We start from the raw sequence: 72,089 nt of genomic DNA, 5'->3' as shown, positions 1-72,089 counted from the left end.
TGTATATCCACCTTTCGCAGCAATGCAGGCTGCTATTCTCCCATGGAGACAATCGTAGAGATGCTGGATGTAGTCCTGTGGAACGGCTTGCCATGCCATTTCCACCTGGCGCCTCAGTTGGACCAGCGTTCGTGCTGGACGTGCAAACCGCGTGAGACGACGCTTCATCCAGTCCCAAACATGCTCAATGGGGGACAGATCCGGAGATCATGCTGGCCAGGGTAGTTGACTTACACCTTCTAGAGCACGTTGGGTGGCACGGGATACATGCGGACGTGCATTGTCCTGTTGGAACAGCAAGTTCCCTTGCCGGTCTAGGAATGGTAGAACGATGGGTTCGATGACGGTTTGGATGTACCGTGCACTATTCAGTGTCCCCTCGACGATCACCAGTGGTGTACGGCCAGTGTAGGAGATCGCTCCCCACACCATGATGCCGGGTGTTGGCCCTGTGTGCCTCGGTCGTATGCAGTCCTGATTGTGGCGCTCACCTGCACGGCGCCAAACACGCATACGACCATCATTGGCACCAAGGCAGAAACGACTCTCATCGCTGAAGACGACACATCTCCATTCGTCCCTCCATTCATGCCTGTCGCGACACCACTGTAGGCGGGCTGCACGATGTTGGGGCGTGAGCGGAAGACGGCCTAACGGTGTGCGGGACCGTAGCCCAGCTTCATGGAGACGGTTGCGAATGGTCCTCGCCGATACCCCAGGAGCAACAGTGTTCCTAATTTGCTGGGAAGTGGCGGTGCGGTCCCCTACGGCACTGCGTAGGATCCTACGGTCTTGGCGTGCATCCGTGCGTCGCTGCGGTCCGGTCCCAGGTCGACGGGCACGTGCACCTTCCGCCGACCACTGGCGACAACATCGATGTACTGTGGATACCTCACGCCCCACGTGTTGAGCAATTCGGCGGTACGTCCACCCGGCCTCCCGCATGCCCACTATACGCCCTCGCTCAAAGTCCGTCAACTGCACATACGGTTCACGTCCACGCTGTCGCGGCATGCTACCAGTGTTAAAAGACTGCGATGGAGCTCCGTATGCCACGGCAAACTGGCTGACACTGACGGCGGCGGTGCACAAATGCTGCGCAGCTAGCGCCATTCGACGGCCAACACGCGGTTCCTGGTGTGTCCGCTGTGCCGTGCGTGTGATCATTGCTTGTAGAGCCCTCTCGCAGTGTCCGGAGCAAGTATGGTGGGTCTGACACACCGGTGTCAATGTGTTCTTTTTTCCATTTCCAGGAGTGTATAACAAAAAATAATCTCTTGCAGTTATAAAAGGAAAAAACTTGAATAGAAATACCATGGGAATGAGTCCAGATGCCTACTGAAGTGTGCATGTTTGTTTCAGTGCTTCAACATTCTACATTAATAGAACCGTATACTTTTAAGAGAAATTTTAAATTACTTTTATTAGTGGAAGCTTTTTCATTTTACTGATAAATTTTAGAAGCTTATTATTAATGTAATATTCCAGAGAAGCTATATCTCGTCAGTTTCTTCAGACCTTGACATTGCATACTTAATGTGAGATATATAAACAGTCTCAGTTGGCAACCCACCGAGAGGCATAGTGGAAACCTAACAACAGGAGAACTGCACACAGCACACAGCATCGAAGGCAGTCATTCGCATGGTGCAACAGCAAGATTATTCCAAGGTAACTGAAGAATTACAACATGGCCGACCAATCCCCAAGAAAGGCAACTCACTTCATCCATTTCTGGATGAGGAACAGTTGTTAAGGATGGGAGGCAGACTGGAACAATCAAAAGTTTCTTACAGTCAGAAGCACACCATGATTCTTCTTCATAAGCGTCATGTCACTAAACTAATAGTGATGAGCGAGCATCTTCGTTTGTTGCATACAGAATCTCAGCTGCTGTTAGCAAGCCTCCTGACAACCTAGATGAATTCTCGTACCTTACTCCATGTCATTTTCTCTTTGGTGAACCCTAAACAACTGTCCCAGAGCCAGGCTTGCTTTCAGAGCCATCATCCAGGTTCTCAAGGTGGCAGCTCATTCAACAGTGCAAGCAGCACATCTGGAAATGGTGGTCAAGGGATTACCTATCACAACTACAATAGAGAACTGACTGGTGATCAACAAAGGACAATCTACAGCCAGGTACATTGGTTCTACTGAAGGAAGACAATTTGCCACCCCTCGTGTGGCAGTCTGGGGTCATTGTTGGTGCGCACCCTGGTCCTGATGGTACGGTACGGGTTGTTTCAGTGCGCACAGCTACGGGAACTTATAAACGACCACTGTCGAAGATCTGTGTTGTTCCACAAGAAACATAGACTCTAGCACATCAATATCAAATTACTAACTGAAGTGTTTCTTTTGTTTATAGTGGACAATTTCTTCATTTTATTTCCTTGTTTGTGCTGCATGTGGCTATTTGTATTTAGTGTAATTGATATGCGGAATGCTCTCTATTGGTGCAACGTGCCACAAGGGTGCAGCAGCGACCGGATGCTCGCTGCAGGTAAGGATTTTTTCTGCCCACCTGTCCACACAATGCATTGCCGAACTGGCCAGGACAAGGGGAGATGAGCCGTGACCGCCAAGCAGCAAGCACGCTTCTGTAACTGCATTTCTCGATGTAGTCTAGAAATACAGCCCACTTTTAACAATCATGTATGTACTTAATTTTTACCACCCTTCCTTTGCAACGAGTGATATGCATTCATTTGGACTGTGGAAGGAGTGAGGCAGCACAGAATTTACCGCGCATTTTGTGGCTGCCTACAGTCATAAAACATGAGTTGAAGCACAGTGCAGAATTTCACTCCCCATTTTTTTGTATCTTTGGTGTTATCCATTATATGGACACATGCCGCACATTTACTGGCAAACAGTGTGATCCTACAGGATCAAATAAAATTCAGTACACTGTTTCTGTGCCTCATATTTTGTATTGTAGTGCTGGAGGCATTATCAGAGGCTATAGAAACTCGATGGTTCCAAACTGGAACAAGCTCAGAAAGCCAAATTGTTTATACATATCCATGCAATAGTCTGGTTTTGACATCGTCAGAGTGATCCCTAAGACTGCGGAATTATGCCAGTGTGTTTTGTGGAACTTAAGTGCAGAATAATTGATGATGTTTGCTTTACATAAAACTAAAGCCATTAGCTTGTGTAATTTCAGTCCTCCTCCTTTTCTGTTAAAATTGTTGTAGTAACTTTGAATTTCTAGGGTCTCTATGTACATACTAGCATAGTAATGATCAGACCTTAATAAAACTCTGGGATTGGAGAAACATAGTTGATGGTTCCATTGTCCCACTGCATGATCTACTACTGCTGATTTGTCTGTGTTGCTCAGACAGCAATTATTATTATTGTATTTTTTAAAGCAAACATCAATAACTTTTCCAATATACAAGATCCATGGCACTTCAGTGTGACTCAGAATATTAGGAAGCTCTGTGAAGACATCATAACCTGACTGTTGTATTATAAGTATAAACAATTCAACTTACTGAACTTGTTTAAGATTAGAACTGCTAACTGAGATTTTGTAGCATCTGATGAGGTCTCCAGTGTTAGGAGACAAAACAGTAACCACAGAAATTTGGCTTAGCACACAGCATATTGCCCACAGGATAAAAATCACTCAAGATCTCATTTTTCTAGCACCATCCCAATGTAAATTCGACCCTTGTCCTTTCTCTCTACACTCCAGGGGACTCAGAGCTCTTTTGTGAGTAAGTTCTTCACTACCATGGGGCCCCAGCCTCTGCAGGATTACTTACTTTCCGTGCTGCAAGTATATACTTCCACTATCTCTCTGCCTCTCCATTGGATACTTTTCTTGATGCAGACCCCTCTTGGACCCGGTTTATGATTTGGTACTCAAGTTGCCACTTCTGGCATTTTCTACAACTTTTCATTAATGGTCCCCATTATTGGGTTTGACTTGCCACAAATTTTCAAAATGCTCCACCCAGTGCGATGTATGCTCCGACTTTGTGCCTTCCCATCTTTGCACCCTTCCCTTTAATACGGGAGTACACCCAAAACTCAGCACAGTAGCCATCCCATTTTGTGTGTGTGTGTGTGTGTGTGTGTGTGTGTGTGTGTGTGTGTGTGTGTGTGTGTGTGTGGGTGGGGGGGGGGGAGGTGCCGGCATGGTGGTAGGCCCCTGATCACAAAGGAATCACACTGTTGGTGCCTGAGCTGAAAGCTTTCCATGTATGCCAGGGAGTATGTGCCCATCATGACCGGGGCATGGGAACTCTGAGCAACAGATTACTGGCTGATTTGCCATTGCTGAGACTGGGTGGAGCTCATGGAGAGAGCCCCTATTTGGAGTGAGTGGCACTATGGCATATGAGCCACCGACGAAGCAGATGAAGTTATCTCCCACTGGTGGTCACGTGGCCCCAGCAGTCTCTATGGAAGGAAAGTCCTCATTTAATGCAGAGAGATACGACCCTAAAATGTTCTCTTTACTGGGTACACTGTGGGAGGAACATAGGGGTAAGCAATAAGCAGAGAAATACCTAGGTTTACACAAAGACTGATGGGGATCCTTTCTCAGCCACAAAGTCCTTATTCTTTGTGGAGAACATGAAGACAAGTTTGGGGAAGTGGCAGCCATCTCTAAAATGGAAAGTGGGTCATTCTTGATCGTAACAGCATCCCCCGCCCAGTAATGGGTGCCACTCACTTGTAACGAGCTGGGCAACATACTGGTGACTGTCATTTCCCGTAGTAGTCTGAAACTTGCTCTTGGAAGCTGATGACGAGCTACGTGCGAACTTGAAGCAATGGGATGCACACTTTGTCTGTTGTGTCCACAGGGGGCCAAAGAAAAATAGGGTTGCTACCGGCATCTTTATCTTGGCCTTTCAGGGTGATTCAATCCCTGAAAACGTAGCTGTGATGGTATACCGATGCAGTGTGAAACTACGTCACCCTCCCTTCCCCCCAACAAGTGTTTGAAATTCAGGCACATGTCTACATGTTACAATGCTAGCCCCATCTGTTGAGATTATGCACGACAGCTGCATGTGAATGCTCCATATACCCCTCCCCCCGTCTGTATCAATTGTGGAAAGAACCATTCCTCTCCGTTTGCCAGATTACACCATTTTCCAGAGAGAGAAGAAACTACAAGAATATAGGACTCTGGACAAACTAACTTACAGCCGGCTCGGTAGCTAAGCATGTTCGGTCAGAGGGTTAGCTGCCCTCTGTAATAAAATAACTGAGTTAATCGATCAACAACGAACTTAAAAGGATGTCTTACGACGTCCGCCCCGAGCAGATAAAATGAACAAAAGCGAACAAAATGAGATTAAAAAAAAAATCTTACTAAGAGGCCAAGAAGTAATACAAGATGTTGTACACATCATGTATAACAGTGTCATTTGCTACAGCTATGATGACGTCGCCCCCTTTGTCAATTGTACCCATACCTGTTATACCTCCTGCAGTGGGCTCTGAGGGCTGCTCAACCATGGCTGCCCCCCTGATGGTTGCAGACTCTCCTCTTGCTGCTTCCCCCACACCTACTTTAGGTTCGTTGGTTTCCCACCCATTGGAGACATTATTCCCAGTTTCCCAGCCAGAGACAAATCACCTTCCTCTGGCTTCTCTGTCCAGGAAAGGGTCCCTTGGGACATTTCCTTGCAAGGTATCTCCCAGTCTCCAACTGCACACCAACCAGTGGCTGAAGGAGCCACAGGCTGCTGGTTGGAGGGCTTCACAATCATCATCATTACCTGAAGCTGATTCAAAGAAGCCACCATAAACATCCAAATCATCTAAGGAGAAGAAAAATAAGGAGGAGAGCCCAGTGGTCCCCATACCACCAGATCCTGCCTGTTCCATTCCTGTGGCCGAGGCGGAGAGTCCAATGGCCTTGGAGGTCCCAGGTTGCACCACCCAACAAAACCCAGAACCTCTATGTGTTGAGGCACTAACATCTCAATCAGTGGCAGCAGGTGACCCCAGGGCATGCCTGCCTCCTGGATCCTTTCATGGTCTCACAATGCATTGACAACATTATTCTTCAGTGAAATTGTTGCAGTGTTTTCCACAACCCGGCTGAGCTTCCCTTGCCTTCTGTATTGCCCTTCAGGAGACTTGGTTTACAGCACCCTGGACCCTGGCCATTCGTGCATACTGGGGATATTGTAAGAATTGTTCTACCTATGATGGGTGTCGAGCAGTGTTTGCCCATATGTTCTGGACACACTACATAATGAACTTGTGCCTCTTAATACTGCTTTAGAGGCTGTGGCTGTTTGGGTAAGGGCATTTCAGGATATTACAATCTGCAATGTTTTCCTCCCTCCCAATGGTGAAGTGTCTTAGAACATATTGATTACAGCTTCCCCCACCTTTCCTAATCTTGGGTGATTTCAATGCCCACAATTGTTTGTGTAGTGGAATAATCACTGGTCGTGGTAAAGACCTCAAAAACTTTCTGGCAGAACTTGACCTCTGTCTCTTGAATGCTGATGCCCCCACATGCTTCAGCGTGTCGCACAGAACTTTCTAGATAATTGACCTTTCCATCTGCAGCCCTTGTCTTCTCTCATCCATACACTGGAGATGCCGCAATGACCTTTGTGGTAGTGACCACTTCCTGTCACTCCCTGAGCATCACTCCCTGGATGCCTGCCCAAATGGGCTCCCAACAGACTGGAGGCCTTCCACCTCTGCTGTCGCCATTGGCTCCCTGCCACATGGAGATATTGATTAGGCAGTTCAGAACACAATTACAGCTATTCTTTTGGCAGCTGATTTAGCAATCTCCTGTTGTCGGGACAGCCCCAATAGAAGACAGTACCTTGGTGGTCATCAGAAATCGCAGAGGCCATTAGAGATTGTAGGCGGGCTCTCCAATGCCATAAGCAGCACCTGTCGATGGAGCACCTCATTGCCATTTAGCAGCTCCCTGTCTGGGTCCGCTACCTAATAAAATGATGGAAGCAAGAATGCTGGGAATGGTATATTTCAATCACTGGACCACATACCTGTCCTTTGCCCTCTGCAGGTCCAGGAGCTAGAATAGGCCCGAGGTATTCCTGCCTGTCGTACAAGGCGACTAAAAGGAGTTTCACACGTTTCAGCCTTCATGTGATGGTTCCCTGTACGGTTTGACCTACATTCTTCAAAATATTCCCAAAGAGCAAGCCAATTGGGGAAGGGCCCCTTACAAGCTGCATTGTGTCCATTGTGTATTGAGATCTTTAGCCCACTTTCTCATTATCGCACTGCAGTCCTGCCCATTCTCCATCTCTTGGGTGGGGACACCTTCCTGGGTGAATTTTCCACCATGCACCGTGCAGTGTCAATTTCTGCATTGACGATGACCATGGATTTCTTTGCACCTGATATCCAGCATGGTAGCCAGTCCATTGTGGTGGGGCCGCCATATACCCTGTTGGTTGTGGCCCCCTGACCACACAGGGATCGCTCTGCTGATGCCTGTGCCGTTAACTCACCATGTATGCCAAGGGGTAGATGCCCATCCCCCTGGGGCATCGGGACTCCCAGCAATGGCCATCCTGCCAGGTGGCCTTTGCTGCAGCTGGGTGGCGCCCATTGGGAGGGCCCCTGGTCAGAGTGGGTGGCATCACGGCGGATGACGCACAATGAAGCATAGTCCATCATCTCTTGCTGGTGGTGAAACATCAGCAGTCTCTACGCGATCACGAGCTCAATTCAACGCACAGAAGTATGACCCAAAATCGTTCCCCTCCCTGGCCACACCATGGGAGGAACGTCAGGCTAAGGATGGCAGCAGATCTTATTCGCCCCGGTGCCTTGTATGTTCGAGAGCTGGTGGGGAATCTTTCATGACAACGAAACCTCAGTTTTTTGTTGAGCATTTAAAGGACAAGTTTGCAGAGGTGGGGTGCTTGTCCAAAATGAGATCTGGGTCAGTCTTGATAAAAACAGCATCCTCCGCCCAGTCACGGGAGTTACTCGTGACAAGCTGGGGGATGTTTCTGTAACCATCACAACCCATAAGAGCTTAAATATGGTCCAGGGTATCATATTTCACAGAGACCTTCTTTTGCAGTCGACGATGAGCTGTGCACCAATTTAGAGCAGTGAGGTGTAAATTTCGTCCAGCATGTCCACCGGGGTCTGAATGGTAATCAGGTTGCCACTGGTGCCTTCATCTTGGCCTTTGAGGGAGATACATTGACCAAGAAGGTCAAGGTGACGGTCTACCAGTGTGATGTAAAGCCCTATATCCCTCCCCCAATGCGGTGCTTTAAGTGCTGGAAGTTCAGCCATATGTCTTCCCACTGTACTTCCAGCGTCACATGCCGAGATTGCAGACGCCCATCACATCCCAATACTCCATGTGCCCCGCCTCCCATCTGTGTCAACTGTGGAGAGCACCATTCACCTTGCTTGCCTGACTGCAGGATTCTCCAGAAAGAAATGAAAATCATGGAGTACAAGACCCTGGACTGACTGACCTACACTGAGGCTAAGAGAAAATTTGAACGCCTGTATCCTGTGCAGATGACATCATCTTACACTGCCGCTACAACAGTCCTGGTACCATCAGCACTGCCAACCCAGGTCACCTCTCAGAGCCTGCACCATCTACATCAGGAGCAGCCCCCCCCCCCCCCCTCAGCCTCAACCATCAGGGACGTCCATCCCCACTTTTCAGCCGGAGAAGCGCAAGTCTTCTTTGGCTTCTCTCACTAGGAAGGGGTCCCTCCTTGGGTCACTCCCTTCCCATGTTTCTTCTAGTGGGAAAGATGACACCCACCAGTGGCTGAAGAGCCCAAAAGCAGCTGGTTGTAGGACTTTCACACTCATCCTCAGTCCCGGAGACTGAGCCAGTGAAGTCCTCCCAGCCAGGGAAACCCAAGGAGTAGCGAGAGAAATCCAAAAAGAAAACCCCAAAGACCAAGGAAATTGCAGTAGCATCCACACCACCGCTACCTACAAGCTCTGCGGCCGAGGATGGGGTGGAGATCTTGGCAGCCGCTGAGGACCTAGGTCTCGCCAGGCCCTCAGAGACAATGGATATAGACTGCTCAGGCAATAAATCGGTGGCAGCAGGTGACTCTGAGGTGTAAACTGCCTCATTGAATGTTCCATGCCTACCCAGGCTCACGATGTCATCCTCCAGTGGAATTGCGGCGGTTTTTTCCACAACCTGGATGAGCTACAGCAACTGTTAAGCTTTACATCTGCTATCTGCATTGCCCTCCAGGAAACCTGGTTCCCAGCAATGCGGACCCCTGCCCTCCGTGGCTATAAGGGATATTACAGGAACCATAGCGACTATAATTGAGTGTCAGGTGGAGTTTGGGTTTATGTCCTAAACTCGGTCTGTAGTGAACACGTGCCCCTTCAAACCCCTCTTGAAGCTGTGGCTGTCAGAATAAGGACGACGCAGGAAATAACTGTCTGCAATGTATATCTTCCTCCAGATAGTGCAGTTCCCCTGAATGAATTAGCTGTACTGATTGATCAGCTCTCTGAACCTTTCCTACTTCTGGCTGTCAGGCTAAGGACAACACAGGAAATAACTGTCTGCAATGTATATCTTCCTCCAGATGATGAAGTACCCCTGAACATATTGGCTGCACTGCTTAATCAACTCACAAACCTTTCCATCTTTTGGGTGATTTTAATGCCCATAACCCCTTGTGGAGTGGCACCATGATTACTGACTGAGGTAGAGATATCTGGAATTTCCTGTCTGAGCTCAGTCTCTGCCTTTTAAATGCTGGGGTCTCCATACATGTCAGTGTGCCTCATGGTACGTACTGGCCATTGATTTATTACTACCAGATGGGCTTTAAACAAGGCAGACTTGGAAGCTTTCACCTCTGCCGTCACTGTTCAATCCCCCTCACACAGTAACACTGATGTGGTGGTCGAGAGAGTAACCACAACAATCGTTTCTGCTGCAGAAAATGTGATCCCTTGTCCCCCCCCCTCTCCCTTCCCCCCCCCCTCCCCAGTGATAGGCAGTGCCTTGGTGGTCGCTGGAAATCAGTGAGGCCATTAAAAAATGTAAGTGACATAAGTGAAGCACCTATAGCTTTTAAACAGCTCTGGTCCTGTTTTCACCCACTCACAAAAAGTCAGAAACAGGAGTGTTGAGAGAGGTACATCTAACCATTGGGTCACATACATTGCCTTCGCAAGTCTGGACAAAGATCAGGCATGTCTTTGGGTACCAGATCCCAACAGGTGTCCCTGGCATTTCCATCAATGGAGTGTTATCTAGCAACACAAATGCAATTGCCCAGCACAGACCGAGTTTAGGACATAAACCCAAACTCCACCTGACACTCAATTATAGTCGCTATGGTTCCTGTAATATCCCTTATAGCCACGGAGGGCAGGGGTCCGCATTGCTGGGAACCAGGTTTCCTGGAGGGCAATGCAGATAGCAGATGTAAAGCTTAACAGTTGCTGTAGCTCATCCAGGTTGTGGAAAAAACCGCCGCAATTCCACTGGAGGATGACATCGTGAGCCTGGGTAGGCATGGAACATTCAATGAGGCAGTTTACACCTCAGAGTCACCTGCTGCCACCGATTTATTGCCTGAGCAGTCTATATCCATTGTCTCTGAGGGCCTGGCGAGACCTAGGTCCTCAGCGGCTGCCAAGATCTCCACCCCATCCTCGGCCGCAGAGCTTGTAGGTAGCGGTGGTGTGGATGCTACTGCAATTTCCTTGGTCTTTGGGGTTTTCTTTTTGGATTTCTCTCGCTACTCCTTGGGTTTCCCTGGCTGGGAGGACTTCACTGGCTCAGTCTCCGGGACTGAGGATGAGTGTGAAAGTCCTACAACCAGCTGCTTTTGGGCTCTTCAGCCACTGGTGGGTGTCATCTTTCCCACTAGAAGAAACATGGGAAGGGAGTGACCCAAGGAGGGACCCCTTCCTAGTGAGAGAAGCCAAAGAAGACTTGCGCTTCTCCGGCTGAAAAGTGGGGATGGACGTCCCTGATGGTTGAGGCTGGGGGGGGGGGGGAGGGGCTGCTCCTGATGTAGATGGTGCAGGAGAGCAACAGGGAGGGAAATGCCCCCACCATCAAGGGGGCAGGTGTAGTCCTGCGGCTCTGAGAGGTGACCTGGGTTGGCAGTGCTGATGGTACCAGGACTGTTGTAGCGGCAGTGTAAGATGATGTCATCTGCACAGGATACAGGCGTTCAAATTTTCTCTTAGCCTCAGTGTAGGTCAGTCAGTCCAGGGTCTTGTACTCCATGATTTTCATTTCTTTCTGGAGAATCCTGCAGTCAGGCAAGCAAGGTGAATGGTGCTCTCCACAGTTGACACAGATGGGAGGCGGGGCACATGGAGTATTGGGATGTGATGGGCGTCTGCAATCTCGGCATGTGACGCTGGAAGTACAGTGGGAAGACATATGGCTGAACTTCCAGCACTTAAAGCACCGCATTGGGGGAGGGATATAGGGCTTTACATCACACTGGTAGACCGTCACCTTGACCTTCTTGGTCAATGTATCTCCCTCAAAGGCCAAGATGAAGGCACCAGTGGCAACCTGATTACCATTCAGACCCCGGTGGACATGCTGGACGAAATTTACACCTCACCGCTCTAAATTGGTGCACAGCTCATCGTCGACTGCAAAAGAAGGTCTCTGTGAAATATGATACCCTGGACCATATTTAAGCTCTTATGGGTTGTGATGGTTACAGAAACATCCCCCAGCTTGTCACGAGTAACTCTCGTGACTGGGCGGAGGATGCTGTTTTTATCAAGACTGACCCAGATCTCATTTTGGACAAGCACCCCACCTCTGCAAACTTGTCCTTTAAATGCTCAACAAAAAACTGAGGTTTCGTTGTCATGAAAGATTCCCCACCAGCTCTCGAACATACAAGGCACCGGGGCGAATAAGATCTGCTGCCATCCTTAGCCTGACGTTCCTCCCATGGTGTGGCCAGGGAGGGGAACGATTTTGGGTCATACTTCTGTGCGTTGAATTGAGCTCGTGATCGCGTAGAGACTGCTGATGTTTCACCACCAGCAAGAGATGATGGACTATGCTTCATTGTGCGTCATCCGCCGTGATGCCACCCACTCTGACCAGGGGCCCTCCCAATGGGCGCCACCCAGCTGCAGCAAAGGCCACCTGGCAGGATGGCCATTGCTGGGAGTCCCGATGCCCCAGGGGGATGGGCATCTACCCCTTGGCATACATGGTGAGTTAACGGCACAGGCATCAGCAGAGCGATCCCTGTGTGGTCAGGGGGCCACAACCAACAGGGTATATGGCGGCCCCACCACAATGGACTGGCTACCATGCTGGATATCAGGTGCAAAGAAATCCATGGTCATCGTCAATGCAGAAATTGACACTGCACGGTGCATGGTGGAAAATTCACCCAGGAAGGTGTCCCCACCCAAGAGATGGAGAATGGGCAGGACTGCAGTGCGATAATGAGAAAGTGGGCTAAAGATCTCAATACACAATGGACACAATGCAGCTTGTAAGGGGCCCTTCCCCAATTGGCTTGCTCTTTGGGAATATTTTGAAGAATGTAGGTCAAACCGTACAGGGAACCATCACATGAAGGCTGAAACGTGTGAAACTCCTTTTAGTCGCCTTGTACGACAGGCAGGAATACCTCGGGCCTATTCTAGCTCCTGGACCTGCAGAGGGCAAAGGACAGGTATGTGGTCCAGTGATTGAAATATACCATTCCCAGCATTCTTGCTTCCATCATTTTATTAGGTAGCGGACCCAGACAGGGAGCTGCTAAATGGCAATGAGGTGCTCCATCGACAGGTGCTGCTTATGGCATTGGAGAGCCCGCCTACAATCTCTAATGGCCTCTGCGATTTCTGATGACCACCAAGGTACTGTCTTCTATTGGGGCTGTCCTGACAACAGGAGATTGCTAAATCAGCTGCCAAAAGAATAGCTGTAATTGTGTTCTGAACTGCCTAATCAATATCTCCATGTGGCAGGGAGCCAATGGCGACAGCAGAGGTGGAAGGCCTCCAGTCTGTTGGGAGCCCATTTGGGCAGGCATCCAGGGAGTGATGCTCAGGGAGTGACAGGAAGTGGTCACTACCACAAAGGTCATTGCGGCATCTCCAGTGTATGGATGAGAGAAGACAAGGGCTGCAGATGGAAAGGTCAATTATCTAGAAAGTTCTGTGCGACACGCTGAAGCATGTGGGGGCATCAGCATTCAAGAGACAGAGGTCAAGTTCTGCCAGAAAGTTTTTGAGGTCTTTACCACGACCAGTGATTATTCCACTACACAAACAATTGTGGGCATTGAAATCACCCAAGATTAGGAAAGGTGGGGGAAGCTGTAATCAATATGTTCTAAGACACTTCACCATTGGGAGGGAGGAAAACATTGCAGATTGTAATATCCTGAAATGCCCTTACCCAAACAGCCACAGCCTCTAAAGCAGTATTAAGAGGCACAAGTTCATTATGTAGTGTGTCCAGAACATATGGGCAAACACTGCTCGACACCCATCATAGGTAGAACAATTCTTACAATATCCCCAGTATGCACGAATGGCCAGGGTCCAGGGTGCTGTAAACCAAGTCTCCTGAAGGGCAATACAGAAGGCAAGGGAAGCTCAGCCGGGTTGTGGAAAACACTGCAACAATTTCACTGAAGAATAATGTTGTCAATGCATTGTGAGACCATGAAAGGATCCAGGAGGCAGGCATGCCCTGGGGTCACCTGCTGCCACTGATTGAGATGTTAGTGCCTCAACACATAGAGGTTCTGGGTTTTGTTGGGTGGTGCAACCTGGGACCTCCAAGGCCATTGGACTCTCCGCCTCGGCCACAGGAATGGAACAGGCAGGATCTGGTGGTATGGGGACCACTGGGCTCTCCTCCTTATTTTTCTTCTCCTTAGATGATTTGGATGTTTATGGTGGCTTCTTTGAATCAGCTTCAGGTAATGATGATGATTGTGAAGCCCTCCAACCAGCAGCCTGTGGCTCCTTCAGCCACTGGTTGGTGTGCAGTTGGAGACTGGGAGATACCTTGCAAGGAAATGTCCCAAGGGACCCTTTCCTGGACAGAGAAGCCAGAGGAAGGTGATTTGTCTCTGGCTGGGAAACTGGGAATAATGTCTCCAATGGGTGGGAAACCAACGAACCTAAAGTAGGTGTGGGGGAAGCAGCAAGAGGAGAGTCTGCAACCATCAGGGGGGCAGCCATGGTTGAGCAGCCCTCAGAGCCCACTGCAGGAGGTATAACAGGTATGGGTACAATTGACAAAGGGGGCGACGTCATCATAGCTGTAGCAAATGACACTGTTATACATGATGTGTACAACATCTTGTATTACTTCTTGGCCTCTTAGTAAGATTTTTTTTTTAATCTCATTTTGTTCGCTTTTGTTCATTTTATCTGCTCGGGGCGGACGTCGTAAGACATCCTTTTAAGTTCGTTGTTGATCGATTAACTCAGTTATTTTATTACAGAGGGCAGCTAACCCTCTGACCGAACATGCTTAGCTACCGAGCCGGCTGTAAGTTAGTTTGTCCAGAGTCCTATATTCTTGTAGTTTCTTCTCTCTCTGGAAAATGGTGTAATCTGGCAAACGGGGAGGAATGGTTCTTTCCACAATTGATACAGACGGGGGGAGGGGTATATGGAGCATTCACATGCAGCTGTCGTGCATAATCTCAACAGATGGGGCTAGCATTGTAACATGTAGACATGTGCCTGAATTTCAAACACTTGTTGGGGGGAAGGGAGGGTGACGTAGTTTCACACTGCATCGGTATACCATCACAGCTACGTTTTCAGGGATTGAATCACCCTGAAAGGCCAAGATAAAGGTGCCGGTAGCAACCCTATTTTTCTTTGGCCCCCTGTGGACACAACAGACAAAGTGTGCATCCCATTGCTTCAAGTTCGCACGTAGCTCGTCATCAGCTTCCAAGAGCAAGTTTCAGACTACTACGGGAAATGACAGTCACCAGTATGTTGCCCAGCTCGTTACAAGTGAGTGGCACCCATTACTAGGCGGGGGATGCTGTTACGATCAAGAATGACCCACTTTCCATTTTAGAGATGGCTGCCACTTCCCCAAACTTGTCTTCATGTTCTCCACAAAGAATAAGGACTTTGTGGCTGAGAAAGGATCCCCATCAGTCTTTGTGTAAACCAAGGTATTTCTCTGCTTATTGCTTACCCCTATGTTCCTCCCACAGTGTACCCAGTAAAGAGAACATTTTAGGGTCGTAACTCTCTGCATTAAATGAGGACTTTCCTTCCATAGAGACTGCTGGGGCCACATGACCACCAGTGGGAGATAACTTCATCTGCTTCGTCGGTTGCTCATATGCCATAGTGCCACTCACTCCAAATAGGGGCTCTCTCCATGAGCTCCACCCAGTCTCAGCAATGGCAAATCAGCCAGTAATCCGTTGCTCTGAGTTCCCATGCCCCGGTCATGATGGGCACATACTCCCTGGCATACATGGAAAGCTTTCAGCTCAGGCACCAACAGTGTGATTCCTTTGTGATCAGGGGCCTACCACCATGCCGGCACCACCCCCTCCCCCCCCCCCCACCCTCACACACACACACACACACACACACACACACACACACACACACACAAAATGGGATGGCTACTGTGCTGGGTTTTGGGTGTACTCCCGTATTAAAGGGAAGGGTGCAAAGATGGGAAGGCACAAAGGTGGAGCATACATCGCACTGGGTGACCTCCCCTGCATGATCCGCACTTGTGGAGCATTTAGAAAATTTGTGGCAAGTCAAACCCAATAATGGGGACCATTAATGAAAAGTTGTAGAAAATGCCAGAAGTGGCAACTTGAGTACCAAATCATAAACCTGGTCCAAGAGGGGTCTGCATCAAGAAAAGTATCCAATGGAGAGGCAGAGAGATAGTGGAAGTATATACTTGCAGCACGGAAAGTAAGTAATCCTGCAGAGGCTGGGGCCCCATGGTAGTGAAGAACTTACTCACAAAAGAGCTCTGAGTCCCCTGGAGTGCAGAGAGAAAGGACAAGGGTCGAATTTACATTGGGATGGTGCTAGAAAAATGAGATCTTGAGTGATGTTTATCCTGTGGGCAATATGCTGTGTGCTAAGCCAAATTTCTGTGGTTACTGTTTTGTCTCCTAACACTGGAGACCTCATCAGATGCTACAAAATCTCAGTTAGCAATTCTAATCTTAAACAAGTTCAGTAAGTTGAATTGTTTATACTTATAATACAACAGTCAGGTTATGATGTCTTCACAGAGCTTCCTAATATTCTGAGTCACACTGAAGTGCCATGGATCTTGTATATTGGAAAAGTTATTGATGTTTGCTTTAAAAAATACAATAATAATAATTGCTGTCTGAGCAACACAGACAAATCAGCAGTAGTAGATCATGCAGTGGGACAATGGAACCATCAACTATGTTTCTCCAGTCCCAGAGTTTTATTAAGGTCTGATCATTACTATGCTAGTATGTACATAGAGGCCCTAGAAATTCAAAGTTACTACAACAATTTTAACAGAAAAGGAGGAGGACTGAAATTACACAAGCTAATGGCTTTAGTTTTATGTAAAGCAAACATCATCAATTATTCTGCACTTAAGTTCCACAAAACACACTGGCATAATTCCGCAGTCTTAGGGATCACTCTGACGATGTCAAAACCAGACTATTGCATGGATATGTATAAACAATTTGGCTTTCTGAGCTTGTTCCAGTTTGGAACCATCGAGTTTCTATAGCCTCTGATGATGCCTCCAGCACTACAATACAAAATATGAGGCACAGAAACAGTGTACTGAATTTTATTTGATCCTGTAGGATCACACTGTTTGCCAGTAAATGTGCGGCATGTGTCCATATAATGGATAACACCAAAGATACAAAAAAATGGGGAGTGAAATTCTGCACTGTGCTTCAACTCATGTTTTATGACTGTAGGCAGCCACAAAATGCGCGGTAAATTCTGTGCTGCCTCACTCCTTCCACAGTCCAAATGAATGCATATCACTCGTTGCAAAGGAAGGGTGGTAAAAATTAAGTACATACATGATTGTTAAAAGTGGGCTGTATTTCTAGACTACATCGAGAAATGCAGTTACAGAAGCGTGCTTGCTGCTTGGCGGTCACGGCCCATCTCCCCTTGTCCTGGCCAGTTCGGCAATGCATTGTGTGGACAGGTGGGCAGAAAAAATCCTTACCTGCAGCGAGCATCCGGTCGCTGCTGCACCCTTGTGGCACGTTGCACCAATAGAGAGCATTCCGCATATCAATTACACTAAATACAAATAGCCACATGCAGCACAAACAGGAAATAAAATGAAGAAATTGTCCACTGTAAACAAAAGAAACACTTCAGTTAGTAATTTGATATTGATGTGCACTAGAGTCTATGTTTCTTGTGGAACAACACAGATCTTCGACAGTGGTCGTTTATAAGTTCCCGTAGCTGTGCGCACTGAAACAACCCGTACCGTACCATCAGGACCAGGGTGCGCACCAACAATGACCCCAGACTGCCACACGAGGGGTGGCAAATTGTCTTCCTTCAGTAGAACCAATGTACCTGGCTGTAGATTGTCCTTTGTTGATCACCAGTCAGTTCTCTATTGTAGTTGTGATAGGTAATCCCTTGACCACCATTTCCAGATGTGCTGCTTGCACTGTTGAATGAGCTGCCACCTTGAGAACCTGGATGATGGCTCTGAAAGCAAGCCTGGCTCTGGGACAGTTGTTTAGGGTTCACCAAAGAGAAAATGACATGGAGTAAGGTACGAGAATTCATCTAGGTTGTCAGGAGGCTTGCTAACAGCAGCTGAGATTCTGTATGCAACAAACGAAGATGCTCGCTCATCACTATTAGTTTAGTGACATGACACTTATGAAGAAGAATCATGGTGTGCTTCTGACTGTAAGAAACTTTTGATTGTTCCAGTCTGCCTCCCATCCTTAACAACTGTTCCTCGTCCAGAAATGGATGAAGTGAGTTGCCTTTCTTGGGGATTGGTCGGCCATGTTGTAATTCTTCAGTTACCTTGGAATAATCTTGCTGTTGCACCATGCGAATGACTGCCTTCGATGCTGTGTGCTGTGTGCAGTTCTCCTGTTGTTAGGTTTCCACTATGCCTCTCGGTGGGTTGCCAACTGAGACTGTTTATATATCTCACATTAAGTATGGAATGTCAAGGTCTGAAGAAACTGACGAGATATAGCTTCTCTGGAATATTACATTAATAATAAGCTTCTAAAATTTATCAGTAAAATGAAAAAGCTTCCACTAATAAAAGTAATTTAAAATTTCTCTTAAAAGTATACGGTTCTATTAATGTAGAATGTTGAAGCACTGAAACAAACATGCACACTTCAGTAGGCATCTGGACTCATTCCCATGGTATTTCTATTCAAGTTTTTTCCTTTTATAACTGCAAGAGATTATTTTTTGTTATATATTGTTACTTTATAAACCAAATCAAATAACCAAGTCAAATAACATTCTCTCGATGTGGTCATTTTTATTTAAAATTGCATAATATTCTGCAAGATGCATATGAATTGCAAGTACAATAATCACTAAAACTTGCAGCAGCATATTCTTCATGTAGATATCAATGATTTTACTGTTACTTTAATGAATCATCCTTGTGTGCCAAGTCAAAACATGGATAATGAGCATATACTTGGTTACAAACAGTCTTCATTGTTATTTCTTCGAGGTTAGCTCACTCCAAAAATTCTTTGGCATACAACTTTATTTCTTCATCTGTAGGTGGTGCCTTTGTCTTTTTTGAGAGGGGTTCGTCTTCAGATGAATCCGACATCACTCTTAAGAGAGGATTTCTGTTTTTTAGCTGAATATTTCTTCTCCTACTTTTTGTTTAGAGTCTTTTTAGCATTGGCCTTCTTGGATGTCTTTTTTAGATTGGCTTCTGCGACCTTCCTTTGATTTTGACTTGGATTCTGAATCATCACTGCTAGATTCTTTATCAGGTTCATCTTTCACATCTCCCTTTCCTTTTCTTTGTCTGTTGCTTTATTTTCTGATTTCGGAAGGTCCTTTTTTCTTAATCCATGTTGTCTTTGCCATCCGTTGAATCTCCCCTTAAGCTATTTCTATGCGCTTTAGCCCTGAATCTCCCCTTAAGCTACTTCTATGCACTTTAGCCCTCTTTGAACGTGGTGTTCGTTTCTCTGTTTCATTTTCCGATTCCGAATATCTCTTGTTGTTGGCCTTTTGGGCTGTAGAGCGCTTTGGTCTGCTGTCAGGAACAGGTGCTCCAGGGCCTTTGGGCTCTAACAAAAATGTTAAAACTCTCTGTACAAGTTCATCACACTTTCCTTTTCTCTCAACGTCTAAAATAAAACAAATTCTTTTCAAGACACTCACTTCCATCTTGCTCAGAATATGTTTCTTCTTTTCATACTGGTCTGACCATTTGTCAAAGTCAAACCAATAGAATTTCCGTATGTTGTTTCCCACAAGAGTGACCTTCCCAACTCTGTTGAACAGAATTCTGTGAAGCTGCTTTAGAGCATCAGCCTTTAATTTCTTGAAAAATGCATCAGTTCTTGGTATTTCACGCAGGGGAGTTCCTTTGCCTTTTGGTATTTCAATTGCCTCCGTTTCTTTAAGCTCATTGAATTCTTCTGTGAATCTTTGCGCCTTTTCTCTCTCTTGCACCTGATATTTCCAGGGTTTGGTACAGCAATGGAACTGTTTCATCCCCCGACTTGCCGTTTTCTCTGTCAAAATCCTCGTTATCCTCACCACCGTCCTCTTCTTCACTTTCTTCTTTGTTGTGCACAGAAACAGACTTCATTTTTTCTTGCTGCCAGAACCTTTCAACCTGAATGTTAAGGCTGGTATCGCGTGCAAGGCACAACAGTACTCTTCAAGCATTGGACTTAACTGAATGAGGAGGTATCTTTCGTGACACAATCCAACCAAATGATGTTTCCTGTAAGGTTGGGTGGTTATCTCTTTTCAGTTGACCAGGCTGCAGTGCATCAAAAAAGATCAATGCTCTAGGCAGAAGAGCAATCTCAACAGGTTTGTTAAATGATGGGTCTGCTAACCTTACATGCTTAGGAAGCTGCCAGGAGGTGGTTTCAAGAGATGTTGTTGGTAGTGGCCCTGTTATACGCGGCAGTAATGTACTGACAGCATGTGTGCCATAGTCAGCAACTCTTGAGGAAATGTACACACTGCAAACGTGCGACGATTCTGCCATTTGAACGTCGCTGATGCCACTTATTGATATTGAATGCCGACTGAGCTTTAGTCCCATCCAATCTGCTAAGCTCCTAGACATAAAGTTCATTAGTGAGGCACTGTCAAGAAGTGCCCTGCATTTGTACAGCTTCCCATTTTTGTCGACGATGTTTACAAGTGCAGTAGATAATATTACTTCTGCATGTTGGCGGTCTCCCTTCACTGTGCAGTATGTCTGCTGTTGTTGAACATCCGTTTCTTGGTTTCTACTGTCACTACTACTGGCTTGTTTCTTGTGCAATAATGTGTTGTGGTGCTTGTTACAAACGCGGCAGTTGCCAGCACAGCATTCCTTCAGCCTATGCTTCATGCCCAGACAGTTGAAACAAAGTTTTTGTCTGTTCACGAAGTCTATTCTGCTAGCAGTGTCACTCTCTTTGAACTTAGGACACCTACTTAGCTTATGTGTTGAGTTGTAGAACGTACAGTCGGGAGCAGTCGCGAGAAATGGACGTCAAGAACTGTTCCCTTCTGCCTTAGTATGCTTCGCTGCCAGCTGCTGGGACTGGGGCAGCATTTTGTCTGGATGAATGAGCTGTAACGTCTGACAGCTGGTATCTAGAAATGCCACCAGATCTTTCAGACACGGAAACGTGGTGTCAGCTGTTTTACATTCCCACTGTTTCCTCAGAGTCACACTAATATTATCCAACAAAATGTGCGAGGGCAGTATTTCATGCAATGGAATGCCGACCTGCATTACGCCAATCGCGTTCAGATTTCTCATTATCTGATTAATTAACATCCGTAAGTCCTTAGCAAATTCAACTTTTATGGTAGGCAGATTCAGAAGTTCTTTTACATGTAAATTGTAAATCAACAATTAACTTGGGATTGTTATACCTTTGAACGATCAAATCCCATGCAATCTTAAAGTTACCTTCTGTAACTGGCAAGTTTTCAACCAGCTTACAAGGTTCACCAGACATACATGACAATAAATAATAATATCGCTGGGCATCAGTTAACGCTTCGTTGCTAATAATTAATGCCTTAAAAGTATCGAAGAAGTGCATGAATTCTGCTATGTTACCATTGAATTATGCTAATGAAATTGCTGGGAGCTTTATTTCACGTTCACTGCATAAACTTGCAGACTTAGGTGATAACACAACATTTGACTGGAGCAGTGTTGCTATCCATGATTCTATATCTAAGCACAAGTCTTCAAACGACTGTCTGTCTGCATCATGAGATTCTTCTACATCGTTAATCTCTAACTGAGTTTGGATGTTGTTGTATTCATCCTTGCTTGTATTTAGCAGTGACTGCCTTACTCTGAGGTTGTTGAGATTGGATCCTTCTTGAAAGCTATTAATAAATGTGGAGAGTCTAATTACTCGTGACTTGATAACTGATCTTTTCTTAACTAAAATTCATTTCTCGACAGGATCCATGCTTCAGGAAATTAGCACAAAGGATAATAGATTAAGGAAATAGAGCCAGGCTGCTCACAGAGCAGGACAACGGAACCTGTAGAGCGCTCACTGGGCTGCAGCTGCTGGCGGAGATAGCGACGGACGGCACTTACTGATGCACTGGTGTCGTGTTGTCGGAACTGCTTGACTGTGTTACGACGTCTGCTGGCTTGAGGTGCACTTCACAACCCATTTCTCACGGCATTTGTACCGTGGAGAGCTCTAGCACAGATGTTTATCATTGCTGATGCTTGAGACACATGCAGAGCGTACGGTAATCTCGAAGAATCACACAAAAATCCACGATAACTGGATACTCGTAATTCGTGGTACGTGCAAATCAAAACACATTACTTTTGTACTGGAAAATGTTCGACTAGTTATATCTGGCCCAGAGGACCAAAACGTAGGCAGCTTTAAAACGCGCAGTATATTCTGTGCTGCCTTGCTCCTTCCACAGTCCAAACGAATGCATATAACTCGTTGCAAAGGAAAGGTGGTAAAAATTAAGTACATACATGATTGGTAAAAGTGAACTGTATTTGTAGACTACATTGTGAAACACAGTTACAGAAGCGTGCGCGCTGCTTGGCGGTCACGTCCTGTCTCCCCTCGTTCCAGCCAGTTCGGCCGTGCATTGTGTGGACAGGCGGGCAGAAAAAATCCTTACCTGCAGCGAGTGTCCAGTCGCTGCTGCACCCTTGTGGCACGTTGCACCAATAGAGAACAGTGACACACTTATATCCTCCTGTCAGAATGTATCACAGCTTAGTGGTACCTATCAGTTCCGGCAATCAGTTTCCATGCTCAGCTCATCCAATGGCGGTGTTTTTGTTTCCATGCTAACAGCTGTGTCCTGTGATATGTGGTAGCAAAGTACACACATGGGCCAGCGGCTTCTATAATGTTTGGTGAGGTGGTGGTTCTTAATGGCATGTTTGCTCACCAGTTCTTGTTACCCAGCATTGAGCAGACATGTAAATGTGATACAATGCAAAATGGCAGGTGCCTGTGACAGCTGATACAACCTCTATCATCAGCATGTGGCCACGGCAGCTGATTCTCAAAGGAAGCTTTTCTTCTCAGTCATTCTAATCACAGTACACCCTTACTTACATGCACATGGAAAGGCCAGTGCCTACAGGACCTTGGAGATGGCATCACCAATGCATTGGGCACCAGCAGCCTGTCTATAATCAAATGTGTTACTATTATGAATATGAAACTTCCTAGCAGATTAAAACTGTGTCCCACATTGGAACGAAAACATGGAACCTTTCCCCGGCAAACATCTGCCAGGAAGTTTCAAAGCGCTCTCTCTCTCTCCCTCTCTCTCTAGTCCCACAGCTATATCTAATTCAGTTGTTCAGAAGTGTATAGTCAAACAGGTATCACATCATCAGATAGTGTGACATTTCCTCTACTGAGCAGTTTACTTGATTTTAAATACCACATTTATTTACCTCTTTCCATAATTTCAGCATGTGTGTGACAATCCAAAGGAAGAACTATAGTGAAACTGCAATGCTCATATACATATGGCTCTACTTCCAATAAGAATTGGACTATGAGGTTTTGACATCAAGGGAACAAGACGTAAGTAGTTATAAGCTGGTAGAGACTTAGAGATATTTGTGAAGAATTAAATATTGGGCTCGGAGTCAGCAAAAAATTGGGAACAGTTGAGTTTGATGGTAGCCTTGCCATCTTTGTGTGTAATGCAGGTGTCAAGAAAATTGGCAGAGGTATGAATGCAGTAATCAGCACCTAAGTCATTTGTGTATTTTTTTGCATTTTTTCCACCGCCTTGAATCCTTGCTCCTCCCATGTGCGACAACACAGAAAAGTTTCCTTATCCCAAGCCAGAACCCAGTCCCACATACTGTTCCTGCAATGTTGTTTGGCTCATGGAGTCCCCCCAAATGGCCTTACGATCAAATTACCCATCTTTGGCTGCCATCCTTCCTTCCACAATGACCTCCATCTGTTCCTTTTGCCCCACTCCCAAATCCAATCATGCAGGACTTGTTAAAGATCTTCTCTTCTTCTCCAGGACCCTACAATTGGAACAATTTTTCATCACCAAACCTACCAATCAGACTCAACCAAAGACCAATATTGAACCCTGTCTGACTCTCTTCACTCCTCCATCTAACAGTGATCAACCCCCCACCACCCCCAAATCACACCGTTAACTTTGCAGAATTTCTTAATCTCGAACCTTGCCTCCTCATCATTCCCTAATTCCCTAGACATGCAAACTAATGTTACATTTGCAGAAAGAACCACAATCCATCACCTAAAAACTGATCCTAACCTTATAATTCTACCTGTTGACAAAGGCTCCACCTCTGTTGTATTGAACCACAAAGATTATCTGGTAGAAGGACTCCACCAGCTATCAGATTCATCCACCTACAAACCCTACCATGATGACCCCATTCCAGAAATCTAGCAGGACCTCCAGTCTCTCCTCAAATCCTTAGGCCCATCCCAGAACCTCTCCCCAGAGACCACCTCTCTCCTCTTCCCTACCACCCCCCACACTCTAGTTTCTACATGCTTCCTAAAGTCTACAAACCCAACCACCCAGGATGCCCCATAGTGGCTGGTTACTGTGCCCCACTGAGAGAATCTCTGCTCTCATATAGCAACACCTTTAGCCTATTACCCGAAATCTATCCTTCTATATAATAGATACCGACCATTTCCTCCACTGACTCTCCACAGTTCCTGTTCCCTTACCAAACGGTGCCCTGCTTGATACTATTGATGCCACTGCCCTTTACACAAACATCCGGAATACCTATGGCCTTACTGCAATTGAACAATACCTTTCCCAACACCCAATGGATTCCAAACCTACAACCTCTTCCTACCCACCATGACCAACTATACCTTTGAAGGCATTACCTACAAACAAATCTGAGGTGTTGCTATGGGCACCCACATGGCACCATCCTATGTCAACCTACCCATGGGCAATCTAGGGGAATCCTTCTTAAACACACTGAATTCCAAACCCCTCACCTGGTTCAGATTCATTGACAACATGTTTGTGATCTGGTTCGAGGGCGAAGACACACTATCCACATTCCTCCAGAACCTCAACACCTTCTCCCCCATTTGCTTCACCTGCTCTTACTCAATCCAGCAAACCCCCCTCCTAGATGTTGATCTCCATCTCATCAGTACCTCCATCCATATCAAACTTACCGACATCAGCAATACCTCCACTTCGATGGCTGCTATCCATTCCATGCCAAGAAGGTCCTTCCATACAGTCTAGCCACCCACTGACAAGCAGTCCCTCTTGAAATATACCACGGGTCTCACAGGCCTTTACATACGGTAATTACCAACTCAACCTTGTACAAAAATGAATCTCCAGTGCCTTATCTTTCCAGTCACTCACCACCTCCCAAAGCCCCACTGTCCGGCCACAGAGGAGCATTTTCCTCGTGATTCACTACCATCAAGGATTGGAGCAACTGAATTACATTCTCCGCCAGTGTCCTGACTACCTCTCATCGTGCCCTAAAATGAGGAATGTCCTACCCACTATCCTCCCCACCTCTCCCAAAGGGGTAGTCCACCAACCACCAAAACTACAAAATATCCTCATCCATCCTACACAACTCCTGCTCCCAACCCCTTGCCTCATGGCTCATAGCCCCATAATAGACCTGTCCCATACATCTTCCCATCACCACTTCCTCCAGTCCTGTCCAACCATCACCTCTCCCATCAAAAGCAGGGCTACATGTGAAACCAGTCATGTGTTTTACAAGCTAAGCTGCAACCACTGTGCTGCATTTTATGTGAGCACAACAACCAACAAGCTGTCTGGCCATATGAATGGCCAACAAACTATGGCCTAGAGCTAATTGAACCACCCTGTTGCTGAGCATGCCACCCAACACAGTGTTCTTCATTTCAATGAATGCTTCACAGCCTGTGCCATTTGGACTGAACTGCACAGCTGGAAACTCTCCCTGCAATACATCCTACGTTCCCATAAGCCTCCCAGTCCCAACCTTTGTAACTCATTCTCCTTACCCACCTAGCCCCTTCCCTGTTCCCATTCCAGCACTACACAGCCCTCTACTCCACCAACACACCCAATCTTTTTACTTCTATCCTTTTCCGCTACCCCTCTCTCTTCCACCCTCCATCTAACCTCCCGACTGCACCTACTGCCTTACCCTCTCTCCACATCACCACTGCACACTCCCAGTAGCAGCACTTTACCGTCCCCTACCACTATGCAGCTATCCCTCTCCCTCCCCGCCCCAGCCTCCTCGTTACACCCCACTTGGTTGCCTCTTCCCATCATGTGCTGTTGCTCGTAGTCTGGCTTCAGTTACCACAGACTGTGTGTGTGTGTGTGTGTGTGTGTGTGTGTGTGTGTGTGTGTGTGTGTGTGTTCAACAAAAGCATTGTTTCTAGAATGAAATTTTCAGTCTACAGCGAAGTGTGCACTGATATGAAACTTCCTGGCAGATTAGAACCGTGTGCCGGACCGAGACTCGAACTCGGTCTCAGTCCGGCACACAGTTTTAATCTGCCAGGAAGTTTCAAAAGCATTGTTGGCCAAAAACTCATTTTGTGACAGTATTTTGTTGTGCCTATTTGTGATGCAGCATCTCCACTATATGGTGAGTAGGAACTATCCTTTGCATAATATTGTTACATTCCATTCAGAATTTTCCATTGTTTGATTGCACCTTATTTATGTTTATATAGCTACCCACTGCTGCTTCTAGTATTCTTACCATTTGCACTTAATTCAGCTTCCTGGGAATGCTTGTCTTTTCCACTCCTTTGTTGGATTTTGGATGTGACATGTCTCTGTCACATTTTCTTTGATCAGTGGTTGACACTCAGCAGTAAAAGGGAACTATGTTGCATCTATGTGCAAACTGGTTAACTATGTGAATGCACTGACAAAAAAGGTGACAAGCCATTTTTACAGTTAACAGGAGACAAGAACATTAATACCGTCATCAGTAAAGTCAATTAGTGGTGGTCTTTAAGTTGTTCCAAGCACTCAAAAATATTTCTTCTTTTTATGACAGTCAAGTATTTTAATTTCTCTGATAAGACGAAAATTTACACAGACGTATTACATACAAAAAATAACAACTATTTTGTAACTTATTACTGACTACTTCAACATCTCATATGAAATGCCAACACTCACAATTAAAAAATATAATTGCTAGAATTATTATTATTCTTAGAGTTATGGTTATGGCTATTAAGGTTATGGCTTTTTAACTCTTTTCAAAATATTAACTTCCTGTTGTTGCACTTGATGAACTTTTGCCTATTTGTTACTTTTTGGTATATTTTTATCTGGCCATGTAAAAACCTCCCACACCCAATATAATTTCATTTATGTGGTACACAAAAATAGCACAACACAACAATATCATTTCTGACAGCATTTATTTTATTTTCTGGTTTACATATGCCAATTAAAATCAGCAGTAAAGTCGCTTGGAAAGATATGGATGAGAAATTTGACAACAGCTACAAAGTGCCCATCCCAACATACCAGAAGCGATATAGGACATGAATGAGATTCTGTGCAAAGCACCTTTGAAAAGAGATACTGTTGGTAGATTTCTGGCTTATAAGACAACCTCAAGGAGTAAGCTGACCATATAAAGAAGACATCACATCACATGAATTACTGGAACTCTGGGAAAAGCTGAGCTTCCCTTTTATTTCAACAAAGAAAATTTATGCAGAGGTTCACAAATTCACAAAAGTGTTCAAAAATTATAGAAAGCAGAGGATTTTTTGATATTACAAAAATTGGGTGGAAACTGGCTTTGCAGTGAAGACAGAGAACTTTACAGAAACCAAACTGAAACAGGAGGCCTAGTGGGATACACTACTGACATCAGAGTCCTTGTTGCCAACAAAATCAAGGTCACCACCGTCAAGTACCTATTCAATGAAGACGTTTTGGCAGGATATGAAGACTTACAAAAATGCTATTCTGGCTCAGAAAAGGCACCAACACATGAAAGCCCAGACTGGAGATATGACATCAGATTTCTTTTTCAGCTCTGTGAAGTGTTTACCTATCATGAGGAGAAAAATAGGCCTCTGATCAAATGACAGAAGCTACCTCAAGCTACCTCCCCTTCATTGTGCCAGGTGGAATTGAAGGGCAATATTTACACTAGCTGCTTAGTTTTATCCTTCTGAAAAGGAGAGATCAGCTCAAAGTTACTTGTGACTTCACTGTAACTGCATGGGAAATGGTATGGTTTTCAAATCAGCACTATTTAGAGGACACATACAGTGAACTTCAAGCTGCTGGATCCAAACTGAAGTGCTCTAAGGCTCTTAAACCTTTTTCCATTCACTGGAAAAATTAATGATCCGTGCCTGATTTGCTTCACTCAAATATGGTGACCGAGTGAGCTGTAAAGCTAAGGGGAGGAGGAGATTAGTGTTTAACGTCCCGTCGACAACGAGGTCATTAGAGACGGAGCGCAAGCTCGGGTGAGGGAAGGATGGGGAAGGAAATCGGCCGTGCCCTTTCAAAGGAACCATCCCGGCATTTGCCTGAAGCGATTTAGGGAAATCACGGAAAACCTAAATCAGGATGGCCGGAGACGGGATTGAACCGTCGTCCTCCCGAATGCGAGTCCAGTGTGCTAACCACTGCGCCACCTCGCTCGGTGTAAAGCTAATGGAAAAGCTTCACAGCACAGCAGAAGTGATAAATATCTTAGCAACAAGTTCATAAACAGTAATTCATAAATTTCAAACTTTCTGGTAATTTATTGTATACCATACTCCACTTACAAATGAAAATTGTTTAAATTTGTTTTAGATACTCCCATGTAATGCTATGTTTTGTTTAGTGTAGGAGTTTTTTTTTTTCACAATTTAACAAAATGGATGACATTTTTGAGAGTTTTAGGCAGAAGTTCATTATGTGCAACCATAGAATTTTAAATTTAGAAAATCATAGCTCTAATGTTTTTGCTACATCCTCACTGTTCACAAACTGCCATGATTGCCTGGTAGTGACGGAAAATATCCACTGGGCTGTGAAAGTTAACTTCAAGGGCACTCTAGGTGTGTCACTGTTCACTGGGCTCCTCAATGTTATGATGTCTCTCAAATTAGGCACCTTACATAGAGAGTAATGTTTGTTGTGTACTTCAGTAATAGATTACAAGTGTAAAGTGTGAACTGAGAGAGGATTTTAGATAGACTTTAATAATTGCCTCAAAAACAGCTATTGATAGAGCATGTACACGTTCAGCATTCAAAGATTGCAGCCCATAATGCCTTTTCTCTCTACCTATCAATAACAAAATTTTTATGGCTACAAATCCGTATGACTGCAGTTAGATGATGCAGAGAACATGGTTACTTTTTTCTGCAGACCATCAAGATACACCACCCACTTGAGAGCCATGTGAACTGCTCTTGCATAAACTGTCATGGATAGAAGCAAGACTGCAGCACAAGCACACTCCAACATTCATGCAACAAATGCATTCATGAAAGAAACAGGTACTGTATATAAGAAAACTGTAATCATGCAGTGGATAAATGTATGTTTTGTTTGAGAAATATCAACAAATTACAGTTCCATATGCCAAAAAATAAATTCACTGTGCTTTCAACAAAGGTGGGTAACTGAAAATACTTTCAACTTTGTTAAAAAAAATAATCTTTAAAATTATTTTAGCTGCAATTTATGGAATTAAATGAAGAAATTTTCCACAAACAGATTACAGCTTATGGATAATCAGGAAACATGCTCATATATAAGCATATTCCCTAACGTTTACATGCTATGTGATCACCCATTATCTGTTTAACCACACTCCAGACATATATGTAGCCACATTTTTCTGGCTTCTAAGACAGGAGTGAAGTATTTCCATTACTTTTTCCAATTAACCACCCACTTCTTCAATTTTATACAATACAGTGTCCATCAGTGTTCCTCTGTGCTTGTGTGCAATTCAGCTCATTCACTATCAGGCCCTGGACACCAATGAGACAAGTGAAGCAATTTTTACCAACAAATTCCTCATATTTCACTTAGTGTGGTACTTTGCATTGGGATAATACAATTAAGAACACATGGATATATAGACATTGATAAAAAAAAATGAGCCAACTTGGTGCTGCATGTGTTTCACACAAAAAATATGACTAGACTTTATTTGAAAATGACATTGTGCTCTCCGTATTTTACATGATGGGCTAACATTGGTTTGGACAAAGACACGACATTAACAATAGACTTTTCAAAAACTAGTGCACAAGCACACATTAATACATATATTATACATTGTGAATGACACAACATCTCATTTCTTCATACCATTTGGCAGTATTAAACAAGTTAGAGGGATAATGAATACACCAACATTTTCTAAGGGTCTTCTAAATATTTCTGTATTTTTGCGAGATTCACAGTTAAAACTTTGCTCTATGTTATAATTTAATAAAAATGCATAAGGTCAAATTTGTCAGTGGGTGCTTAAATATATTGTCCAGTAAGAGACAGAAGCTGAAAAAATTGTTACTTACATATTCACGTGAAAACTATTTAAGAACTACAAAATTTGTTCCTGCTGCAGCAACATCAAGTTTGTGAACACTAGGATTAATAAAGTGGGATTCCACCTCTTTGTAACCGTTCCATGTACAGAGCAAACAATAGTTTATTGTTTTCATAATAGTACGGATTATCAGTAGCGGTGAGAGATGGTGCATACTGGCTGAGTACGTGCTCTGACATCCATGGGTATTCCTGGCTTGTGGCGCAATTGTTTTCTATGAAGTTGCCATCAACACTGTGAAAATTAGTGCCACTATTCTTGTCTGTGGCACATGTGGGACCCAGTGAATGTGTTGACTGCAGCCGTTCATCTTTCATACTTTGCAAACCATTCCACTCTTCCACTGTTCCATCCTGAAATGTAAATATACAGTTAACAGTTAACAAGCACCACACAAAAGTGATGGTAACAGATAAAGGAAAAAAAAAAGTTATGTATAGACATTTATTTTCATGATAAGCTCACAAGGCCAAATGCTAGTCACAATGACACAATGGCAGAAAGGAACTGTCATATTTGGACATGTTCACAACCATAGTGTGAATGAAGAGCTGCTTGAATTGTTAAGAGTATCAATGTGGACTGGTCTAAGTGGCTACATGGGTTGGAAGCACTTGCGGCAAATAATCTATACTACTATACAGGATTAGTAAGCAGAAAAGGTAGATGCTTTGAGAAGTAATAGTATTTGTGATTCTGAACAAGACACTCCAAACGGACATATGACCTACTCCGAATGGTTTCCTAGATAGGACACGTTCAATGTACGTTGTTATTTATTTTCTGTATTAATCAGTACATTGTCATTGTTCACAAAATACCACAGTTGTGAAAAGGTATTTGAGAGGAACAATGTGGTACAGGGAACTTGTGGTCTATAAAGTCAGGAAACTACTTTGAATTGGCCTACAAAAATTAACTGCGCTACAGTGCATGCATGCCGAGTGATATTTTCAACAGTCTCTCGCTCCCTTCATGCAAACTACTGATCCTGGAGAAGAAAATGAATAGGACCTTTTTTGCAGGAAATCTAATATGGTTTCACTTTGTACAGTGAGATGTTTTCACTGGAGGCCGTAGTTTTCAAGTCATTCAAGAAAAATGTACAAAACTAACATTGAACGTTTTCTATCTCGGAAACCACTGAGATAAGGCATACGTCCATATGAAGTTTTTTGTTCATAAACACCGATACTATCACCCTTCCCCTTACAGCACGTACCTTTCCTCTTGACTCTTCCTGTATGAAGACAAGAAGTTGTTTGTCATTTTACAAAAAAATCTTGAGAAGGTCTTGACCAATTTACGTCAAATTTTTACACAATATGCTGATAAACAACCAGACAGATGTATGCTATATTCGCTTTTAAACAACAATGAACACGTGTTCTGTTAAAACCAACTGCAAGAGGGAGAATGTTGTGCTGTGCTGTGAAAATGTGTGGTTTAGTTTTCTTTCTTGCAGTGAGTTTTACCTACAATAGTAGGGCATTTAAACCACTAGACAAATTGTTTCTCCCATATACACACCTTCTACTTGTATATAACTGTACACAAAAATTGTATACACAACAATGCACTCTTTTGTTTTCTTCCTCGCAGTCGGTTTTAAGAGAAACATGGAAGTTGTATTCATGGTTTATCGGTTTACGATTGGAAGACTATTAAGGAACCTGAATTGTCCTTAACTCTGTAATCCTACCCGCTCACAGATCGAAACTACATGAGACACGGTCATTGGAGCTACCAGCCTCACAGGTTCCTTTCATACCACGTATACAAACAATTCAAACTCATTTACCCACTCATTTTAAGTGACTTCATTCGCCAATCAAGGTATTGTTTGCAATAACAATAAACAAGGCTCAAGGTCGCAGGGGGGAAGGAGCAAGAGAAGATGGACAGAGAAGGGAGGAGGATATGGACACAGAGAGGGGGAAGGAGGAGGTGGGCAGAGAGAGAGAGAGGGGGGGGAGGGGGGGAGGGAGGAGGACAACAAAGTGGATAGAGAGAGAGCAGGAGGAGGAGATTAGGGTGTACATACAGGGGCAGGCAAAATAAGGTGAACAGTGGTAGTAATTGGAAGGTTGTGTTTGACGGTCAACAATGCAGGTAAGGCACGTGCCACTCTGGACTGTGTGTGTTCAGTATGGATTAAGCATCAGTGCAGTTGTTTACAAGTAGTGCACACTTCGTATTTTCATTCAGAGGCCAAGACTGACATGTAATGAAAGACCTAACAGAGTTCCAAAGAGGGCAGATTATGGGGGCCTGATTAGCTGGAGCATCAGTAACCAAGACAGCCAACTGTTTCAACAGTTATGAAAGCCTACACAAAACATGAAAAGACATCATCATGTAAACATAATTGTGAGCACAAAGCAAAAGTAAATAACAGAATCGTCGTACGCTAACACGAATTGTGTCAAAACAACACAAAATCATGGCAGCCAAAGTGATGCAGAGCTCAACAGCCATCTTTGAGACCCCATATCTATCAACACTCTCCGCCTAGAACTCCATAAAGCGAATATTCATGGACAAGCTACTATACCAAAACCATTAGTGACAACAAACAACACAAAGAAGCATAACACATGGTGTTATGCTTCCTGAATGGCTGATTAGTGGGAACATGTCACATGGTCCGATGAGTCAACGTTTTCATTATTTCCAACATCAGGCCACATTTACACCTGGACAATGCCAAAAGAAGCCAACAATCCTGATTGCTTGATTCCAACGGTTAAGCATGGAGGTGGATGTGATGGTGTGGGCAGGCATATCATGGTATTCTGCTGGTCCTATCATTACTCTCAAAGGCTGTGTTACAGAGAAGAATTATGTGAACATTTTAGGTGATCAGGTGCACCCCACGATTCAAATGTTGTTCCCAACAATGATGTCATATTTCAGGACAATAATGCACCTATTCACACAGCCAGGACAATACAATTGTGGTATGAGGGGCATGCAACTGAACTGTACAGTCTTCCCTAGCCAGTGCAGCCCCTGGACTTGGACATTATCGAACCCTTGTGGGCGGTACTGGAGCACAGACTCCAGAGCAGATTTCCACCTCCCTCGTCACTACAGGAGTGAGAAGAAGTTCTGATCGAAGAGTGGCATAACATTCCACTGGAGACTACACAATCATTACATGCCAGTATTCCAAGAAGAATTGCAGCTGTATTATGGGCAAATGGGGGTCCAACCCATTATTAATAAACTATTCCCAAGTAAGTACAGGTGTTCACATTATTTTGCCTATCCCCTGTACAATTCCAATACATATTCAGCAATTATAAATCACTGTGGACTTTGCTAGTGCAGTATAAGATGAGTGACCATAAGAAGATCCTAACCTACAGCGATCTGAGATAAATGTCACACCTTGCCAATGACAATCAGTTTCACACCAGACAGGAATTCCTGCCATCAGTGATGGAGGTCATCTCAAGCAGTTTCTGAGCAAATACTGCGAAGAGGAACTGTGTGTGACTGACATTTGGAGCTGGTATCTCACAAGGAGCCATTACTCACAGCACCAGATAAAGATGCACGTCTTCAATAGGCCAATCAACACAGAAACTGCACAGCACCTGTCTGGAGGCGCACACTGTGGTGCAAAAAATCAGACTCTAGCTTCTTTTCAAATGATGGAAAGCACTAAGTGCACCGATGGCCCAATGTCATCGTTTACAACATACCACAATTGTGAAAAGGAATTCGAGAGGAACAATTTGGTACAGGGAACTTGTGGTCTATCAATTCAGGAAACTACTTTGAATTGGCCTGCAAAAATTAACTGTGCTACAGTGCATGCACACCGAGCGAGGTAGGTGTAGTTCCAGCCAGAGGTGCATCTATGACATTTTGGTGGTGACATCATGACTGCGGCCCACTTGTACAGGTTCTCTGTGAACACAAACCAAGATGTTTATTCCAATACTCTTGGTGGTCATGTACTATCCTCTCTTTTACATTTTCATCATTACCACTTAAGTAATCTCATCTTCTAAGATGACGACAGCCAATTCATAGTGTTACACACACATGTTCCTAGCTCGATGAACACTTACGCACAGACTGCTCCTCCACTTGCCCACTAAATCACCCGATATTAATTACGCAGAAAATGTCTGGGACTATTTGGAACAGCAGATGGAACATAGCACTCAACATCCTCATTTTTGGTCAATGAGTGGCTTCAGCTCAATATGACATACAACTTCATCAAATTGTGACTACTATCAAGGCCAGAGATGGTGTTAAATGGTATATATGGCTGAAGTTTAAAGGAATAGTTGACCATGCACTGGATAGATTTGTTCCAGTAAAATAGTTGATAGTGGATGGGAACATCATAGTATAGTCACTGTAAGACAATTCTAAAGAAGCAGAGATTACGGCATAAAAGAAAGTGTAGGACTATAGATAGATAGATAGATAGATAGACACTAAATGAAAGATGTTTGGCTGTCAAGAGAATGAATGATTACTGTAGCAGAATACTGTCAAATGATATTTCACAAAACCCAAAGAAATTCTGGTCATATGTAAAGGCTGTTAGAGGCACCAAAGTTAGTGTCCAGTCCCTAGTGAATAAGGCAAGAACTGAAATTGAGGGTAGTAAAGCAAAAGCAGTGTTCAAATGTTCCTTTACAAAGGAAAACCCAAACAAATGCCCCAATTTAATCCTTAAACCACTGAAAAGATGAGTGAAATAAACATTAGTGTCAGTGGTGTTGACAAACAGGTGAAATCATTAAAACCGAAGAAAGCTCCTTGGCCCAATGGAGTCCCTATCACAGTCTATACTAAATTTGTGGCTGAGAGCGCCCCTCTTCTAACTATAATCTATCATAGATCTCTTGAACAGAAAACCATGCCCTGTTCTTGGAAAAAAAGCACAGGTCACACCCACTTGTAACATGGGTAGGAAAAGGGATCCACAAAACTACCATCCAATATCCTTGACATCAATTCATTGTAGAATTTTATAACATATTTTGAGCTCAAACATAATGAGGTATCTTGAACAGAATGGCCAAAAACATCAATCATGTGAAACCCAACTAATACTTATCTCACATGACATACTGAAAGCTTTGGATGAAGGCAGTCAGAGAGCTGCGGTATTTCTTAATTTCCGCAAAGCATTTGACTCAGTACCACACCCATGCATATTGTCAAAAGTACGACCCTATGGATATGATCTATCAAGTGAAATTTGTGAACAGATTGGGGACTTTTCGGTAGGAAGGACACGGCATGTTTTTATCTTGGATGGAGAGTCATTGTCAAATGTAGAAATAACTTTGGATGTGCCCCAGGGAAGTGTGTTGGGATCCTTGCTGTTCATGTCATATATTAACGACCTTACAGACAATATTAATAGTAACCTGAGAGTTTCTAGAGATGATGCAGTTATCTATAATGAAGTACTGTCTGAAAGAAGCTGCATAAATATTCTGCCAGATCTTGAAAAGGTTTCAAATTGGTGCAAAGGCTGGCAACACTTTAAATCTTCAAAAATATAAAACTGTGCACATCACAAACCAAAAAAATATCAACGAGTCACTGTTGGAATCAGCCAACTCATACAAATATGTGGGTGTAACACTTTGTAGGGATATGAAATGGAATGATCACATAGGCTCAGTCACGGGTAAGGCAGATGGCAGTCTTTGGTTTCTTGGTAGAGTACCGGGGAAGTGCAATCAGTCTACAAAGGAGATCGCTTAAAAATCACTCAATCACTCATGTGACCAAATCTAGAATATTGCTCAACTATGTAGGACCCTTAACAAAAAAAGGACTAACAAGGGATATCGAAAGTATACAGAAAAGCGGAGCATGAATGTTCACAGGTTTATTTGACCCGTGGGAGAGTGTCACAGAGAGAAAGAAGAAATCGAACTGGCAGACTCTTGAAGATAGATGTAAACTATCCCAAGAAAGTGCACTAACAAAGTTTCAGGAACCGGCTTTAAATGATGACTCTAGGAGTATACTGTAACCACCTACATATCACTAACATAGGGATCGTGAGGATAAGATAGGGATAATTACTGCATGCACAGAGCCATTCAAACAATCATTCTTCCCATGTTCCTTCCGCGAGTGGAACAGGAAGAAACCCCAATAAGTGGTACAATGGGACTCAGCCCCTGCCATGCGCTTCATGGTGGTTTGCAGAGTATAGATGTAGATGTACTATCAATGTGGACTGTTCAAAGTGACTACAAGGATTTGTGAAGCACTTGCAGCCAAGTAATGTATACTACCACACAGGGTGAGTAGGAGGAAGGTATGTGCTTTGAGAGGAGATAGTATTGGTGATTCTGAACAAAAAACTTCAAATGGACATATGCCCTATTCTGAATGGTGTCCTACAGAGGACACATTTAATGTACATTGTTATTTATTTTCAATATTAATCAATACATTGCCATTGTTTACAACATACCACACTAATGAAAAGGAATTCAAGATGAACAATTTGGTATAGGACACATGATGTCTATTGAGTAGGGAAATTACCTCAAACTGGCCAACAAAAGTTACCTACACTACAGTGAATGCACAGCGAGTGATATTTTCAATAGTCTCCCGCTCTCTTCATGCAAACTACTCGTCCTAGAGAAAAAAGTTAATGGGAGCTTTGTTGCAGGAAATTTAATAAGGTTTCAGTTTGTACTGCGAAATGTTTTCACTAGAGGCCGTGGTTTTCGAGTCATTCAAGAAAAATGTACAAAACCGACATCAAGGTGTTCTATCTCGGAAATCATTTGGAATAGGGCAGATGTCTATGTGAAGTTTTTTGTTCAGAAACACCAATACTATCACATCCTTCCCCCACAGCATGTATCTTTCCTCCTGACTCACCCTGTATGAAGCGAAGAAGTTGTTTGTCAGTGTTACAAAAAAATCTTGAGAAGTTCTTGACCATTTCCTTCAAATTTTTACACAATACTCCAATAAGCATCTGGATAGACATAGGCTACACATCTTTTAAATATAAATAGTACGTAACTGGCAAACACTGTTAGCAAAAATCTCAAAAAGTTCTCGACTTATTTACATCAAATTTTTATACAGTACTCTACAAACATTCAGATAGACACAGACTATATACACTTTTAAACAACATCACACAGGTTTCCTGTTAAAACCAACGGCTTATCAACTTATGATTAGAATACTACTAAGGAATCTGAATCATTTGTAACTTTGTAATCCCACTTGTTCAAAGATTGAAACTATGTGAGACACGGTCACTGGAGCTACCATCCTCACAGGTCCAGTAGCTGAGAGGTACCTTTCATACCTCGTATACCAATGATCCCAACCAAATCACTACTTCCTGAACAAATTGGTGCATAATTTTTATAAAAAATCTATGTAAGTGTATTTTTAATATTTTTTTAACTTTTACTAGACATATCATCATGTCCACACTAATCTCAACATCCTTTCAAATTAGTATGCAAATCCTGGAAACTACATGCTCTAGAAGGCTGTTTTCTATGTTCTCCTTGGATTTGTTTATCACCAATTGGCTGTACTGATTCTTAAATATTCTTTGCTCGTATGCTTGTAAATCACAGAAAACAAAACAATTATTTTAATATTTGGTAGCTTGCTGTTGTGTGCTGTTGCTCTCTGTTATCATTTAAAATGACTAAACTAAAGGTATCTTCAAGAGATGCCAGAACAGAGGAAACAGGTACTATATAACTACACCAGTTGTGGATAGTAGTGAAATAATGCAACATAATAGTTGTATTGGTGAGAAGACTGTTGATATACCTTCCAGCACATCAACAAAAACAAAACAAAAAATAAATAAAAATAAAAAATCTGCAAGCTCACTATGTATGAGATATATTACCTACCCATGAAGGAAATGGAATAAATATAATTACAGATTCAAATATTTTAACATCATTGTTGAAAAGACTGTTGCATGCAAGTCATGTGTTGAAGATATAGTGCTTTCTGAAGCTGTAACTGTCAAAAATGGATTAGTCTCTAAACTTAAAACTATATGCACACATTGTGGTATTGGTCATTTCTAACTTTTGTCAAATGCTCAATTAATGAACTATATGAAGCCAATGTGAGGTTGTTTATGGACTTACATGCATTGGGAAATGTAGCAGTGATGGTATACTACTTTGTGCTCTCCTGGATCTACCAACCTCACCCACGGAATATGAGAAGTATACTGAAATTATTGGCAACTGCATAGGCTCCAGTGCAACAGAATCCATGAAAACTGCAGCTGCAGAAGCAGTCAACGAGAATGGTGGAGTAACAGATATTAATGCAGCATTTGATGGGTCATGGCAAAAAAGGATTCAAAATTCCAAAAATAGATTTGCTACTGCAACAAGTATTGATACTAGTAAGGTGCGAGACTTTGAAGTTCTCACTAAATATTGCCAAGGATGCAACTTAGTAGGTGATAATGAAGAGAAAAAGAGTGCTCACAGGCCCTCATGTATAAATAACTATGAGGGCTCAAGAGGCAGTATGGAGATAGCAGCAGGAATGGCTACTTTTCATCACTCACAATCAGATCGAGGAGTTTGATATATGAAATATCAGGGAGATGGAGACTGTACATCCTTCAACACTGTTTTAAAAAGCAAACCTTATATTGAACCTACTACAAATCTTGAGTGTGCAAGCCATGTAATGAAAAGGATGAGAGCCCACCTTTATTAGGTGAAAAAGAAATTTGGCAACACCAAATTATCAGATGGAAACAGTATCAAATATGCTGGAAGGCTTACTGATGAAGTTATTGATCAATTTCAGGAATACTGTGGCAAAGCCACTAGAGAGAGGACAAAAAAAATATATGATTTGGAATGCACGAAAAGAGCAGTGTGCGCAACGTATTTTCACAGGCTGTCCACCACAGATACTAACCATGTACGTAACTTGTGCCCACCTGTACCAGACACATGGTGTACATATAGAAAACCAGAGGCAGTAGGCAAACTAGATGAATTCAAAAATAAACATTCAGTTCCTGAAGCAGTAATGAAGACCATTAAGCCTACATTCAGAATGTTAGTAAATCCTGACTTGTTAAGGAAATGGCTCCATGGTAAGACACAGAATGTTAATGAGGCATTTAACAATACTGTGTGGACCCGGATTCCAAAAAACGTCTTTGCAGGCATAAAACATTTAAGATAAGGTGTATGTGGTGTAGTTATCTCATTCTCGGGGGTTTGTGCCACTCCAGTACCACATATTTTGCTTATTGACACAGCCAGACAAATGAAAATGTGCCTCATCGCTGAAGAACACTAAGGAGTCATGAGAGAACTCATCCTTACCCTCTCAATGTTTTCACATATTATGGTGGTTCTTGAAGGTCCTGCTTTCTTTTTCTACACACTTCCAGTATCCATAGAGGTGTCTACCCATATAACAATAGATTTCCCATCAGGAACATCATGCCTGCAGGCACGATGTTGAACTGTTTCCCAAATACGTGCTGAATTCTGATGACCGAACGTTTATTCGAAAAGTAAGCTGCAACAGCGAACGCGCGCTCCTCTCTTGCCCACTGCATGATCGCTACTAAACTAAACTTAAGGGAAAGAAAAGGTTACAGTCTCGCAATTTTGACTGCACTGAAACCCATGCAACAATGAGTAACAGCCACTGTGTGCTGCGCATTTCAAATAAGGAAGTTCCCACGCTGCGCCCTGTATATCAGTGAACTAAATACATTCAGATGTTCAATTGATAAAAAATTTGGTAGTGATATCTTCAATAGTTTGAGCAATAATGGGTTAAAGGTTGGCAGAAATTTGCATTGTCAATATAGGGGGTCTGATCTCACCTTAGCGACTTCAATTGCCAATCAAGATTTTATTTTCAGTAATAATAAACAAGGCTCACACTCAGACACATTGGCAGGGGGGAGGGGGTGGAGGATATGGACATAGGGAGGGGGAAGGAGATGGGTAGAGAGAGAGAAGGGGGTGGAGGAGGAGATTAGGACTTATATACAATTCCAATACATATTCAGCAATTGCAAAGCATTGCGGGCTTTGCTAGTGCAGTATAAGAATAGTGACCATAAATAGATCCTAACCTACGGTGATCCAAGATAGGTGTCACACCTTGCCAATGAAAATCAGTTTCAGACCAGATAGGAATTCCTGCCATCAGTGAATTTAGGTCATCTCGAGCAGTTTCCAAGCAAATACTTTGAAGGGAAACTGCTTGTGACTGACATTTGGAGTATGGTATCTCACAAAGGGTCATTACTCACAGCAGCACAAAGATACAGGCCTTACATAGGCCAATCAACACAGAAACTGAACAGAAGCTTTCTGGAGGCACATACTGTCGTGCACAGCAAATCACACTCTCGCCTCTTTTTAAACGATGCAAAGCACTGAGCGCACTGATGGACCACTGAGGGACTTAACTCACAGTGCTAGGAAGGTGTAGTACAGGCCAAGGTGCTTCTATGATGTTTTGGGGATGTTTTCAATATCATGACTGGGACTCACTTGCACAGGTTTTTTGTGAACATGAACCAACATGTTTATTCCATTATTTTCGGTGGTCAGGTACTACCCTCTTTCTACAGTTTTATGGTGAGTACACTGTGGATAATCTCATCTTCGAAGATGACAACAGCCATATTCACAGGGTTGTACACACAAGTTTCTGGCTTGATAAACACTCCAACACAGACTGCTCCTCCATTTGGCCATTAAATCACCCAATATAGTTCACACAGAAATTGTCTGGGACTATGTGGGAGCTCTGTCAATGAGTGGCTTCAGTTAGGTACGATGTGCCTTAAGAAACTTCTGGATTCTCTTTTCCGCCAAATTGGGACTGTTATCAAGGCTAGAGGCAGTGTTACAAGGTATTTAGAGTGATGTCTCCTAACTTTTTGACTAGTGTGTTTATTTCACATACATTACAAATGTTTAATGTAAATTCTCCAAAATAATAAAGCATATGTCTTTGTGAAGCAATATCCCGTAACACATGACAAAAGAAACAAAGCACTCTTACATCACCGAACTCATTTAACCTTTAACTACATGGGTGGGGTCTCAGCAGACCCCATGCTACATTTTTGGTTTATAGGTATTCTTAGTGTGCCACTGATGCTTGCAATTGGTGGGCGTGCACTGTGCTCTCGCAACAGTAAGTGCCTGTTTTTCATTGTTGGGGTACCTGTAGACCCCACGCATGCTTTTACGTAGTATTTATTTACAATATGCGAGAGCCAGTCATGACAAAACTGTACCATCTGGTGAGCAAGATGTATGAGACAGGCTAAATACCCACAGACTTCAAGAAGAATATAATAATTCCAATACCAAAGAAAGCAGGTGTTGACAGATGTGAAAATTACTGAACTATCAGTTTAATAAGTCACAGCTGCAAAATACTAACGCGAATTCTTTACAGACGAATGGAAAAACTGGTAGAAGCGGACGTCGGGGAAGATCAGTTTGGATTCCGTAGAAATGTTGGAACACGTGAGGCAATACTAACCTTACAACTTATCTTAGAAGAAAGATTAAGAAAAGGCAAACCTACGTTTCTAGCATTTGTAGACTTAGAGAAAGCTTTTGACAACGTTAACTGGAATACTCTCTTTCAAATTCTGAAGGTGGCAGGGGTAAAATACAGGGAGCGAAAGGCTATTTACAATTTGTACAGAAACCAGATGGCAGTTATAAGAGTCGAGGGGCATGAAAGGGAAGCAGTGGTTGGGAAAGGAGTGAGACAGGGTTGTAGCCTCTCCCCGATGTTATTCAATCTGTATATTGAGCAAGCAGTAAAGGAAACAAAAGAAAAATTCGGAGTAGGTATTAAAATTCATGGAGAAGAAGTAAAAACTTTGAGGTTTGCCGATGACATTGTAATTCTGTCAGAGACAGCAAAGGACTTGGAAGAGCAGTTGAACGGAATGGACAGTGTCTTGAAAGGAGGATATAAGATGAACATCAACAAAAGCAAAACGAGGATAATGGAATGTAGTCAAATTAAATCGGGTGATGCTGAGGGGATTAGATTAGGAAATGAGACACTGAAAGTAGTAAAGGAGTTTTGCTATTTAGGGAGTAAAATAACTGATGACTGTTGAAGTAGAGAGGATATAAAATGTAGACTGGCAATGGCAAGGAAAGCGTTTCTGAAGAAGAGAAATTTGTTAACATCGAGTATAGATTTAAGTGTCAGGAAGTCGTTTCTGAAAGTATTTGTATGGAGTGTAGCCATGTATGGAAGTGAAACATGGACGATAACCAGTTTGGACAAGAAGAGAATAGAAGCTTTCGAAATGTGGTGCTACAGAAGAATGCTGAAGATAAGGTGGGTAGATCACGTAACTAATGAGGAGGTATTGAATAGGATTGGGGAGAAGAGAAGTTTGTGGCACAACTTGACTAGAAGAAGGGATCGGTTGGTAGGACATGTTTTGAGGCATCAAGGGATCACAAATTTAGCACTGGAGGGCAGCGTGGAGGGTAAAAATCGTAGAGGGAGACCAAGAGATCAATACACTAAGCAGATTCAGAAGGATGTAGGTTGCAGTAGGTACTGGGAGATGAAGAAGCTTTCTCAGGATAGAGTAGCATGGAGAGCTGCATCAAACCAGTCTCAGGACTGAAGACCACAACAACAACATGCTAATACAGTAATTTCTTCTTATTTCAGTATATTTACAACAATGACTCGCTTTCTTCGTGATGATGATATTGCACGATTGTTGGTAGAATGCACTGACTCAGAAGTTGAAGACACAGAACTAAATGATCCAGATGAAGATGTTGATGACATCAGTGATCATGATTACGATACACAGTGAACACCTTTCTGGTTCAGAGATGGAGCTAAGTGAAGGCTCTTCTTCTAGTGAAGAAGACGAAGAAAGGCAAGGGAACTATTTTTACAGTAAGAACAGATTCAAATGGAGTAAATCTGCCCCACATTCATCTCGTGTACAACAGCACAATATTGTACGAGAACGCGTGGGATTGAAAGGACCTGCTGCTTGTAAACGTGAAATGTCGCCTGTAGAGAGTTAACTATTATTTACCGATGATGTGCACTGTACCAACAAAAAACTTGAGGACAAATATTCACCTCCATTATTACGGCTGTATTATGCCAATAACATTGATTGCTATGAGTTACGAGCTTACCTTGGATTACTTCTGTTTACGTCGATATTCAAGTCAAATCATGAAAATGTTAGATGGCAATGGGCAATTGATTTTACTGGAAGACACATTTTTTGAGGTGTAATGGGGCTAAACAGATTTTCATTCATTCATTTCAATGTAACCTTTGATGATATTAGCACACGAGAAGAAAGAAAATCTACAGATAAACTGGCTTTGATACAAGGAATTTTTGAAAAGTTTATTAGCAATTGTAGTGTGAACTATTCTTATTCAGAATATTTATGTGTTGATGAAATGTTGGTAAAATTTCGAGGAAGGTGCTCATTCAGAATGTTTATCAAAAGTAAACCTGGAAAATATGGCCTGAAAATGCAGTATATTTGCAATGCGAAAACTCACTACTTATGTATTGCGTTTATATACTCTGGAATACCGCTTACCCAAAGAAATATCCCTTTCACAGTGTCAACACAGGACATGCTAAGACTTGCAGAGTCATTTTATGGAACTAATATGAATATCACTGAGACAGTTGGTTTACGTCTGTTGAGTTAGTAGACGAATTATTGAAACAAGGACTAACATACGTGGGTACTGTACGAAAAAACGAATGAGAAATTCCTCATCAGTTTTTGCCTGATAAAAGAAGACCCACTGAATCATCATTCGTTCCAAAGAAGTATAAAAGTGTAGTTTTACCATCTTCCACGCATCACGAAGTGTCTGTAAATCAACAATCTAAGAAACCTGCAATTATAGACTTTTACAATGTGACTAAGGGAGGAGGTGATGCCCCGGATTTGAAATGATCAAATTACTCTTGCTCACGTAGAACAAGAAGATGGCCGAACATAACCTTTGCTGCAATGTTGAATATTTCTCTTGCTAACGGATATGTTCTTTTCGTTGGTTCTAATCCAAATAAAAAAGTCCAGAAGAGAATACATAAAGTCTACTGCAATGAGTCTTGTAAAGCCATATGTTTGCAGGAGATTAGAAAATAACCCAAAGCTGGCCAAAGATGTACGCGAAATTATGAGCAAATTGGTTGGCGGAGAACAAATGTTTTCAACTCCTAATGAAGATAAGCCTGGTCCTAGTGCTTCTAAAAAGCGAAGGTGTTATATTTGCCCAAGGTCGAAAGGTAAAAAGAGCTCTCTAAAATGTAACACTTGCAAACAATTTATTTGTAAGCCTCATTCAAAGGCAATCAATTTTTTTTGTCCTGTGGAGCCAAAGGAAACGAATGATTTTGTAGGCACATAATGTGGTGTCATTTTTTTCGTCTTGTTAGTTTTTTCTGTTTTATTCTTTTCATTTGATTTTATTCTCCAATTCTGTACAAAATAAAAAAAAAAAGTTTAGTTAGAAGTTAGGATTTGTTGATTTTTATGTCAGTTTAAATGAGCTATACAAACAAAAAACCAAAATGACATGTTTTTGTAAATGGTTTAAAGTTTCTGATAAGACTGGTTAATATAAGCACAAGAAATGACTAAAATAATAAATATGTTGCCTTTTATCATGTAAATATAAAAATATCCAAGTTATTTCCAGTAATTACTTGCAAGCACACCTAAACACTGTTGGGGTACTTCTAGACCCCACACGTGACTGTACATTACCAGGAACAGTGCGTGTACTTGAAGGTTAAATCTTTCTATGATCTATCAATCCTCTGCAGGGAAATGTATCTTAGCTTATTGCGAAACAATCAAAATTTGAGGACAAAAACAAAACAAAAACGATAACCTACACTCATCTACAGTGACTCTTAACAACTTATGAATAGTTTTTCAGGCTGAAGGGATGGCTGGGGAGGAAGAGCATCACACTGAGGGATGGCAAGATATGCAGACAGGGAGCAGGTGATGAGGTAATGTGAGGCAATAGAAGAGACCTCAATAGCAGTGTAAAATGAGGATGGAATAAACTAAGAACCACTAAAATGGACAGAGGACAGCTCAGGAAGGGGTCGTGGAGAGATATTTCCATATTTGCAAGAATGGAGGATATGCTGTAGGGACAGTCGTCCCCCCCCCCTTCCCCACACACACACAGTTGAAAGCAGCTGTGTGCAAGAGCAAGCATTGAAATGATGCAGGTGCTGAAGCACCTGTCTCTCATCAGCATCATTGTGTGCAGTATGTTTTGCAATTAGTAAGCTGAGTGCGAAGTTGGCTACAGTTTGGCAGTGGCCATTCACATGGGTAGAAAGCTAGTTAGTTGTCACACCTTTGCAGAACTCACAGAGTAATTGCAACACACTGCAATCACATGACTCTACTTTCAAATGGATAGGAAATGCTTGTTATTGAACAGCAGTAGGCTGTTTTGGATGATTTTATGGTGCAGGCTGTTTTGGATGATTTTATGGTGCAGACTTTGCACTATAAACTGACCACAAAACAAAGGAATGACCTGTCAGATGGAATTATTGGGGACTTGGGTGGCATAAGAAAAGACTAGGATAATGCATAGGTTGCATACGTAACAAAATACTGCTTTACGTGCCTGATTTGTTCGCTGTAGGGAGATTAAGGAATGGGGCTATTAGGTCATCAGTCGCTCCTTCATGAAACAAGTCCATGGATTCCAGTGTTGCTAAATAAAGGTAAAGGCCATTTAAGAGTGCTGGAAAACATTAGGATAGAGATGCCAGGAACACAAACTCTACTAAGAGTTAAAAGCAATTTCATGAAATGTAAAAAGAGGTACAAAACCAAGTTAGTGAATTAGGTTATAGGCAACTGGGAGGCTTATCTGTGGTGATAGTAAGTCCCCTCCCCCACTCATGCACAACCCCCCATTGGCATGAATAGAACAATGATCTAATCATTAATACATTTCTAAACAGATTCTGGATTATGGTGGTAGAATTTTGGGTAGGATAACTCTCATGTCACAGCATTTTGGAAAGTAGACGGAGCTATGGTGAACAGTGTAGTTGAGTTTTTCAAGGTCTGCATGATGAGAGGGGGTACACTTGGTGGCTGCTTCACAGTGTAAATAAATTTGGTGTCACAAGAAAAAATGGTGTGAGAAATATATTCTAGAGTTTCTAGGCAGGAGATTGTTCATAAAGGCAAGGTTATCAGTACATTTGTATAACTCCTGCTTTCCACTGCACACGTGGCACCTATGGGTAGCTGGGGGCTTTATGAGGTAATGGGTGACAGCAGTCAAACTGGAAGTACTGTTGCTGGTTGGCACAACTGGTATGGATGGATGTTTCTTGGAGTCTTCTCATAGGTTGATATCAACATTTAGTAAGGATGATGTGAAGTGAGTTTAGGAGTAGCTACTGCAGTTGTGAAGAGAGGAGCAGAGTCAGTCCTTCCAAATTTCACAGAAGCTCTCCTGTGAAAATCGCAAGACTAGCACTCCTGGAAGAAGGCAGGACATGAGGTAATGGCAGAAGTACAGCTGTGAGGATGGCTTGTGAGTCATGCTTGGGTAGCTCAGTTGGTAGAGAACTTGCCCGCGAAAGGCAAAGGTCTCAAGTTTGACTCTCGGTCCGACACACACTTTTAATCTGCAAGGAAGAGTGAAAATCTCATTCTCATGGAGATGCTTTAAAAAAAGTCACCCAAATCACAAGACATGGCACCAGAATTATCCTTCTGTCATTTTACCTCAAAGAGGAGAATTAATTTCAATATTAATAATTTACGGTGACAGACAGAAGTCTGACTGCTAAGGACTTTACACCTGTCACACTGGCCAAAGATTTTGAGGTAAATGACTGCAGGATGTTGTCCAGCTGCTGCTCTTTGTTTATTGATAAGTTCTTTTAATTTTTACATTTCAGTGTAAAATGTTTTAAAGAAATAAAGTACCACAGAAATTCCAGCCTATTTGACAAGCCATAGGAGACAACCAAGATAAAGTGCTGCGGAAACTCAACGAAAGGGATCCTTTTGTGGCAGGACAAAGCACCTTTGCTCACATTCCAACTTGCAGTCACCAGACTGAAGTCCCCGTACAGTGAACTGGTCAGCCATCCCCTCTGTTCACTCCACATGCCCCATTCAAAATCCTGACATGTTCCATCCTCTCAAGAAACACCCGATACCTTAACATTTTGATAACAATGAAGATTTTCTGAGAGATTAAATCTGTATGACATATTGGAACTCGAACTGAGAACCTTCCCTGTTTTGCACAAATCTCTTAATGAAGGAATCATGACATGTGATCCATCTCACAGCCTCACTTTTCCAGTACTTATAAAATACAGTAAGCATCTAGAGGTGTTTTTGAAGGACATATTAGTTCCCCAAAATAGAGCTGTAAGGCAGTAAAGATACAACCAAATGTCGCTTTACATGAGTGGGAAGCTGACTGAGATATGTTTAAATCCATGTCTTTCTCATAATACATAAGTAGTCTATCCTCCAAGATCTTTTGCCATATACTACTCACGCTGTCACTTCTTAGTTCTGCAAAAAATGGTCTCATGCTCCATCAACAGGTGTTTATACAATTCCTTCCAAGAGTGGTGCATCATACATTGGGCAGACAGCGTTAACATGTGCTGGACCAAAATCATACACCAACTCCTTACAGGCAGATAAACTGGATGCAGTATAAAAACTGCACTGAACTGGCCATTCTATGGTCTATAACAGTACCAATACCATCACATCAACTTCAGGTCCACCCCTTTAGCTGAGAAGTCAGCATGTTTGACTGTCATGATTCCTGGCTGTGTCAGAGATTTTCTCTGCTCGGGGAATGGGTTTTGTGTTATCCTCGTCAACCAATCATCACCAAGATGCAAGTCAATCAATGTGGCGTCAACTGAAAAGACTTGCAACTTGGTGGTCGAACTTCCCAGGTGGTGACTCCTGGCCATCAATACAATACGATCATTTCATCAACTTCATAATTTTTACTGCTAAAGAAACAGTGGAATTTTGTCTGTAAAAGGGACTAAATGAATCAAGTCACTGCTTTCTGTCTGCAAATATTTGGAGTAAAGTCCTCATTCTGATTAGCACTAACACAGGTTGCTGCAACACTTTTTTTATCCAAGTTTTGATTTACAGACCTACAAATGTTTTGAGTTTCTGACCATGGGATCCGTAACCTGGCCAGTCAGGAAAGCTATGCATGCTGAACTCCACTGGCACCCAGAAAACATCTGTAGAAGATATTAATCTTTCAAAAGTGGGTGCTAGTGCTGTATAATCAGTCTGTTAACTCACCCAAAAAATGGGCAGAAAATGCACATCAGTAACTGAACTCTCAACAGAGAGAGGAAAAAGCAGATGAAACTTTCCTTGATGTCTTCCTAAGACAGTCTGCATTCCTTCCTAATTAAGTACGTAAGTGTAGACTAGATACAGCTTAAATTCAAAGAAATAATATTGATGGCAATTGAGAGTTTCATACCAAGTAAATCATCAAGACACAGAACAGGTCACGACACTGTTGCAGAAGCAATGAAAGAATCATCCCAGATTTAAATGAATGCAAAATCTCCAAGGTTAGCCATGTTTAACAGGAGCTCGAAATTTAGTGTGTACTTCAAAGCACGGTGCTTTTAATACTTTCCACAACAAAACTATGTCTCAAAATTGGCACAAAATCCAAAGACATAGTCCTATGTAAAGCACACCAGCAGCAAGACAATATCAATACCTTCACTGTATGATAGAAATGGTAATATTACTAATAATAGTTCCACTAAAGTGAGGTTACTAAACACAATTTTTCAAAATTCCCTCACCAAAGAAGATGCAGAAAATGTTCCAGAATTCATATCAAGAACAGCTGGCATCATGAGTAACTTAGAAGAAGATACCCCACTGTAGCAAAGCCACTTAAATCATTTAATAAAGGCCAATCTTTTGCTGGAGAATTTATACCAATTATAAGGAGCAGTCAAATGCAAATGAGACAGGTGGAAAAAAAGTAAGTAAACTGTTTATTACTTCAAAAGTAATCACAGTAACTGTTAATGCATTAACCGCACTGTGGGACAATACAGTCAATGTCTTCAGTGAAAAATGTTTGCAGCTGCCTATGGAACCATCATTGTTTCCAGGGATGCACATCTACATCTAAAGCAAGTTGATGGCCATGAATATCTTTTTTCAGGGCTCCAAAAATATGGAAATCACATGGGGAGAGATCACCACAAGGTTGTTTCAACTATGCTGCAGACATTTCGCTGGATAGCCCTTACACATCTTCCGTACAGTCCTGATTTCTCCGCATGTGATTTCTATGTTTCTTGTGCCCCGAAGAAATACAGTCATGGCCATCGATTTGCTTTGGATGAAGGGTTGCACGCCAGCGTACAATCATGGTTCCACAGGTAACCACAAACATTTGTCCACCAAGGCACTGACAAGATCTTGCATCACAGTGGGATAAATGTATTAACAGTTATAGCAATTACTTTTGAAATAATAAACATTTTACTTATCTTTTTCCATGTGTTTTGTTTTCATAGCTCATAGCAAGTGACGAAAAGTCACTGAGTGAAATAGAAGCGATATCTGGTGTTATCCAAGAAAGTGTTATAGCCTCTCTGCTGTTCCCAATCTATATAAACAATTTAGGAGACAATGTGAGCAGCCCTCTTAGATTGTTTGTAGATAATGCTGCTATTTACCATCCGAAAAACCCTTCAGAACATCAAAGCCAATTGCAAAATGATGTCTGTACTGCGCGAAAAGTGGCAATTGATTCTTAAATAAAGAGAAGTGTGAGGTCATCCCCATGACAAATAAAAGGATATGTTCCTTTCAGTTACATCATAAATCACACGTATCTACAGGTTATAGTTTCAACTAAAGACCTAGGGATTACAATTAAGAACAATTTTAACTGGAAGCATCACACAGAAAATTTTGTGGAGAAGACAAACCAAAGATGGCATTTTATTGGTAAAACACTTATAATGTGCAACAAATCTACCAAATAAATTGCCTACAGTACACCTGTCTGTCCTCTTTTGGATTATCAGTGTGAGGTATGGGATCCTTACCAGATAGGACTGATAGAGGAAATCAAAAAAGTTCAATGAACGGGCAGTTGATTTTTAATTATCATGATACAGAAAACAGAGTGTCACTGATGTGATAGGTGAACTGGGGTGGCAAATATTAACAAAGAGGTGTTTTATATTGTGGTGAGAGAGATCTTTTCATGAAATTTCAATCACCAACAGTCTCCTCTGAATGAGGAAATATCTTGTTGCCTCTCCCCTATGTAGGGAGACATGACCATTTTAATAAAATTTGTCATGAAAACTATTAAATGTATCTTGGACTGAAGCCTAAAGCCCACATTACTTTCTAGCTTCTGTTACACAAGGCCAATCTTGGAGATTTTGTGTTCTTTTGAATCTGGGTTGATTATTTCATTGCTTCTACAACAGTGTCCTCACCTGTTTGTGTACCATGGAGGATCTGTTCTGTTTCTTATTGATTTATTTGGTATGAATCACAGATTCTGCATTGGGGGTGTGGCAGGTTTGAAAATTTAAAATGGAAACGGGTAGACTGAAGTTAGATATATTGGGTATTAACGAAGTTTGGTGGCAAGAGCAACAGGACTTCTGGTCAGGTGAATATAGGACTATAAATACAAAATCAAATACATCATGCAGAAGTATGTCTAAAAATTAATAAGAAAATAGGATTGTGGGTAAACTACTATGAACAGCATAGTGAATCCATTATCATAGTCAAGACAGACACGAAGCCCACACCCAGCATGGTAGTACAGTTTAAATAACAATAGTTCTACAGATGACAAAGAGATTGAAGAAATGTATGATGAGACAAAAGAAATTATTGAGATAGTTATGAGAGATGAAAAATTAATAGTGATGGAGAACTGGAATTCGATAATAGGAATGGGAAGAGATGGAAAATAGTAGGTGAATATGCGATGGTGGAAAGGAATCAAAGAGGAAGCCACCTAGTAAAATTTTGCTCAGAGCATAATTTAATCATCGTTAACTCTTGGTTTAACAACAATGAAAGAAGGCTGTATATGTGGAATAGACCAGGAGACACAAGAAGATCTCAGACTGATTACATATTGGTAAGACAGAGATTTTGGCACTAGATTTCAAACTGAATGGCATTTCTTGGGGCAGATGTGAACTCTGATCATAATTTATTGGTTATGAGCTGTAGATTAAAACTGATGGCTGGAAAGTTGCACAAGTCACACCAATACCCAAGAAGGGAAAATGGAATAATCCACTGAATTACAGACCCATATCGCTAACGTTGATTTGCATTCAGATTTTGGAACAATAACTTTGTTCAAACACTACAAATTACCTTGAAGAAAAGTTTTTACTGAAAAACAGCCAACATGGATTCCGAAAACATAGTTCATGTAAAACACAAATAACTTTGTATTCACACGAAGTAATGAGTGCTATTGACAGGGGATGTCAAACTGATTACATGTTTTTAGATTTCCAAAAGGCTTTTGACACCATTACTCACAAGTGACATAATAAAATTGCATGCCTATGGAGTATCATCTCAGTTGTATGACTGGATTTGTGATTTCCTGTCAGAAAAATCACAGTTCATAGTAACTAACAGGAAGTCATTGACTAAAACCAAACTAATATCTGGCATTCCACAGGAAGTGTTATAGGCCCTAAGCTGTTCCTGATCCACACAAATGATTTAGGAGACGATCTGAACAGGTCTCATATGATTGTTTGCAGATGATACTGTCATTTAACATCTTGTGAAGTCATCAGATAATCAAAACCAATTACAGACTTATTTAGACAAGATATCTGTATGGTGCAAAAATTAGCAACTGACTCTAAACAATGAGGAGTGTTAAGTCATCCACATGAGTACTAAAAGGAATACACAAATTTCAGTTACACAATAAATCACACAAATTGACTGTAAATTCAACTAAATACTTACGGATTTAATTACAAATAACTTAAATCGGAATGATCACATAGATAATGCTGTGGTGAAAGCAAATCAAAGACTGCAATTTATTGGCATAACACTTAGAAAATGCAACAGGTCTACTAAAGAGACAGCTTGTCTGCCCTCTTCTGCAGTACTGTTGCGTAGGGTGTGATCTGCATCAGATAGAACTGCCGGAGGAAATCGCAAAAGTTAAAAGAAAGGCAATTCATTTCGTATTCCTGTGAAGTGGGGGGAGACAGTGCCACAAATGCAATGTTCAAACTTGGGTGGCAATCATAAAAAAGGGCATTTTTCAGTGCTGCAAGATGGTCTCAAGAAATTCAAATCACCAACTTTCTTCTCAAATTGTGAAAATATTTTGTTGGCATCCACCTACAAATGGAGAAATGATCATCATCACAAAATAAAAGAATCAGAGCTCACACGGGAAGATTTAAGTGTTTGTGTTTCCTGTGTGCTGTTCGAGATTGGAATGATAAAGAAATGGCTTGAAGGTGGTTTGATGAATCCTCTGCCAGGCATTTAACTGTGAATTGCAGAATAACCACAGAAACATAGATGTAGACAAAATTGCAAAAAGGTATGGTATTGCAGAGATGGGATCTGAATAATTTGAAAGAACTGGATGTTGTTGAGAGTTTTCAAGGGAGCATTAGGCAACAACTGACAAACAGGGGAAAGGAATACAACAGAAGAGCAGTGTGTAGCTTTGAGATATGAAATAGTGAAGGCAGCAGAGGATCAAATATGAAAAGACAAGACCTAGTAGAAATCCATGGATATGACAGGTGATACTGAATATAATTGAAGAAAGGAAAAAATATAAAACTTCAGCAAATAAAGTGAGCAAAAGGGAGTACAGATGCCTAAAAAATGAGACTGGCAGAAAGTACAAAACAGCTAAGCAGGAATGGCTCAAGGACAAATGCACGGCTATAGAAGCATATTTAACAAGGGAAAGTAGATACCATCTATAGGAAAATTGATGGGACCTTTGGAGAAATGGGAAGAAAGTGTATCAACACCAAGAGCTCAGATGGAAGCAGAGAAGGGAAAGCTGAAAGGTTGAAGGGGTATATAAAGGGGCTACATAAGGGAAATGATCTTGAAGGCAATGTTATAAAAAGAGAAAAGGACTCACAAGATGATGAGATGGGAGAGATGATACTGTGAGAAAAATTTGACAGAGCACTGGACAATCTACATGCCAAAACAAGGTCCTTGGAGTAAACGACATTCCTAAGAACTACCGATATCCTTAGGAGAGGCATCTATAACAAAGCTATTCCACTTACGTGTAAGATGTACAAGACATGTGAAATACCCTCAGACTTCAAGAAGAATGTGATAAACCCAATTCCAGTACTCAAAAAAGCAGGTGTTGACAGCAGTGAATATTATCAAACGAACAGTTTGATACCATCTATAAAAAGATAAGACCTAGTAGAAATCCACTGATATGACATGTGATACTGAATATAATTGAAGAAAGGAGAAAATATAAAACTTCAGCAAATAAAGTGGGCAAACGGGAGTACAGATGCCGAAAAAATGAGACTGGCAGAAAGTACAAAACAGCTAAGCAGGAATGGCTCAAGGACAAATGCAAGGCTATAAAAGCATACTTAACAAGGGAAAGTAGATACCATCTATAGGAAGATGTACAAGACATGTGAAATACCCTCAGACTTCAAGAAGAATGTGATAACCCCAATTCCTGTTCTCAAAACAGCAGGTGTTGACAGCAGTGAATATTATCAAACTTCAGGGAAGATCCAGAGAAATGCAAGAATGGGCGAGGCAATACTGACCCTACAACTTCTCTTGAATATAGGTTAAGGAAAAGCAAACCTGTATTTATAGCATTTGTAGACTTAACAGCAAGCATTTGACAATGTTGTTTACAACTTGTGCAGATATCAGATGGCAGTTATAAGAGTTGAAAAGCATGAAAGGGAAGCAATGGTTGAGAATGGAGTGAGACAGGATTGCAGCCCATCCCCAATGTTATTCAATCTGTACACTGAGCAAGCTCTGAAGGAAAGCAAGGAGAAATTTGGAAAGGGAATTCAAGTTCAGGGAGAAGAGATAAAAACATTGTGATTTATCACTTATATTGTATTTCTGTCAGAGACAGGAAAGGACTTGGATTAGCAGTTGAAAGAAATAGATAGTGTCTTGAAAGGAGGATATAAGATGAAAATCAACAAAAGCAAAACATGGGTAGTGTAATGTAGCCGAATTAAATCAGATGATGCTGAGGGAATTATACTTGGAAATAAGATGTTAAAAGTAGTAGATGAATTTTGCTATCTGGACAGTAAAATAACCTATAATGGCCTAAACAAAGAAGATATAAAATGTAGATTGACAGAACAGTGTTTCTGAAGGAGAGAAATTTGTTAACATTGAATATAAATTTAAGTGCTAGTCAGCCATTTCTGAAGGTACTAATCTGGAGTGAGAAGTGGATGATAAACTGTTCAGACAACAAGAGAATGGAAGTTTTTGAAATGTGGTGCTATAAAAGAGAGATGAAGATTAAGTGGGTAGGTCACATAACTAATGAGGAGATACTGAATAGAACCAAGGAGAAAAGAAATTTATAGCACAAACTGACAAAAAGAAGGGATCGGTTGACAGGTCTCATTTTTGAGACATCAAGGTACTGTCAATTTAATACTGGAGGGAAGCATAGGAGGAAAAATTGTAGAGGAAGACCAAGAGAAAAATACAGCAAGCAGGTTAAAATGCGTGTATGTTGCAGTAATAATTCAGAGACAACAGGGATTGCACGCGATAGAGTAGCATGGATATCTGTATCAAACCAGAACCAGTCTTCGGACTGAAGACCACAACATCAACAATAATAAAAATAAGAGATTTAAGAGTTAATTTTTTCCTACTCGCTATCTGAAAGTGGAACAACAGAGAAATAAAATGAATGCCAAGCAGAGTTCTCATGTAGATCTTAAGTTATGACAAGTGTGTGCTAAAAACTTTATAGATCAATACAAAGTACAGCCTTGGTATCTATAAAAATGTGGGCAAACTTTTGGCACTCATATGGCGAGTGCTTCCTGAACCTATGTAAACCTAAGGTTTTGGTGTCTTGCGAGGCACCAAATTGAAGGTTTATACTGGATATAGTGAAAGAGGGAAAACATCATCTGCTAAGTCACAACACAGACAAGTGCATGTGTTCAGTGATCATGACAGACGGTTATTGAAGAGGGCTGCAACAAAAAATATGACAACAGCTGCAAAAATCACTGCTGAATTGAATGTTGCACTCGTGAACGCTGTCAGTATCAAAAGAACATGAAGGGAGCACCATTAGCAGGTACTTGCAGGGTGAGCTGGAATCCAAAATCACTTGTCAGTGATGCAAATGCCAGTAACAGGAAAACCTGATGCCGAAGACATAAAACCTGAACTATTGAGCAATAGAAGGAAGTCAATTGGTTGGATGAGTCTTCTTGCACACTATTTCCAATTTTTGGTCAAGTGGTTACAGTGTACTTACAGTGTCGGCAGCTGTTCACCTACATGCTGATGCTGGTAATTCATTTTCGGCGGTCATAGTCAATCATGTAATTGGATAAAGTAGCCAATGAAAATTGCTGAATGACTTGTTTCTATGCGATATATGAATTGATTGCTCCTGTTTCTGTTGTAAATAGTGTGAGAATGGCGATTACTGATCTGGCTATTATGTTACTGGGTTTCGTATGTATTCTTAGTAATCGTTGTTTTTCGGAGAATGACAGAATTTCTTGGGATATTGTTTCATACTCCAATGTTATGATTTGATCGTGAGTTGGTGAACCCAACGAATGTGACAGAAAAACTGACTGTGGTAGTGGGTTGATCAGTATCATAGGCCAATGATTGTTTTGAGAACTTTGTGGGGTATATTCGAAATGTCATTTCCAAGATTGTAGTTATGCAGGAGCCAAAGAGTACAGTTTTTTATCAATGCAGTTACATTATTCTATCAAAAATTGACTGTTTACGCTGTATTCTGTTTCATATGACAACAGACTGCAATATATATTATACTGTGCTGCCATATAGTTTCATACAGTCCACATCATGATGAAGCTTATGGAACACTATTTTCATTGGTTCCACCAACTTGTCTAATCTGATGGATAAGCCTGACATCATAAGTGCACTTTCAAGCGACAAATTTATGTTACAAGAGCAAAACATGATGGGGTTCAGTGACAATTTGGGCAGCCATATTGAGGTATCCCATTAGACCCATTGTTACTCCAGAGGGTAGTGTTACTCCCAAGGATTATGTAACCACTTCGGCTGATCAGATCCACCCCCATGGTCCAATGTTTGTTGCCCAATGGTGACAATGTGTGCATAAATGAGACGGTCCATGTTCACACAGCTTCCATCATCCAGGACTGATTCAGTGAGAACATGGATGAATTGTCGCATCTCTCCTGACCGCCACAGTCACCAGATCTCAATATTATTGAGTCTTTGTCACAACACAAACTCTACAAGACACTATCGGGGACTCACACAAACAGGGACCATTAAATGAACTAACAAACCACATCTCCAAGGTGTAACACACCTTCTGTAAACAAATAAGACCTTTCATGCACCATAGCAGAAGTCAAAGGGATGAGTGGGTTAGTCCAGATGAGCACTCCAGTGCTACACACTTCTCCAACATCAACAGCGAGGGCATAACACAAATATAGGCGAAGTACTGGTGCTAAATTGTTCTCATTGACCCTGTGCACAGTCATGTTGTACAAACGGAGAAGATGTCTTAATTATTGACGACGCCTTTGGCACAATTGTTTTATTAATCTCCATTGCATGATGTAATTTTAGATTTTTTACTTCTGATGAAGGTATATTTATATATACCGAAACCTTGGTCAAGAATTTTATTAAATTTTTATCCTGCAACTGTTTTGGCCGTCATCCTTTATCATGAAGAATTTCAACAGTTGCTGTTGCAGCCATGTTTAAAATCTTGAAATACAGAAACATTTAACATAGGTCAAACAAGAGAGATATATTATCATAAAATCATGGCTGGTTATTGTACCAGGCACTGCATTAAAGCTGTTGCTATAATAATGCAGATGGTTTTAAAACACGGCATACATTAAATAAGAGTAAACACATGATAAAACAAAAGAAGAGATGCAATACAGAGCATACACAACACTTTCAATAGTAGTCATCCATCATCAATATAGAAAAAGATAGATTGCTACTTACCATAACGATAAAATGCTAAATCGCAGACAGGCACAATTAAAGAATACTTACACATAAGCTTTCAGCCACATCCTTTGATGGAAAAAGAGAAACACATGCCACTGATTCACACAAGCAAGCACACTTCACGCACACCACTGCCACCTCTGGCATTCTGGCCCAACTTGCCAGAGTTTCCAGTCATGTGTGTAAATGAATGGTGTGTGTTTCTCATTTTCCGATGAAGGCTGTGGCCGAAGGCTTGTGTGCAAGTGTCTTTTAGTTGTGCCTTTCAGCAACTTAGCATGTTATCTTTACTGAAAGTAGCATTCATACACAGTTGATATTCCTACCTAGAGTTTCCATTGATTGTAATCATATATCACATAGTACACAGACACAATGTAGAATGCACAACATAGTGTAGCCGGTTATTTACCAGTCACCATGGTAAACCTGTAAAACACTAACCTAGAATTAAGTAGACTAGCATATCAACATACCTCAGATATTAACTTCGGGAGGCAATGCACTGGGATGTCAGGCTCGAGGTCATATTCTGAGACCACTTCCCTGGGTAGTGCAGGTGAAAGGACCTCTACTACTCAATCTGCCCTATCCTCTTTTATCACTCTTCTTAAATAAATTTTTTTTATTTTCTTTTATAATGTCCTATGTCCAATATGATGCACAACAGTTTTATAATACCGCCATCATTTACAGAAAGAAAGAGGACAAAAGATCTCCATGGGGCACCACTCCCACGAGGTGCTGTATGGGCAATGGAGCCTGCGGAGCCACTTAAGGCGTCCATTGGGGACAGTCGATTCTGACTAAGTGTACTCAGTGGAGCACAATGGACTACACAAAACTTATTAAAAAGAAATAATCCAACTGCAGCATAAAAAAGAAACAAAGTCTATTTTGGAGCTATGGATGCACGATCGCTGAATATATACACTTCCACCATTTTTGACTCAACTTGCAACTATTATGCAGGAAGTATAATATAAGATTCCCTTGTCAACCGTACAGGACCTGCATTTATACATTTTGAGACAACTGGAAGCTGTTCTGAAGGCTAATGGTTTTCCTATACTGTGCAAAGCATAGTACTGTGTTGTGCTTTCAGCGTTCCTATATTTTTCACCATCCCCTGTAGTTTCAACTTACCAAAGTGGACACGACAAGCACTAGAAATCACTCCTACAGATGGAAATATGAGTGCAATACAAGCGAAGTTAAGCAACACTTCTGTACAAGTCAATGACAAAAACACAGAGTTCTGACTTAAATTACTAGTTTCTTGAAGTGCTTTGTCAACCACAGAATTTCTTGTCTTGCCATGTATGATATTACATTGGCAAATATAGTGCCATACAAAATTCTGCCTTTTATTGATATCTGCTTCACACGTCAGTAATTCAGAGAACCATGTTACCTGCTGAACATGTTATGCAATGTTAACAGAACTACACAAAGAGGATGATCTGCCTCCAATGCACTACACATACCACAGTTACACTGGGTACCATATCATTTGCTTCCTAATCCATTGTCCACAATAAGTCTGTTAAAAACAGCAAGCAAAAATGATAATCACCTCTACTGCATAGTTTCTTTCTCTGTTGTCAGCTAATATGAATACACAAACAATGATCTCGTATTCACTACATAGATAATACATGCAAGTCATTAAAATAAACACGAACTAGAAGCAATCACAGAAATATGAGTTTAATGGATTAGCACCTGTTTAAAAATGGCATGTTCAGAATGTTGTTCGCAAGTGCTGTAAATAGTCCCATTGATGTGCAAGTTGTTAATTCTTTTAGATAATGGCATAAAATCACAGCATTCCTCTTCACAGTTATTTCGACCACGTTTCCTGTAATGAAAACGCTTGCAATACAAAATAAGCACAAAATAGCAAGAAACACATATTATATGATCACATTATATGAAAATTATTAATAATGTTATTAATGATAAACTTACCTGCTGCTAAGATCTTGTGACATTGTGAGTGACGATGACAACAAAAACAAAAATATATCAAACACGTAACTAACCTATCTAGCTGTCATAACAAACAAATGTTCGATCATTCTCCTATGCTACCAAAGTTCTTACACTGACTAAGTCCAAAGATATTAATGAGTACTTTATGGGACATTGTAGCCGGTTGTGGTGTGATACACTTTTGTACTTGGTTGTCGTACAGTCCAGCACAACAGTCGCGACACTCCTCGTTTTTGTTCGCCATAGTGACCACAGCGCGCCAAACGGCCAGGTAGTTACACTACTGGGTTCGGCGAGGTCTTGTGAAAGCGGCAGCGAATCGTAATTGTTTATATTGGTCTGAAGAATGTTTTTTACAAATGGAAGCGTCTGTAGCGCAATAAATTTGAGCAACAACAGGAATAAGATACCACATTTGGCTTTTTTTTAGGTTTCCTAACGACCTTAGGAGGTGTGAACCGCTACATCACACAACAATTTAAGTACGATTTTCTTGTAACCTTCTGGAGAATATCGTGTTCTTTAAGAACAAAAAATAGCTAGTGAACGGCAAAAGACCTGACCTTTTGCAGAAAGGCGTCGTATATATCCTCAAAAACGTGAAGTTTTCTTCGCTACACTTCTAGTCAAATCAATGAATGTGGAACATAGGCAACATGTACGGAATGCAATACCTACGTTATTTAACATAGCAGACGAGCTTACCAGACCTGTAACTGAACAAAAAACCACACAGACGTGATAATAAAAGATCGAAAGTAATAAAACTGTTTCCAACACAGAAGAATCGAGTTTCACAATTATTGCTGAATAAGAGCCATAAACGGCACGAATCTACAAAAGTAATTACATTTACAAAAATATTGTGTATTAGAAAGTCGAGTGAAGAGTAAGACTGTGTTAAATGTTAGGCCCCATAAAAAATTGTTAAGTGTTAAGGAAAGTGCCAGTCATAATCAGAACAGACAACAAAAGAAATATATACTTCTCATGCATGAAATATGTTTTTATATTCTCTTGTGTTCAATGGAGTAAGCTGTAATTATATAAAATTATTCGAAAGTGTTTCTTCATCATTCAGTTGTAACTTACGTCACTGAATCAAGGAGATTCGGGTGTTTTTACATGTATTTCATGATCAATGTTTGGAATGCAAAAATTTAATAATTATTTTGATAATTAAATAGAAAAATGATTAAAAAACTTTAATTTTACTTCTGCTTTCTCGTCGCTTGGGGCGTTAGTGTCGCACCAACTGCCAGATGGTAACGATTTTCACAGCCGTGAATGTAGCGATTGTATATGTTAGATTGTGGTTGTCATGAAACATCAAGGCGTACACGTGAACTCTCTTACATGTTTAGTTTTGTTATCTATCCTGTAATAATTCAAGTTCAGTGCATTAACATTAACTTTCTTTTATCGAGCGTTCTAGTATGCATTTGTGAAGTACAAAACGTTAGTTCTGTACGTTCTAAAGCTATGCACAGTTATTTACATGGATAACCTAAGAGACCACAAAGTTGTGGTTGAGGTGTTCAGTCCACAGGCCTGTTCACATGCAATGATCTGTCTACATAAGTGTCTGTGCACACAACGTCTGCATAGACAGATTACAGCGTGTGGACAGAACATCTGTGCAGATATATGTGCACAAACCTGGAATTTGTGGTTGGAGGCTTGAGCAAAACGGCTCAAATCTGTAGGCACCAGTTACATCTGTGCAGATAAGTTATTGCGTGTGGATGGATCACTGCAAAACTGGCGCATGAGACGTGTTTATGTCAGCAGTCTAGTGTTTCTCGTCTGCATGTGAGCAGTAAAATTTAAAATTCCAGATTCACATTACTGGTCTAGAGCAGTATTCCACAACCTTTTATTACACACGGGACATCAAGAAGAGCCTAGACCTAAGAAAGCACACCAAATTGTTTGTCTCCTGTAATAAAAAAGAAAGAATAAATAAATTAATAAGTATTACTTAATATTATTGACTATTCCTATGAAGACACATTTTTTTAGGGTATAATACGATTGCGTTATTAAAATGTTCTGTGCTTATTTGTACATTTTGGCCATCGGACTTCGCTTACATTTTAATTGTAGCTGCAGGTGGCGGACTCCGAAACCACTATCCTTGTTGCAATGAAGAAAATCCTCTTTTTATGTTCTTCACTTACTTCAATAAACAAAAAATATACTTGAAACTGATGTTCAGTATAATATTCACCCACGCATATAATACATATAGCCCGCAATACTTCATATCTACAATCGCACATCTTCATCATCCTGCTATGTACGAGAGAGTGCAGGAGTAAAAACAAAAAAAAAAACTCTACAAAATTCGAATTTTTTTCTTGCACTTGTCTGAGCCTTACTGCACATTCATAATTAACGTCTTTGCCAACTCTCTGGTCGCTCACTGTTTCTTTTTTTTTGTTTTTTTAATAAATCTTAATTTTAGGACATCCTGTGGGCCTTTCATGATGTACCTATACAATTGCCCCCACACTGTACATTGACATGATGGGAGACTTGCAGTGTTTTTTTTTTTTGTTTGTATTTACATTTGCCAATAGGAGTTGAGGCCCTTTATTGTCAGCTTCCTTTTTTATTTAATGGAATGGATACGTCATCTTATCCTATTTGTGTTAGAATTCTACAAGAAATTAAAAGATTATAAGCATACTATGACAGTCCATTACATATTGAATTTAGCACACGTAATGTTCAGTTTGTTTCATTCTCGCTGTCGGGTTTGGCGCTGGCGCACTGGTCGATTTGGCAGATAAGAGCTAGATGCGAACAGTCAACATGCTAGAAGCTACTGTCGCATGTGCGTGCACTCGCTGTCATAGTGTTGATTTCATATTGAGTATCAAACCTTCACCTGAGTGTCATATATCGAAGAATTTCTGTTGCGTTTGTCTTCATTCCTGGTGCAGTGGATGTGTGCTTATTGTTAAAAATCCGATGGTGTGGCAGAAGATCTCAATTTTTCTCGCCCGGGCGTCATTATTACCCATCGTACACGCATTTTCAGTGGAGAGATCCCTGACCAGTAGCATCCATCGATGAGGTAAATGCTGGCTCAAACAACTATAGTTAAGTTGTCAATGTGTCAAGCATTGTGAGCTAAGAAACTCAGAATTTATTTTGTTGCACACGCATGTTCATGTCACCACACTTGACCATCCACTTGTTGAAAAAAAAAAATGGTTCAAAAGGACATAACACACATCCATACCCGAGGCAGGAATCGAACCTGTGACCGCACCGGTCGCGCTGTTCCAGGCTGTAGCCCGTAGAACTGCTCGGCCACAAGGGCTGGCCACTTGTTGAATGATTCATATAGCCGTACAAAACATTGTATAAAATGCTTGTCTTTAAAGTTCATTTCTTCATATAGAATTTGGTTTCCAATGAAAATTCATACAAGTGTTAAGTTACGATAATATACATAACATGACTGACATTCCATCCATCGCTTATATTATGAACATAAATTTCTTAGTTTTTAAAAGTCATAAAATTTTCATTAAAAGTGTTATGTTACTACAGTTTCTTTGTTAGTTTCAATTTCTCTTCGTTCACATCAAATGTACAAATTAATTACAAGTCACATTATTATAACACAATAGAGGCATATGATATATTTATGTTTCATTTTATAGACAGGCTTTAATCACTTATGGGAGCTTATTTCTTCCTTAGGTAGAAGAGGAAGAAAAACATTGGAAATAGGACTATAAAACATTGGACATTGCTGGCCTAACTACACTTGGTGACGCCTTCTTATGTTTGGAAGGGAAGAAGTGAAATACTCATCTACTGGTTCAAGGATTTATGAGGAAATGTTACTCGTACAATGATGTACAGGTGCCAAGAACTTTTGTTTCAATGAAATAAAGTGTACCGACTAATGACCCAAGTAGTATCATATTGTTTCTTCATGTGTTAGTGTTATTTACTTCAATTCAAGTGTAGCTTAGTGTGAAACATGGCGTTTTAACCATCATAGACTTATCTTTCTCAAATACCTGGAAATGTCAATATTAGAGCTTTCATGTGACATGATAAAAATTAACTGGTTTTTGTAATATCTCATGTGTAAATGTTTATGTGTACTCTACAGCGAATAGATACTGATAACTGTCACGGAGACACACTGTGACAATGCATATATCATTTTTCATTTGCCTTATGACCTTTGTATACATATCGTTGTAAATAAATTGTTTACTCGAGGTGCGACCCGTTTCTTCATTTGGTACCTGCTACTCTCGAGGTAATTCTCTTCTTCTACACCATGATGATGCACTGGTCGCTGGAAAAAAATCTTAAAACTAACTTAAAACTAATTGCATTTCGTAGCTCAGTGGCCACTAATGTATTGGGTCATTGTGAATGTCTGCAGATATTTCCACATTTTGTGTAAATTATAGACATTCGATTATTCTGTTACCCATTATGATCATTTACTCTGCAAAGAAAATTATTTGAGATTTCTCACGATATTTTGTCATTAGCCCTTAGCTTACACATCTCGTATAGTTTTTCATAATCCTCCCTTTTGGTTGTAAATATGTTGTACATAGCTTAGTACTTAATTAAATCTCTGTGTACATATATCAATAGGTTCCTTAGTTCTTAGATAGTAGATGTATTTGCGTAGTATTTCCGTTTACTTTGTATTTAAGTTACGTACATATTGCATTCCTATTTTGGTTGCGCCTTCTGCCAGTCTGTCGCGCATGTGCACAAGTAAATGTTTCCTCTCCTGCTACAGACGTCAGCACGTATTGTTGAGCGTGGACAGCTGAGCCATAAGCTCATTTTGTTTATATTTTCGCTTTGCATGAAGTGGTGTGTTACTTGTCATTGCTGTTAATTTTTATGCCTAAGTGTATAAATCAAAAGAATTACTTATGCCTATACACATTACTTTATCTTAAAATACATTCCAGGGATACTATATCTAGACGATTTTTTGTAAGTATTGGGAGTAGCTCAATATGTTTTGACATAATGGACTGTTTCGATTTTTGAAATACAGGTCTTGCACATTTTCTTAATACCTGTAGGACTCGCCTTCTCAAATTTGGAAAATGACAAAGTGTTGCAATTTTTCAGTACATTTGCCTACTCCAAAATGTCCCCAAACTTCGTGTGTGTGTCTTATAAATTCGTCGACATAATCTGCCAGAACACACACACACACACACACACACACACACACACACACACAGCATTGATCAGATTTTTTTATGTTTCCTATGAAACAAAACGCCCTTGTACTCCTGATACCATTTACTTACCTTTCCACCTTCATCTTGCTTAAGGTTTTGCATGAATTTATTCCATCTGCGATCTTGCTGTTGTATAATTTTCATTTTCTTACAAAACTTATAGTAATCAAACTGTTGAGCTGTACCTTGCATTAATAACGTTCTGATTTCTGCATCCTGCTCTGTTAATTCAACAAATTCCTCTAAACCTTGGGGTAACCTGGACAAGGCATTCGCAATAACATTCTGACTGTCCTTAATATAAATGATTTCAAAATTGAGTTCTTGTAAATATAGACACCGCCTAGCTAATCGACGGTGTAATTGTTTCCATGTTAAAAGAAATGACAATGACTGATGGTCACAGTAAACTTTGGTATTCTTGCCCCACAAAAAATATTCAAACTTTTTAAATGCCCATATTACAACTAAAAATTCCAGTTCTGACACAGAGTAAGATCTTTCCGCTTCTTATAACATGCAACTAGAATAACTGATGACCTTGGGTTCATCACCTTCTTCCTCTCGCATCTGCAATAAGCATGCCCCTGGCCCTTGAGATGAGGCATCTGTGCTTAGTCAAAAATCCTTGGACATGTCAGGGTAGCTAAGAATGTTTGCATTAACTAATGTCTGCTTAATGTTATTAAACTCCTCGTGACACTTATTGTCACATAACCGACGCCTATTTTTGCGTAAGAGGTTGAGCAATGCATCTCTGTTTATCAGTTGTTGTGGCACAAACTTAGGAAAAAACGAACTAGTCCTAAAGAAGCTTTTAGTTGTTTTTTATTCCTTGGAGCTGGACAATTGCGTATGGCATCAAGTTTCTTCAGATCAGGTCATATACCTTGTTCTGACACAAGATGTCCTAAAAATTTGACTTGCTCCTTACCAAAACTAGACTTTTTTAAATTGTCTGTTGCTCTGTAATCTGCAAATCGTTGAAGCACCTGTTCAATGAGCCTGATATGTTCTAACCAAGTGGGTGTGGCTATTAGCATGTCGTCTACATAAACAGTGACTTTGCTAAGCAATTCTGGTCCTAAAATCTTGTCCATTGCAGATATAAACACTCCTTCAGTAATTTTCAGTCCAAAAGGTAGAACACGGAATTTGTAACTTCTGCCGCCACAAACAAACGCTGTATATTTTCAGCTTTCTTTGTGGGGTTTTATTTGCCAGTAGAACATCTTGATGTCGAGTATTCTGAAATATTTTGTATTGTAAAACTTTAGAAGCTGTTCGTCCAAGTTGTCTGGCCTTATGTGTACTGGTACTATAATCTTATTGATACTTCTAGCGTTGAGAACTAATCTTACAGAACCGTCTGGTTTGCTTACTGGTATAATATTGGACTACAATGGGGTGCAAATGAAGGTTGTATAATTCCCCAATCAATCATACGATCGATCTCTTCCCTTACTACCTCTCGTTTTGCCCATGGAATGGGATGTCACATTACACAACATGTTTCACATGGATGGACGTCAAAGTTATATTCATAGTCTTTGATTGCTCCTGGCTCCTTACTGAAAATATTGGCATATTTAAATAACAAGTCAGAAAGTTCTGTCATTGCATCTCATTTAGTACCTGTGATTCACTTAGTTTCTGCTCTTCCATTTCGTAACTAACCTCAGTGTTTGCTTCCTGTTCAGTATCAAATTTGTTTGTGAAATATACAGCTGGAAAGGAATATTGTACCACTACATTTGAGTCTAGTTTGTTTTTGTTAGTTTTATCAGGTGTTCTGACTAAATCAACAGAAAGGATCTGATGATTTACAAGAAAAGTGGCATTTACCATTACCTATGTCAATCTGCGTTTTGCATGTTCTAAACATGTCCATGACAATAAGACAATTAACTATAAGTTTGTCTATTATAAGAAAGTTACACTTCACTGTAAAATGTTCAGTTTGTAATTTAATAAGTGCCTGATGTTTAACCAATTTAGTCTTACTGCCTGTAGCAGTTTGCACCTTGCAATTTTGAACAAGAAATGTTGTGAACTTGCCTCTCTTCTTCAGTTCACAACAAAATGCGTTTGACTTTATGTTAGTAATTGAACCTATATCTAAAGTTAACTGTGTGTCAATGTTAAATATTTTCACCTTAATGATTGTTTGTATTTGTTCTTCCTTGACTTTATCTACTATATCTAACTCAAGCTGATACAAATCATCCTTGTTGTCAGCTTGTTTGTCAAACCTTATAAAACATGTCTGTAGTTCTGCCTTGGCCCCACTCCCTGAGAGGTCAATAGCCTGAGGCTTAACTACGACTGGTTGGTGCTTTTCGATGCCTTAGTGTGGATACTTCGCCAATTTGTGTCGTTAGCTACTGTGCAGTTATTTCGCTGCCCAAAGGTCAGCTGCAGTACAGTGTAAGGCATGGCATTGTTGCTGCGCGTCAGCCACTGCTGCGGCTGACTGTTTCTATTCATGATTGGCATAGGGCCTTGTGATGGTGAATTGTAATTCGCTTGTGCGTTGAAATTACCCCCGTTGTTTTGGAAATTTCTTTAAATTGTTTAATTTTTCCATTCCCATTACTGTACTCATTACCTCTGGGTATGTAATTTTGCTTTTGTGAGTACCATCCTTGCTGTGTATTTAGATCACGTTTTACTGAGTGATTTAGGTAACTATTTAGTTGTTGTGTCTGATTTTCTGTCTATCTTTTGGGTACAGGTATTTCCTCGTAGATGAAGCCGATAGAATCAAGGACTGACAGAAAACATTCAGTGTTGTGCTCTGACGTTGTGGCTAATTTTTCTCTAATGTTCAATGGTAAACGACTTTTCAAAATTTTTAGCACTTCTGCCTGTGATAACTGGGTTCGTCCAGTAGTGTGTCTTGTCCAGGTATTTTTCAAAGTATCCACGCAGACTACTGTATTTGACACTGAATGGTGCAGAGTTGAAAACCTCGCATCTGAGTCTTTCTTGCACTGCCTCAGACCAGCATTTGCCGAAGAAAGTTCGTTCACATTGGATATATGTGCTGCAAAGTTTGCCCACTTCAGTTGCCCATGAAACACATTACCTTGATTATATCCCACGACAAACCTAATTTTCTGTGCCTTCATCTGCGTGGAAATACATGACAAAAAGTACTATGGGATTCATTCTTTTACCTTCGGTAGTGAATGTAGGAAACTGTCGATGTCTCAGCAAAGCTTTGTCTGCAAAAATGGTTGATAGACACATGGCATTTTCGGTTGTATTTAGGTGGCTATTGTAGTTACTTGTAATTCTGCCTGGTAATTATTCAGGTTTTGGAGTTGTGGGTATGTTTACATTTTGAACTCTACAACTGTCACTGGTATCTGCTGTGGGACTCGTGGCAATTTGTGGATAAATACCAACAGGTTGTGGTTTGTTCACTGTAGCCGGTGTATTATTTACATGCATATTTCGAGACCCACTAATACTTTCTGCTAAAAGATTGCGGATCCTATTTTCCATGGCTTGTAGATTAATGCCTTTTCTACTACATCTGTGTACAACCTAAAATCTGTTACTAACTTCTCTGCAATGGTATTACCCTTATCTAACGCACCTGATTCAGCTTGACTAATGATATCGCTCAAATTTTCATTGATCTTCTCTCTCTCCTTCTGAGCACATACTGAGTCAACGTCTAATGTTGTTACCTTTAAAGTAAGCTCATCTAGAGTTAGAGGTACACCTTTATAGTCTTTATTTAGTCTCTTAACAACAGTGGTTACCTTTTTTTACTGTCGAACACAACTGGTTTTATGTGGCTTTAATGTTTGTGTTTTCGTCTGTGATTTTCTTTATCTGTCGTATTAGATTATTATGGTTGTTAAAAGAATCTACCTTCTGTTTTAACCACGTAATGTTACTGTTAACTTTTTTTCTGGAGTTTTCTCCATGCTTTACCTGTGTTTTCATATCATTCAACTTTTCATTGATTTCAGTGCGAAAATTTTTGGCTAAGTCATCGAATTTCTGTGAGACTGTGTCTTGCAATAGTTGTTTTTGTTCTTGTTTCATTGTATTTAGACCTTGTGTGACTGTGTTCACATTGTATGTCAAACTATCCATTTTGGTATTCTTATCCTGTTTCATATCTCTGAAACTGGTGTTCATATTATGTTTCATATCAGCAAATCTCATGTTTATTTAAGTGAAAACTGCCATAGTAGTGCTTCAGTTGTACCACTCTGGTTGCTGTCAGCTGTACTTTCCTATTTAATGTTTGTGTTGTGAACAAGTGGTATTTTTAACATGTCAAAATTCACATTGGAACCGCCCTACAATGTTTCATTCATGAGAGGTATGTTGCTCTGGGAGATGCATTTCATTCTGTCGTCAGTTGTAAACATTGTGTCATCAAGGTTGGTCTGCTGTGGAGCATCGGTATCATTTGTCACTCCTGTGACACTCATCTCTGATGTATTTAAATTTTCTGCAGTAGGCATGCATGGCGCCTGAACTTCAATTGTTCGATCTTGCAATTCTACGCCATCTTGGCTGATTGCGTTTTCGCTACTTTTATCAACAATGGGCATATATTTTGCGGCCATGTTGCATAAATATGCAAAAAAATAAATGTTTCACAAAAATATTAAAAATTTCATATGCTAACCATTATTATTGACAAATGCAATTAACGTGATGTCAAAGCCTGTTTTACGTCTGTGACGATGTGCAAAGTATTGAGTCACAATTCTTAATGTCTTATTGACAATGTGATTCAACCTGAAAAAAATCTGTAAGTTTTTCGCAAATAAAATTCAAGGAAGAAAATAATGAGGAAAAGTTTTCTATCCACATCAAAAGAGGCGCTACCAAGTGTAACGATGCAAACAACTTGCATAGCCATCCTACCTTTGCTGTGGTGAACAAAACAGATTACTATGGAAAATTTTACGTGTCCTGCATCCAGTTCTTATTCCTTTCCTAAATTTCTCCTCAATTTTTGCGTTTTTGTTTTCCTTGCTCTCTGTCGTGATTCATGCAAACAGAAAATACAGGCAATTAGTTTTTATGACTCATTACAGTGTCATAGAAATTTCTTACTATAAGAACAGTTAATAAACACTACTCACAACCAGTGCCCTGAAGTCCAGACACACAAGTCGACAGTTGTAATAAAAAAGAAAGAATAAATAAATTAATAAATATTACTGACTATGTGTATGAAGACACATTTTTGTAGGCTATAATACCATTACATTATTAAAATGTTCTGTGCTTATTTGTATATTTTGCCCATCGGAATTCGCTTAAATTTTAATTGCAGCTGCAGGATGCGGACTCCGGGAACACCAGCGCACCGAGAAAATCCTCCTTGAATGTTCTTCACTTATTTCAATAAATAAAAAAATACTTGATACTGTTGTTCAATATAATATTATTCACACACATATATGATGCATAGATCTAAAATCTCACATTTTCATTGTCTTTCTACATACGAGAGAGTATAAAAGTAAAAACAAAAAACTGTATAGAAGTAGAATGTTTCTTCTTTCATTTGTCTGCACCTTACCGCGCTTTCATAATTAATGTCTTTGCCAATTCTCTGGTCGCTCGGTCTTTCATTTTTTGTTTTTTTAATAAATCTTAATTTTATGGCATCCTGGAGGCCTTTCATCATATACCTACACACCCCTCAAGATAGTGTGAATTGTAATATAATTATGAGCTATTATGTGGTTATGCCACTCTTTAGTATTCAACCCTGAGGTTGCATTGCAGCAGTATGTCATTCCCATCTTCTGTTGCGTTCCTCTTCACATCCATGTATGTAGTACATCCCCCATCATTCATGACCTGCTGTGTGTATGACATCCTAGTTATCCCCACGATTGCTTCCCTTAATAGTTCCTTCTGCCACTCTTACAATGATGTTTTGTGTCTTAAAACGGATCCTACAAGTTTTCGTCTTTCTCTTTGGATGTGCCTCCATGGAGATCTGGTTTGCTGTATCTTGTCAGCCCCTCTTCATATGTAACTCTTCCAGGTGATCTTCATCATCCTTTTGTAGCAAAAAATCTCCTTGTCTTCTAGCCATGTTCTCCCATGTTTTGCAATTCTCTAAGTTTCATAGCGGTATGGGGCTGCATTCCAAACAAGTGCTTTCATAATCCCTTTCCTTATTTCCAGATTTAGGTTCCTGCTGATGAGTAAGTTCTTTCTTAAGCCAAATGCAGTTTGGCCTGTTGTATTCTGCTTACAGTTTCTTACCAGCCCTTGTAATCATGTCTCAGATTCAAACTGTTTATTAGTCGTTTAGCATTTGAACATATAACAGACTTCATCAACGCACTTGCTTATTAATATTACAAAATACATATTTATATCTTTTACACTGTTATATTCTGCATTTCTAAAAATTCTTCTAAAGAATAAAATGGGTTTCCTATCAAGAAGCTGTCCTGTTTTTCCTTAAATGCTTTGATTGGCATGCTTTAGACATGTTGACGCAGTTTGTTATATGTTTTGATTGCATGTAGGCATGACTATTGTTTGTTTTTGCTAGTCTGTTTTGTGGTAAGAGCAGAGTAGTAGTCGTTCTTGTATCATAATCATGTCTTTGATTTGTTATGCTTAAATCTGGTAGTTCAGTGAGTATGTAATTAACACTTTCTAGGTTATTTTAAATTAATTACAGTTAATATCTTATACTTAGTTAACAAATGCTTGCAATGAGTTCTGCTATTTGCTCTTAGCATTGCTCTAACTACTTTCTTCTGAATTAAAAGAATTTCATTTATTTTTTTACTATTTCCCCAGATATTATTCTGTGTTATAAAATAGATCGAAAAAAGACAAAATATTCTGTCCTTACATATCCAAATTGACATATGACATCAGTCTCTTTAGCGAGTGTATTACACCTAACTGTGTTACCTGTATTACACCTAACTGTTACATGTTCTACATAGGTGTTCCATGTTATTTTGTTGTCAAGAGCGATGCCTAAAAATTTTAGATTTTGTTTTTCTATTTTTGCAATCTTTGATAGACCGAAAAATATATCCTATGTCATATTTACATATAACAGTAAACCATTTGCACTGAGCCAGGATTCTGCACTATCTTTCATCAAATTCATCCTTTTGACAAAGCCTTCAAA

At 41.1% G+C, this 72,089-nt stretch overlaps 1 protein-coding gene and 1 pseudogene across 1 annotated transcript; both read right to left on the bottom strand.

Annotated features, from left to right (window-relative positions):
• Positions 1 to 18,587: 18,587 nt before the first annotated feature.
• On the bottom strand, positions 18,588 to 19,810 carry LOC126234985 (protein DEK-like; annotated as a pseudogene).
• A 7,037-nt stretch (positions 19,811 to 26,847) lies between these two features.
• Positions 26,848 to 59,926, bottom strand: LOC126236038 (uncharacterized). Its single transcript, XM_049945071.1, has 3 exons — positions 59,661 to 59,926; positions 59,415 to 59,550; positions 26,848 to 30,645 (listed from the first exon to the last, which is right to left on the bottom strand). Exons 1-3 carry the CDS (start codon positions 59,681 to 59,683, stop codon positions 30,337 to 30,339), a joined length of 468 nt encoding a protein of 155 aa, XP_049801028.1. The 5' UTR covers positions 59,684 to 59,926; the 3' UTR covers positions 26,848 to 30,336.
• Positions 59,927 to 72,089: the final 12,163 nt, after the last annotated feature.

This window comes from Schistocerca nitens, chromosome 2 (assembly GCF_023898315.1).
Source record: "Schistocerca nitens isolate TAMUIC-IGC-003100 chromosome 2, iqSchNite1.1, whole genome shotgun sequence".
Taxonomy (NCBI): domain Eukaryota; kingdom Metazoa; phylum Arthropoda; class Insecta; order Orthoptera; family Acrididae; genus Schistocerca; species Schistocerca nitens.
The sequence above is the reverse complement of the archived record's forward strand: the minus strand, read 5'-3'. Positions and strand labels throughout refer to the sequence as shown.

What these genes read in the sequence shown, in the direction of transcription:
- LOC126236038 (XM_049945071.1), bottom strand. Translation starts at nt 59,683, where the DNA reads ATGTCACAAGATCTTAGCAGCAG. An exon ending in TCACAAGATCTTAGCAGCAG is followed by an intron (nt 59,551 to 59,660) that starts GTAAGTTTATCA and finishes TTTTCATTACAG; the next exon opens with GAAACGTGGTCGAAATAACT. An exon ending in AACATGCCATTTTTAAACAG is followed by an intron (nt 30,646 to 59,414) that starts GTGCTAATCCAT and finishes TTTACATTTCAG; the next exon opens with GATGGAACAGTGGAAGAGTG.